At 45.2% G+C, this 61,675-nt stretch overlaps 1 protein-coding gene across 3 annotated transcripts; it reads right to left on the bottom strand.

The window, feature by feature from the left end:
- Positions 1-12,107: 12,107 nt before the first annotated feature.
- On the bottom strand, positions 12,108-55,720 carry LOC105708511 (NIPA-like protein 3). 3 transcript variants are annotated; one of them, XM_012439967.3, is made up of 11 exons: positions 55,373-55,720; positions 43,996-44,064; positions 41,989-42,160; positions 38,777-38,836; positions 34,441-34,586; positions 30,840-30,936; positions 28,276-28,411; positions 25,218-25,306; positions 23,651-23,714; positions 20,766-20,860; positions 12,108-16,059 (listed from the first exon to the last, which is right to left on the bottom strand). In XM_012439967.3, exons 1-11 carry the CDS (start codon positions 55,463-55,465, stop codon positions 15,860-15,862), a joined length of 1,221 nt encoding a protein of 406 aa, XP_012295390.1. In that variant the 5' UTR covers positions 55,466-55,720; the 3' UTR covers positions 12,108-15,859. The 3 variants fall into 3 exon arrangements, with proteins under 3 accessions (XP_012295390.1, XP_012295391.1, XP_064219539.1); XM_012439968.3 differs by having other exon boundaries at positions 55,400-55,720; XM_064363469.1 differs by lacking the exon at positions 12,108-16,059 and adding an exon at positions 19,524-19,584.
- Between the last annotated feature and the right edge of the window lie 5,955 nt (positions 55,721-61,675).

The raw sequence follows: 61,675 nt of genomic DNA, 5'->3' as shown, positions 1-61,675 counted from the left end.
GCAGTGGCTCACTGCAAACTCCACCTCCCTGGTTCAAGCAATTCTCCTGCCTCAGCCTCCCTAGTAGCTGGGATTACAGGCGCTCAACACCACACCTGGCTAATTTTTGTATTTTTAGTAGAGACCAGGTTTTGCCATGTTGTCCAGGCTGGTCTCGAACTCCTGATCTCAGGTGATCTGCCCACCTCAGTGTCCCAGAGTGCGATTATAGGCATGAGCCACCGTGCCCAGCCAAATTAGACATTTACCCAAGCAGGATATTAGACAAGTCAGGCTGTTGGTGTTGGGTGATTTGGCTTGGAGTGAATTGACTCAGAGTCCTGCCATCTGTATCTCTTTTACTTCAAAAGTTTCCCATGCAGTGCTGAGCTTTTTCTTGATTTACAAGTCTTTGTTTTTTTTTTTGTTTTTTTTTTTTTGAGACAGAGTCTTGCTTTGTCACTCAGGCTGGAGTGCAGTGGTGTGCCCTCAGCTCAGTGTAATCTCTGCCTCCCAGGTTCAAGCAATTCTCCTGCCTCAGCCTCCTGAGTAGCTGGGATTACAGGCACACATCACCATGCTTGGCTAATTTTTGTATTTTTAGTAGAGCCGAGGTTTCACCAAGCTGGTCAGGCTGGTCTCGAACTGTTGACCTTGTGAAGGTCTTTGATTTTTAAAAAGGCAGCATTGTACTGCAAATGCCCACAGAACCAGAGTCTATTTTCCTTCTCTCTTTGAATTACTATAACTTATTTTGATGGAAATGGATGCCTACAACTTTTAGGAATGGGCTCTTTCTCTTAGACGAGGCATGTCTTGAGCTGGATTCGGAGCAGCTTTCACACTGAGAACCTACCAGTTTGTTAATTTTAGTCCAAAGAAGTTGGCATTGGCTGAGCGTCCTGGAAAGGCCCCTGCTGGACAGATATCCAGGGCCTGCTTCCTGGGCACTGTGGGCTGTGCAGGTGCCCACACTCTAAAGGGCCTCACACTTGGTTCAATGCCCTGCGTTTATCATCTTGAAATCCTTAATAATCTCATCTCTGAATATTTTTTCATCTGTAAGCAAAGTCAGATGGGACGATGCAGCCCTGGGCAGATTGGCGCATGTGTCTGCTGTTTTTTGCTGCCCATTCACATATAGCATTCACAATGCCCCTGAGCACGAATTCTGCTGGATCCATCACATGCGCGCAAAGCACATCCAAGGTAAGTGTGTGATGGCCGGGCGCAGTGGCTCACACCTACAATCCCAGCACTTTGGGAGGCCAAGGCGGATGGATAGTTTGTGGCCAGGGGTTTGAGACCAGCCTGACCAACATGACAAAACCCTGTCTCTACTAAAAAAATACAAAAATTAGCCAGGCATGGTATTGCCTGTAATCCCAGCTACTTGGGAGGCTGAGGCATGAGAGTCACTTGAACTCAGGAGGCAGAGGTTGCAGTGAGCTGAGATGGTGCCACTGCATTCCAGCCTGGGCAATAGAGCGAGACCCTGTTAAAACAAAACAAGGGCTGGGTGTGGTGGCTCATGCCCGTAATCCCAGCACTTTGGGAGGCCTAGGCGGGCAGATCACCTGAGGTCAGGAGTTCGAGACCAGCCTGACCAACGTGGTAAAACCCTGTCTCTACTAAAAATGCAAAAATTAGCTGGGCATGGTGGTGGGCACCTGTAATCCCAGCTACTCAGGAGGCAGAGGTAGGAGAATTGCTTGAACCTGGGAGGCGGAGGTTGCAGTGAGCCGAGATCAGGCCACTGTACTCCAGCCTGGGTGACAGAGCGAGATTATACCGTCTCAAAACAAAAAAACAAAAAAAACAAGGTAAGTGTGTTATGTGTACGATTTGGTGGGGAAGGGCTGGCATAATGGGGAGGTCATGCTTTCTCTTCCAACCCACACTCTCTTTAAACACACAAAGAAGGCTATGGACAAGGAGCCCCATCATGTCCGCCTTACTAGTGTTACCTCCTTTGTCAGCCAACTGCTTACACTGAAAATGATGACACAGAGAGGCAGGAAAAGGTGGGGCAACCCACACTGCCTTGTCCTTTCAGTCCTTTTTTTTTTTTTCAAGAATTGGGGTCTTGTTGTCACCTAGGCTGGAGTGCAGTGATGTGATCATAGCTCACCGCAGCCTTCAACTCCTGGGCTCGAGCCATCCTCCCAGTTCAGCTCCCTGAGTAGATAGGACTACAAGTGTGTGTCACAACTGGCTAATAATTTTTAGTTTTTGTAGAGTCAAATTCCTGGGCTCAAGCGATTCTCCTGCCTCGGCCTCCTGAGTAGCCGGGACCACTGGCGTTTCCTTTTAGTCCTTCTTTACTCATCAGCAAGCCGAAGGCAGAGAGCAGTGGTAGCACATGTGCAATTAATAAATGAAATAAAAGCAGCTGAATGTGTTTCATGCAGGGTTCTCACTGTTCTGGTAAGAACAAAATACATATGTATGAGCTATGAAACACAAATTCTATACTTTCAGTGATTACAGATATAAGTTAAGTGCTCTTACATTTGCATTTAATGGGTATTGCAAAAAATAAAGAGGAATGGGTAAAAAATTCATGCTAATCATTTAAAGTTTTAATTTGCCTTTACTGAAAATGATATTAAGTAGCACATTTAAAAAGTCAAGAGAGGCCAGGAGTGGTGTCTCATGCCTGTAATCCCAGCACTTTGGGAGGCCAAGGCAGGTGGATCACGAGGTCAGGAGATCGAGACTGTCCTGGCCGACACGGTGAAACCCTGTCTCTACCAAAAATACAAAAACATCAGCTGGGTGTGGTAGCGCTCGTGCCTGTAGTCCCAGCTACTCGTGAGGCTGAGGCAGGAGAATCGCTTAAACCCAGGAAGTGGAGATTGCAGTGAGCTGAGATTGTGCCACTGCACTCTAGCCTGGTGACAGAGTGAGACTTCGTCTCAAAAAAAAAAAAAAAAAAGTCTAGAGACTGTTGTTAAAGAGAGAAAAAAGCTTTTAAAAGTCCCTTGATGGCAGTTTTTATTGGTTTTTGACCTAAGGGCCTCTCCATTTTCATTTTGCACTGGGTCCTGGGCACCAGCTCAGGATAGGCCCAAGCTCCAGGCACGAGATACGCTGCCTGCTCTGTCGCTGCTAGGGCCACCCCCACAGCTTCCATTTTCCTTTCTTGGTTCTCTCGCTTCCTGCTTAGTCCTGCTGCTGTGAAATGCCATCGCTCCTTCAGTGATAACATTCACCACACTTTATGTGGTGTGCTTTAATTTCTGACTGCTCTGCATGGGGGAGGGGCACTTTCTCCTTCATCACTGTATATCCAGTGCTTAGCTCCTAGGAAGTGCTCAGTGACACTTGTTTTTCATTTTTTACTATGAAAACTTCACATAGGCTGGGTGCAGTGGCTCACACCTGTAATTCCAGCACTTTGGGAGGCCAAGGCGGGTGGATCACCTGAGGTCAGGAGTTCTGGACCCACTTGGCCAACATGATGAAGTCCCGTCTCTACTAAAAATACAATAATTAGCTGGGCATGGTGGTGTATGCCTGTAATCCTGGCTACTAGGGAGACTGAGGCAGGAGAATCTCTTGAACCTGGGAGGTGGAGGTTACATGCAGTGAGCTGAGATTGTGCCATTGCACTCCAGCCTGGGCAACAAAAATGAAACTCAGTCTCAAAAAAAAAAAAAAACTTTGCAGAGACATAAAATAGAGAAGGTAATTTAATGAACCATTGCCCTGTCTACATTATCCTGGCATTCTCATATGAACTCAATTATTTTACTTTTTAAATTTTTTGAGACAAGGTCTTGCTCTGTTGCTCAGGCTAGAGTGCAGTGGCGTGATCATAGCTCACTGTAGCCTCAATCTCAGTGGGCTCAGGTGATCCTCTCACCTCAGCTTCCCGAGTAGCTGGGACTCCAGGCGTGCACCACCACATCCATCTAATTTTTTGTATTTTTTGTAGAGACAGGGTCTCCCCATGTTGCCCAGGCTGGTCTCAAACTCCTGGTCTCAAGCAATCTTCCTGCCTCAACCTGTTAAAGTGCTGGAATTGTAGGTATGAGCCACTGTGCCTGGCCTCAGTCATTTTAGTCTCTTGCTTACAAACTGTTGAATTTCCTCAAAAGTCCTGTGATTCTTTGATAGGAACAGGCCTTGATGTGTGTGATGGATTATATTGTTTACTGAGAAATGACAGCTAGGAACATCGAGCCGTCCCTAGGTGGAAAACTGCTCAGGGCAGTCTAGAATGGTAAACAATATATAGATGTCATGCACCAGTTAAACCAGTTCTTAAAACACAGGATACATGACCCTGCCCCCATTGCTCCCTCATAAAGAATACTTTCTAGTTTATCTTTAATTAGTAGTGAACAGGCACTAGCTGCCTGCCTAGTTTATCTTTATTCTATGAAAAAACATAGAACACCTGCTTGGTTAAAATAATCACTTGTGCACAAAGAATAAAGACGTGGGTCAGAGTCTGCTCTGGGCTCTCAGCTCAGAATGCTGTTAGCCGTGATTCCCACTTTTGCACTCTATCTTTGTGTCTGTTTCTTCATTCCTTCAGCGTCACCTGGGTTGGGGTCTCCACGACCGAGCTGGTCTCAGCAATTCTTGGTGGACAATCCCATTTATGAATAAAGAGCTACTTTGCTTACTAGAGATTTCCTTTGCAGTTGTGTGCATTTGTTTACCCAGAGGCCTACCGTCATCCCCTGAGTATGAGGGGAGATTTTCATCTTGGAAGAAGTGAGCAGGGCCTGGCCATGGGTTTCCTCTTCAGGTATGTGAGCATGGAGCCGCAGGCTGCCTTGGGACAAGTCATTTGCTGAAGGACTCGGTTTCAGCTTTCCACGGGTCTGTCTCCCGACAAAACAGAGCTGGAGGTCCATTCGTTCCCTCGCCCCCTGCTCCAATATCCCCGCCATGGGCTGTCCACAGCCAAATCTGACACTGTTTTTTTGAGATGGAGTCTCACTCTGTCGCCCAGGTTGGAGTGCAATGACTCGATCTTGGTTCACTGCAACCTCTGCCTCCTGGGTTCAAATGATTCTCCTGCCTCAGCCTCCCAAGTAGCTGGGATTTCAGGTGTGTGCCACTGTGCCTGGCTAATTTTTTTTGTATTTTTAGTAGAGATGGAGTTTCTCCATGTTGGCCAGGCTGGTCTCAAACTCCTGACCTCAGGTGATCCACTTGCCTTGGCCTCCAAAAGTGTTGGGATTACAGGTATGAGTCACTGCACCTGACTATCTTCCACTGTTTAGAGTAATTCTTAGAGTTCCCTCTGGGGCCGATGTTGTTATGTGTCCACCGGACCTATAAGTAGTCTTCCCATTAATCCGGATTGCTGCCCATAGCACACTTGTTCTTCACACCTACTGGCTAAGCTCAGAGCCACTCTGGGGCAGGAGGAGGTGAATGTATGTGCTTAGGTTGCCATGTTGAACAGGAACCACTAGCAGATACTCTTGCCATGGTTAAATAATTTTTTTCTCTCCCACTTAAGGTCAGGGAGTATCTCTTTTTCAACCTGTGGTCTCCAGGGCTCATCCAGAGCCTCATGGGTCTGGGTCTTTTTTTTATGGGGCTAAGACATAGCATCAGTTAGTGAGACTGCCTCCTCAGTGCTTGAATTGCAGCTACAAGGGCATCTCCTCCAGGCACCTGTGTTTTAATGATTCCGACCTGTTTCCTGTCTTCCCCTAGCCCTAGGGGTGGCTGCTTCTGACAGTGCTCTCGCCACAATACCTTAGCCCTCTTTTACCCTTTCAGGTACCTTGTGGAAAAAATGTATACCTAGTTAACAATTAAGTATGTATTTATTGTAGAGACAGGGTCTCATCATGTTGCCCAGGCTGGTCTTGAACTCCTGAGCTCAAGCAATCCTCTTACCTCAGCCTCCCAACGTGCTAGGATTATAGCTACCAGCCACTGCGCCCAACCCTAGTTAACAATTCTTTATGTTAAATTTTCTGTTCCAATAACTGATGTGGCTTTTGTCTCCTGACTTGACCCTGATAGACATGACTGCCTAGGAAATGATACATACCTGGGCCAGGTGCGATGGCTCACACCTATAATCCCAGCACTTTGGGAGGCCGAGGCAGGGAGATTGCTGGAGTCCAGGAGTTTGAGACTAACCTGGGCAACACAGTAAACCCCATCTCTACAGAAAAAATTAAAAATTAGCCAGGCATGGTGGTGTCTCCTGTAATCCCAGCTACGCAGGAGGCTGAGGTGGGAGGATCACTTGAGCCTGGGAAATCGAGGCTGCAGTGAGCCATGATCATATTACTGCTCTCCAGCATGGGCAACAGAGTGAGACCCTGTCTCAAAATAAATAAATAAAATAAAATAAAGAAATAATACACATTGGGCACAGTGGCTCATGCCTGTAATCCCAGCACTTTGGGAAGCAAAGGTAGACAGATTACTTGAGTCCAGGAGTTCAAGACCAACCTGGCTAACATGGCAAAACCTCATCTCTACAAAAAAATAGAAAAATTAGCTGAGTTTAGTGGTGTGTGCCTGTAGTTCCAGCTACTTGAGAGACTGAGGTGGGAGGATCACCTGAGCCCGGGAAGGCTGAGGCTACAGTGAGCCATGATCATGCCACTACACTCCAGCATGGGCAACAGAGACCCTGTTTCAAAAAAAAAAAGGGAGGCAGAGGCAGGTGGATTACCTGAGGCCAGGAGTTAGAGACCAGCCTGACCAACATGGTGAAACCCTGTCTCTACTAAAATACAAAAATTAGCCAAGTGGGTGGCGGGCGCCTGTAATATCAGCTAATCTGGAGGCTGAGGCAGAAGAATCACTTGAACCCAGGAAGCAGAGGTTGCAGTGAGCTGGGATTGCACCATTGCACTCCAGCCTGGGCAACAAGAGCAAAACTCCACCCCCCACCAAAAGAAAAAGACCGGGTGCAGTGGTTCACACCTATAATCCCTGCACTTTGGGAGGGCAAGGTTAGCAGATCACGAGGTCAAGAGATCAAGACCATCCTGGCCAACATGGTGAAACTGTGTCTCTACTAAAAATACAAAAAATAGCTGGATGTGGTGGCGCACGCCTGTAGTCCCAGCTACTGGGGAGGCTGAGGCAGGAGAATCGCTTGAACCTGGGAGGCAGAGGTTGCAGTGAGCCAAGACTGCGCCACTGCACTCCAGCCTTGAGACAGAGTGAGACTCGGTCTCAAAAAAAAAAAGAAAAAAAGAAAAAGAAATGATATACTAGATATATCAATGAAAGGATAGATGGCTTGGCCCAGGGAGTTTATGAAGATTGACAATAGCTATTGCACTACTCAGAATCCAAGGAAGTTTCTATGTAAAAAAAAAAATAAAAATAGATAAAAATAAAGAAATTAAAATAATTATTGCCTATTGATATGTAGAAGACTGAATTTTTAAAAAATACAGATTTTGAAGTCAGTCATATGTAGATTTGAATCCAGGCTGTGCCACTTACCCACCAGGTGGCCTTAGGCAAATTACTGAACTTCCCTGAACCTCTGTTTCCACATTTGTATCATATAACAGGGGTTGAACAGCTTCCTTGTGGGGCCATTGTGAGAAGGAAATACGTAATGTATGTAAAGTGCCTGTTCAGAGTGAAAGCTCAATAAAGGTAGTGGGCGTAGGATGTAGGAGGTGTTAAAAGGACAAGACCAGAGATCCTAAGATCTGAGTTCAAGTTCTGTGCCTGCAGCTAACCAGCCAGTGACATCCTCTCCAAGGCCCTCCCTCTCCTTACACGTGTACCAAGACCAAGCGTGGCTCTGCAATGCTGGTCCCATCTTAGCAGCCTGCAGCAAAATAGGCAAATCATGACAATGTCTGACGTTTTTCATAAAGCTAAATTATTCAGTTTAAAGGATTACTCTCTATTATGAGATTTTGCTCTTCTTATTATCTTGGTGTTAAAATCTTTTTTAAATGAAATTACAGGATAGTAGGGTATTTTTTTTCCTTTCCACGTTCCAATTCGACAAAATAAGTTTGAACAAGAGCAAGGACCTGAGACTTGTCCAAACAGATTTTAAAACATATTGAAAAGCCTCGATAATTGAAACAGTATTATTGGTGAATGTATAGGCAGACCAATGGAACCGAATGGCAAGTCTCAAAAATATAGATATTTAGTGTATTATAGAAGTGGCATCCCATTCTTTAGGGCAAAGTTGGACTCTTCCATAAATGGTATTGTCAGAGCTTGGTAGCTACCTTGGCAGAATAAAGTTTGATCCATACCTTGCACTGTGAAGCAGAAAAAACTCCAAATGCTTTTCAGATGTAAACATACAACCAGACTATTGTCTAGTAAGTCCAGCATTAAAAAAAAAAAAAAAAAAAAAACCCTAAAATTACTCAAAGATGACATGGGGAATTCTTTTAGAATCTTAGAGTAAGTTAGACCTTTCAAACTATGATTCAAAAACCAGAAGCCATAAAACACAAGACATTCGAGTATGTAATACAAATATTTACATAAGTAAGTAACATATATATAGAAATAATTATATGTAAAACAAAAAACACAGAAGAAAAAGTCTTTTTCATAGTAAATATAAATACTACAAGCAAATTGAAAGGCAAGTAACAAACTGGAGGGAAATAATTGTAGGTGTTTTCACAAAGAAAAGTTTAATTGATACCGAAGAGCACTTTGCAATCAATAAGAAATTGAAAGAGCCATAGAATGATGAGCAAAGCATATGGACAATTTACAGGAAAAACAAATAGTGGCCGGGCGTGGTGCCTCACTTCTGTAATCCCAGCACTTTGGGAGGCAGGGGCAGGTGGATCACCCAAGGTCAGGAGTTCGAGACCAGCCAGACCAACATGGTGAAACCACATCTCTACTAAAAATGCAAAAATTAGCTGGGCATGGTAGTGCACGCCTATAATCCCAGCTACTCAGGAAGCTGAGGCAGGAGAATTGCCTGAACTCAGGAGGTGGAGATTGCAAGGAGCCGAGATCACGGCTTTGTACTCCAACCTGGACAACAAGAGCAAAACTCCGTCTCAGGGAGAGGGGAAAAACAGACCGAGTGCGGTGGCTCACGCCTGTAATCCCAGCAATTTGGGAGGCCAAGGCGGGTGGATCATGAGGTCAGGAGATCGACACCATCCTGGCAACATGATGAGACCCTGTCTTTATTAAAAATACAAAAAATTAGCCTGGTGTGGCGGCACGCACCTGGAGTCCCAGCAGGAGAATCGCTTGAACCCAGGAGGTGGAGGCTGCAGTGAGCCAGGATGGCGTCACTGCACTCCAGCCTGGTGACAGAGCAAGACTCCATCTCAAAACAACAACAACAACAACAACAAATAGTACGTGAACATATGCCAAGATGCCTCGTCTCATTCATACGAAGACACATTTGTGACTTGACAATTTTGAAAGAAGATATTTTCATAATTATAAGACAATATAAGAGATTGCTGTCTAGTTTCCTGTATCATCCCGACACAGAGATGACCTACACAGCTGAGCTTTGTAAGATCAGAGTGTAGGGATAACCACATAGCTGTATTTCTGATGCTGTTGTTTAAAAAACAAACAGGAGAGCTAAAGATAGGGATTTCTGTTTTTTTTGTGTCTTTTAACTTTTTAAAAAGTAATCCTGAGAATTAAGTGCATCAAAGTTTCCAGAGTGCCTCACATTTCAGTATAAGCTGGAGAAGGCAGAAATCAATGCTCTGGCTGCCATGTGAATTTTCTCTCATTATACCTGGGCAGCCTTCACAGAACTATGCTCCTACCTGAGTGCCTTATGGCATCACAATGGGAAAATGTTTGTTTCTTGGCTTGCATTTGTTTTGTTTTTGAGATGGAGTTTGCCTAGGCTGGAGCGCAATGGTGTGATCTCAGCTCACCGCAACCTCCACCTCCCAGGTTCAAGTGATTGTCCTGCCTCAGCCTCCCCAGTAGCTGGGATTACAGGTGTGTGTCACCATGCCCAGCTAATTTTGTATTTTTAGTAAAGACAGGGTTTTTCCATATTAGCCAGGCTGGTCTCAAACTCCTGAACCTCAGGTGATCCGCCAAATTTGGCCTGCCAAAGTGCTGGGACTATAGGAGTGAGCCACCATGCCCAGCTGCAGTTGTTTGATATTTATAATTTTAAATGTTCTGCTTGGTGCATTTTGACATTTAATAAGGTCATGATAGAACACGGTGCTGCTGCACCAAACATCATCTTTTTCTTAAACAAGTCTTGGACTTTGTTTCCTTTTTTATTGTTTGAACGAAAAGAAAGCTGATTTTGTAGTGAAAGTAATAAGCTGATTTTGTAGTGAAACTAATAAGAAACATTAAAGAGAACAGGATGAGCTACAAAAAGAGTTCACCTTTTGCCAATTTCTATTTATTTAAAAATTTTTACTATTTCATGAAACCAAAAAGTAAAATAAAAACTGAAAAAAATTAATGAGGACAAGATTAACGACATAACCTTTTGCCAATCTCAATCTAAATATTTTATTATTTAATGAAACTAAAATTAAAAACTAATAAAAATAACTGAATAAACAACAAAAATTGAGAAGAAGAGTAACTATAAAAAGTAACTCTTTGTCAATCTCTATTTTAAAATTGTACTGTTGTTGCATGAAATAACGTCTGAGAATCGTGGATGATTCTAAAACTCCCCCCAGCTCTGTGAGACTGAATTTTATTCCCTCATCTGGTTAGCAGGTGAGACCATTGCAAACATGGTCCCAGAGACTCAGCTAATGAGCTTCTGTCCTTCAAGTCTGCACCTTCCTTTGAAACTGGGCCACACGTGATGTCCTAACGCATAGCAGACCTTACTCCCACTAAAATCCCACTTGCCCACACCAGGAAAGGCAGCACAGTAGAGGGAAGAGCTCAGGTTTTGGAGTCAGGCAGTCCTGGGGTCAAATACTGGCTCTGCTGTTCACCAGCTATGAGACCTGAGTCTCAGTTCTTTTTCTTTTGGAGATAGGGTCTTTCTCTGTTGCCCAGGCTGGAGTGCAGAGATGCAATCATGGCTCACTGCAGCCTCCATCTCCTGGGCTCAAGCAATCCTCTTGCCTCAGCCTCCTGAGTAGCTGGGACCATAGTCGCACACCAACCATGCCTGCTAATTTTTATTTTTATTTTTTTTAGTAGAGATGGGGTCTTGCTATGTTGTGCAGGCTGGTCTCAAACTCCTGAGCTCAAGCGATCCTCCCACCTTGGCGTCCTAAAGTGTGGGCATTACAGGCATGAGCCACCATGCCCAGCCAGTCTCAGTTTCTTCATCTGTAAAATGAGGATAAGATTAAAATTTACCGCGTGGAACTGTTATAAAGGAGAAATGAGATGTAAATATGAAGTCTTAATATTTCATGTGGCATAAATGCTTAATATACGAGGATATATATATATGACTGTATTTTTGTGACTGTACAAATAAATATACTGGTACCATACTACACCTGCCTTTGTAAATTGGAAACTCAGAATGAAGAGACATATGTGCTTAGAAATGCTTAAAGTGTTCATTATATAATTTAAAAAAGAATAAAGAGAAAAAAAACAGTTTCAATATAATACAATGTCCTGATGGGATGCTCAATACAGTTCCAAGACTTTACATCTAACTCATCCGATCCCTAAAACAATCCATAATAATGCTGTTATTCTTTTTTTTTATTTTTTTATTTTTTTATTTATTTATTTTTTTTTTGTTTTTTTTGTTTTCTTCTTTTCTTAATGCTGTTATTCTTGTTTCATAGATGAGGCACAGAGAGGTTAAGTAACTTGCCCAATGCTACACAGCTAACAAGTGAGAGCCAGGAATCAAATCCAAGCAGTGTAGACAGAGAGTCTGTGCTTTTAACCACAGTGAGGGCCACCAGGGAAGCTCAAGTCAGTCTCAACTGCAGTTATGGGCATCTCTAGATCTGTACTGTTAATATACAAGCTACATATGGAAATGTAATTAGATAAAATTAAACATTCAGTTCCTTGATTGTACTAGCCACGTTTAGCGTTCAACAGCCACATGTGGACAGTGGTTACCATATTGGGCAGCACAGACATAGAACACTTCCGTTATCACAGAAAATTCTACTAGACAGTACTGTTCTAGATAATTCTTGGAAGTATCAGCCAAACATAAGACACGAACTCAGCTGTCACTGCATGGATTTTTAATTAAATACCACTTCATAATGTTATTCGCACCTAGTACTTTTTTTTTTTTTTTGAAAAATAAGACATGCCATATTAGTCAGGAAGTTAACAAAATATAAGCATCTGCACAGAATATATTTCATGGTGACTTCATTTACACAGCTTCTCATAGAAACACACAAATAACCTTTTTTCTGCCTATTGGCCAGTGTTGGAACAGATTTGGAATTCACAAGGAAGGCTGCAGGGCTGGTTCTCCAACACTAGCCTGATGGAGTCCTGCATCCGCACAGCGCCATCAAACTGTTTGGTTTCCACTAGAAAAGCAACGGGGAGTCAGTCCTCCCTTCTCCACCCAGCGTTCAACTCCAAACTGCGAAGTGCATAACCTGAAGCCTGATACGATGGCAACTGAAGTTTAAACCCAAGTTTGGTGACCTTGCTTTAGGTAACTGGGCTGCTCGGAAGGAGATTCAGGTGTGATATTTAACATTGCTTGGAGCATTCAAGAGGGCTTGGGGAAGTCAGAGCCGTGAGTAGTGGAAATCTGATGCCTGGGCACGCCTGGTTCCCAGGTATCCCTTCCCCATCCTAACAGCCAGTGCTGCGTATGGCCATCAGCAGACAGTCCATTTATACCACAGGACAAAGACTGGGAGGAACCACCCCATGATAGATAATGGCTCCACATCAGCTGTTCTTCCTGACTACTCAAGTGACCTGTGCGTGGCTTCCACTCAGGAACCCACCATCTAACTTTCTGCTTGGCCCTTTCATGGTTCAGCTTTGTGGGATGATGCCTCTGCCCTAGACCCAAAGGCAAGGGAGCTTCCCAGGTCGCAGAAGCAGTTCCTGGGTAGCGCTGTCCCCATGATCTGCAGCAGACCTGAAATTACAAAGCACTTTCATTCACTCATCTCAAGAAAGCTGGCTCCAAGGCTAAAAGGCTCATACCAAAAAAAAGAAAAAAAAAAAAGGGAAGGAAGAGGGAAGAATAAGTTTGGGAGCAAATATATGCCCAAATTATTACTGATCACCTAGGTTTGGCACATCTAAATAGCCTCCCTACTCACCTTCTCTTTCTCCCTCCTGCCCCCACTCCCAGCTTTAGAAAAATCACTTGGGAAAGGAGAAATATATAAATAGCAGTGAAAACTGATTTTAATTTCCACTTTGTGTTTTTTGTTCTTGCAGGCTTGAAGAAGGTAACTGATTCCCCCTTCTGATTCTTCCTCCATGCTGAACAAGCCCTCCTTTTCAATCAGTGCTGATCCTGCCCTTCTCTTCCTCATGAACCATCAATGGCTCCCATGTCCTCTAAGATACACTTTAAACTCCTTAGCCAGGTATTCAAGATCCTCCATGATTTGATCTCCACTGCCTTTTTTTTTTTTTTTTTTTGAGACAGGGTCTCATTGTCATCCAGGTTGGAGTGCAGTGGTGTGATCATGGCTCATTGTAGCCTTGACTTCCTGGACTCCAGCAATCCTCCAACCTCAGCCTCCTGAGTAGCTGGGATCACAGGCATGTACCACCACACCCAGTTTTTTTTTGTTGTTGTTGTTGTTGTTTTTAATTTTTAGTAGAGACAAGGTCTTGTTGTTACCGAGGCTGATATAAAACCTCTGGGCTCAAGTGATCCTCCAGCCTCGGCCTGCCAAAGTGCTGGGATTACAGGCGTGAGCCACTGTGCCCAGCTTCTTCTACTTAGCTTTGAAGCCTGTCTCCCACCACCATCCCTGGCTCTCCTTTCTTTGCCCAGCTCCTCTTACCTCTGTGCCTTTGCAAATGCTGGCCCCTCTGCCTCGGGGGTGATCACCCTATTTTCATATGCTTTGTACAAATCTTAGATTTGCCACCCATCTACGAGTGGGGCCAAAATAATCTCCACTTCTGAATACCCCTTTGGGCCCAGGGTCTGACCTTTAGCAGGGTCTCCATCACTGTCATTTTCTGTGGCCCACCACCGCACTTCACAGCCCTCAGAGATTCCTGGGTATTTGTGGCTCCCTCTTCTGGCCTGGAGGGCAGGAACTATGTCTTGTCTTTGTAGCTTTGGCCTTCCAAATGCTTAACACATAGTAAATGCCTTATAAATACTGAATTGAGTTGATACCCACCCTAAGGAAAAGCCCACTGTCTGTTGCCACCTTGGGCAGTTAAGACACAATACAGAAGTGGTTATCACAGGCAACAGATGTCAGTTTTTGAAGTCAAGGTACTAAATCTGTATTAAGCACAATCAATAAAGATAAATGATCTATGAACACTGGTCTATTAACACTGTTATCATGCCTATTAAAGGCTCTCTAGGGAAGTGGTGAGTGTAGCTCTAAGAAATGCCACAGATCCTATGGGGATTATTTAACCTGCCAAAGGAACCCTAGAGAGGAAACTTCCAGTGAGGGTGCATGGAGCACTGGTGGTTTTAGCAGAACATCTTTTTAAATTATTAAGCTTTCCGGGTGTGAAATCTCAGGATTGCAGCATTGCATCAGAATCACTGGTGGTACAAGTTAAGAATGCAGACCCTTGGGCCCCACTCCAGTCCCACTTAGAGTGTCTGCAGTTGGGGTGCACGAATCTGCATTTTACATACACTCCTAGGGGATCCTTATGCCCATTAAAGTTTGCAAACCCTTATCTGCCCCTCTCAAAAGTATACTATCAGTCTAGGGGAAGACAGTCACATACATATGCAGCCAGAAAGAAAGCAACAGCCCTGTTTTTGAGAATGCTTGCTTCTCCCAGACCTATATGCGTGGGGATGAGGACCCAGAGTCTCTATTGATTTCAAGGAAATTAAGCAGTAACTTGAGCTTGACTTGTGACTCTGTAATGGAGAGATGGGAGGACAGGTGAAGAAGCTGTCTCTGAAATGAGCATCCCCATCTTTCCAGGGGCACTGGTATGCAGGAAACAAGTAACACATAAAACGGTCATATTTTTTACCTATTCTTTTTTAAGTGGTGCAATCACCTTTTGTAAGAGTAAGGGGGACTTTTTTCCTTAATGGACTGAAGCAACATTGCCCTCTCCTATTCTTCTATTATTCCCCTTCTAACTTTCTAATTCCATTAGGGGCAGGGGGCAGACAAACAAGTAGTCCTCACAGGACCAAAACCAAATTAGTTTTCAGAGTAGATCCAATTTGAATATATCAAGCACATCTTCCCTAGAAGGGCACAGATGACTGGAAGGCAGGTGTACATTTCCAAAACACAAATGTCAGAACCTTCCACCCAGGGTTGGTCCAGCCTGTCATGTGAAGGTGACAGGAATGCTATCACAGGTACGGCATCAGGAGTGTGACAGGGAGAGATCAGGCATGCACATGAGGTGGAGAAAGAAGAGATTTAGAGGTGTCCAACCTTTCCCTGGATTTGAGAATTAACAGCAGACTCTCTGCCTTGTTTTAGCTCTGAAGCTAAGCAACCTTTGGTCGCTGTCGGAGGAAGCTCAGTTACCATCCTCAAGGATGATAGAAAGGCTTTCCAAATCCCACTGGGCTAATCCAGCAGAGGCTGAATTCTATCCCACCCACCTGGAATACTGCTTCCATCCCCCACCCTCATCATTTGAAATTTCCAAGACCAAGATAATGCATCCTTTGCCAGAGACAAAGGCTTTCTGAGATCATCCTCCGTAGATTCTCAGTTAAAAACAAAATGAGACGTAAAAGGCAAGTTTTAGGATTCAGGGTTGAACCACTGTCAGCCTGGCAGGAACAGTTATAAATCGAGGGAGGCGAGTCTCATTCCTTCTTGGTGTGCTCTAGGACTCGGTAGGGGACCCCAGAGGCACTTCTGGAGCCGTGCTCTTCTTGCATGACTGGCAGCGTGGCAGGAGCGTAGATCTCAGAAATGTTGTCATTGTTTTCCAGAGCCCCATAGGAAAAAGAAGCTTTGAGGTCAGGCTGGACAGTCATCCCTTTATCATGCATGTTCTGCATACCTGAAATGAAATCCATTTTCCCCACATCATTACGTGGTAAGGGGGCCAAGGAGGCTGCATCTCCCTCTACCCCACCACACACTAATTATAGTGCTCAGCAGCTAATCATGTGCATTGTCAATTTCCTGAATGCTTTAAATTTAAAAGAGAACACCCACAAATATACACTGGAACTATTATGGTTGCTAAGCAACAAGCGATGAATCTTCAGGAAATAGGTGCACAGACCAGCTGCTGTCAGGAGGAACCCTCAGTTGGCCTGAAGTGAGGTGGGAATGTTGGTGTGGGCCCCAGGTGGAGTGGAACTAGCACTGTGCTTCGAACGTGGTAGATGCCAACACTTCACTGCTGAATTAAATCAGGATCCAGGAAACTTCATCAAGGAAAGAGGGTAATTTTTGTGTCATGGGCATCTGAAGGTGACAGATGCATTATGATGCCCAGAGGGAGCATCTTGGCCTTTAACATTAACGTCCCTGGTCCACGTACAGGGGAAGGTGAGATTTGCTTATTATTACTTCTGGGTACTTTGACGAGGGATTCCCACTTACATTTGAGGGCAAAGCCTTCAATCTTTAATTCCTTTACCTTTATCCTACAATTCCCCTAGTCAGGTCGGGAGGGATGTGGTTACTTTTTTTCTTTTTTTTTTTTTTGAGACAGGGTCTTGCTCTGTCGCCCAGGCTGGAGCGCAGTGGAGTGATCTTGGCTCACTGCAGCCTCAACCTCTGAGGCTCAAGCGATCCTCCCACATCAGCCTCCTGAGTGGCTGGTACTACAGGTGCATGCAACCATGCCTGGCTAAGTTTTGTGGTTTTTTGGTAGAGATGGAGTTTCACCATGTTGCCCAGGCTGGTTTCAAACTTCTGGGCTGAAGTGATCCGCTTGCCCTGGACTCCCAAAGTGTAGGGATTACAGGTGTGAGCCATTTAGGTTACTTTTGAGGACAACTTTTCCTGCAGGGAATTAAGACTCTTCAAATTCTGCCTTCAGGTTGAGTCATAAGAAATTGAATGCAATGAAACTATGATGATAATAGCAGTTGACATCTAACTGCTTAATGTGCCCTGTGCACTGGGTTAAAGCACTTTATTTTTCTTTTTTTGAGGTAGAGCCTGTGTTTCCCAGACTAGTCTTGAACACCTGGAGCTCAAATGATCCTCCTGCCTCAGTCTCCCAAGCAGCTGGGATTACAGGTGCCTGTCCTCAGGGAAGAGAGTTGGCTTAGCAGGTCTGGTTTCACTTTTGGAAACCAGCCAAAGACCAACAGGAATACACCTCTAGTCTAACAAATGTGGGTTTACTGACACATTGCAATGATGGGCTAAGCACTTTAAATAGTCACAGTAACAACAATGGCAATAATGACAATGGCTTATGTGTATTGAGTATTTAGGTGGTGGCAGATATTGTTCTAAATAGCTATAAAGTTCTATCTCATTTAATCCCCAGGATGACTGATAAGGAAAATGAAGCAGCAGAAATGAAGCATGTAATTTGCCTGAGATCACACAGCTAGTTAGGAAATAGGCGCACAGACCAGCTGCTGTCAGGAGGAACCCTCAGTTTAATGCCATTTAATGTAGGGGCATGTCAGGGTTCAAACTCAAGGGGTTTAAACTCAGAAGTCCATACTCTTAACTGAATGCTGTGTGGCTTCTCTATATACCTGTGCTTAATCCCCAAACAATCCTATGACAGAGATGAACTACAGTCCTCATTTCCTGGATAAGAAGAGATTCAGAGAAGTAAAGTAACTTGCCCAAGGTCACACAGCTAATGAGAGACAGAGATGGGATCTGACAACAGAGCCTGTGCTCTTATTCAGTCTGCAAATGGCCTGGGAAGACAGAGTCTGTGAAAGGCCCTTTGGCTCCCTATTGCATAAGACTTAGCGGATGGTTCTTTGAAGGGCACAGTTTAAGAGGCCGTGGTTTAGATTTTGGGGGAGGGCAGAAGAGGGAAGTGGAAGAGCTGAGGAGGTGCCTGTCCTCAGGGAAGAGAGTTGGCTTAACAGGCCTGGTTTAGTTTTTGGATTTTGTCAATGCCCTCCAGCCAAAGCCCAACAGAAATACATCTCTAGTTTAACAAATGTGGGTTTACTGACACACTGCAACGAGAGAGGTGTACGTGGTGGGGAACCATGAGCCATCTGAGTAAGAGGGTGTTAGAAAGCAGTTACTGTGGGGTTAGCTTGGACTAGGTGATTCTGGGGAGGATTCAAGGAAGTGAGGCTTTGCTTTGGATTGGATGCTGTCAGGAGGCAGGCCTAACTCCATAATTGGGGATCTTAGTTCTTATCTAGAAGACGACTAGATTGAAGCTAAAGCTGTGGCTGGTAAAAAAGCAACAGTCTCTCACATTAGCAAGGTAAGAGGGATGTTTGGTGTTTTTCATAATTTGGACAATGTCTGTTTTTTGTCTGTGTTTAGACAGGATAGCAGAGTAGTACTGTTTGTGTTCTTTCTTTATTTATTTTTAATTTTAGAAAAAAAACCCTTTTCTTCCCATTCCACCTGCTTGTGTCCTGATCCATCACAGCTGCAGAGTGGCCTTGTCTGCTGCTGATGTTCTGTGAAATTGTTTCTGTGCTACAGGAAAGGGCCAAGGGCCGGCTGAGAGGGGCAAGGGCCAGCCTAGAGTGCCAGGCTAGCTGCTGGAGGTCAGGTGCTGTGTTTTCCTTTCTCATTTTTAAGAATTCTTTCAGGTGCTTGAATTACTTAAAGGCTCTCCAAATTGTGATGTAGTAAATTTCTGGAATTTGAATACGTCTTGAACAGCAGTTGTCAGTTGTGAAGATACGACTCTAAGTAAACAAACGGCAAGGTCCTCATACTGACCAGGGAAACCAAGTGGCTGGAAACGCACCTCTGTTTAGGCTGAGACTTGTTTAGCAGTTTATTCTGCATGTTCTACCTGCCACCAGGTCAAAGAAGTGTGTAAAACTTCCAAAGGTTTTTAAAGCAAAAGGGAAGTGAAACCAAATATAATCAGGCATCTACCATGTCCCAGACACCGTGCAAGAGGCCCTTTACACATATGAGCACTAGCCTGAAAGAAGGAACCCCGGTTACAAGTGAGGATGAGAGGCCTTGTGGGGGTCACACAGCAGGAAGGTGGTAGAGTTGGGATTTGAATCCAGGTCATCTGAACTCCAAGCCCACACTCTTCATAGTACAGAACACCTACCATTGGAAGGGTCCTGACAAGCCACTGCAAGGGCAGGGTCTCCCTGTTTCAATATCTGACTTCCCACTGGTCTCTGTGTACCTTCCCACAAGGTACAAAGAGAAAGCTGAGAGCCACACTCACAAACAGACCACAGAATGTTGATATCTAAGATTACCTTAGGTTACCTTCTATTTTCTACCAGAAAATACATCTGTATATATATACACAAATACTGATATTGATATATACACATACGTAGTTTATAAACACACAAACACACATATATATACACATACTTGCACACACAGAGTTGACACCTCACCTATCTGGAATTCAGCTATCCAGCGCCCTCATCTATCCGGAACACAGCCGAGAAACAAGGAAGTTAGCAAAAAAGGAATCTGAGCAGCCAGATTAGACGTTTAAATCGTTCATGCAACCAAAGCTCATGCACTTAACTCCTAGGAGAAACCTTAGGCCCCCAACTCAGAGCTCCTACATTTTGACTTTATTTGTAATTTGAACAAGTTGGGTTGAATGAACACACTCACATGGAGTTGCTATACTTGGGCAGGCTGATAACAGCAAGAAGGACAGACAACAGCTTAATAACAAGAGAGGAGGAAGAACTAATATAAAAAGGAGACACATAAACCCTGGGGCCATTTAATGTAGGGGCACACCAGTCAGCCCTGAGAACACACCTGCATCACAGCGTTACAGCATGAAAACCTCTCGAGTAAGCAGTACTCTAGACTGTCAATGTGTTTGTGTTTTGTTCATTAGATTGTGTTCATGAAGGACAGGAGATTATGTTTTAGAGAGAGTTCCGTCTTGTATAAAATAAAAATGTTAAGTGTGAAAGCTGATGGTCACCAGCAACCTACAGAGTTTAGGTCAGCAAATCTGAGGTTGGTCCAATGTCGTAACTTTTGTAATCAGAATCCCGTTAGGCTAGACAGGCACTCTCCAGTCCTCCACAGGCTCCACCACTCCCTGCTGGGCAGTATTTGGCTGATTCACATGTTTATGTTACTGTCAGGGCTTACAGGCATTTAAATTTGTGTTTCTCTGTATGAATCTTTAGCTTACTAGGAAATTAGGCTTTCCAGAACGATCCACTGGCTGTGGCATCCAGGGAATGAGATTATAGTATTTTAATTTCATTCAACTTATTTTCCTTCCCCTCTCTGATCATTTCATTCCAACTAGATGAATGGATTTTTCCATTTGCAGGCATGAAGCCTGGGGCTGCAGATCCTAATTATATTGAGTATGAATCAGAATTTTCTTTAAAAGATCCCCAAATAGACACGGAACTGGCAAGATGTGCTCAAAACCAACCCGAGGTGCCTCAGCCATTGCCTACCCTTTTGCACAAGATTAAAAAAAAAAAGAAAGAAAAGAAAAAAGACAGTGAGAGAACAGTCACACGATAAAGGCACAGCACAGCAGTTGGTTGTCTCTTTTTAAACAGGAAGTAGCAGTCATTCTATATGGATGGTCAGCTAGACCCACGGGGGCTTTAACCTTACCTGGCATGGCATCCATGGAAATATAGGGCTCAAATGGAATGGCCTTCTTCCTGTTACGTGTGATTAAGAAGACGCCCAAGAATGCAATGAGGCACCTGAGGAATGGAGATGAGACAGGAAGAGAAATAAGGCCAGGAGCAAGGTCGAGAAGGGATACTTTCAGGCTCAGGTGATGTGAAAGAGAAAGAGGTAAAAAGGCTTGCAGGCTGCGGAGGAGGGCTCACCGCCCCAGAAGCAGGGGAGGCTGCCAGCCTGGGATCAGCAGGGGCAGTTGCAAGTTGAATAACAATAGCTGGAGTGGCCTCACATGCCCTATACTCTCCACGAGCTGTAATCAGAATAAATTAGACTCTCCTAGGCAAGCTTCTCATGGTTCTTTACTTCCATTCCATCAGGAGTCTCTGAATCTTGCCTTTAAAAAAAATTTTTTTTAATTAAAGTCATTCATTTCAATCACTACTAAAGTATAGATAGTAAAATCAATAAAAATTGGAAAGTCCTGGTACTCCTGGTCTCACTCAGTCAGGTAGGTGTATAGCCTTCCAGGGTATTTTTGTTTTCTTCCTTTTTCCTATAGCTTATATAAACAAACATACTTTCTAAAAATTATGATATAATTTACAAGCAGCAAAATGCACAAACCCTAGATGTCTAGCTGAATGAATTTTGCTTGTGGAAAATTCAAGACAGAAAGGTCAAGACAGAAAATACTTCCATCCTCCTCAGAAAGGTTTCCTGGGCCCTTTCCATTTCGTGCCAGCCCTTTCCCAGAGATACTACTATCCTGACTTCTTCCCATGGATGAAATTAGTCTGTTCTTTAATTCATGTAAGTTAAATCATACAGTATGTACTCTTTTATGTCTAGTTTCTTTCATTTGATGAAGTGTTAAGATTCATCTTCTTTATTGTATATATTCATTTTTTCTTTTTCTTTTTTTAATTGGGATGGAGTCTTGCTCTGTCACCCAGACTGGAGTGCAGTAGCACGATCTCAGCTCACTGCAACCTCTGCCTCCCTGGTCCAAGCAATTCTCCTGCCTTAGCCTCCTGAGTAGCTGGGATTACAGGCGTGAGCCACCACGCCTGGCTAATTTTTGTATTTTTAGTCGAGATGGGTTTTGCCATGTTGGCCAGGCTAGACTTGAACCCCTGACCTCAAGTGATCCACCCGCCTTGGCCTCCTCAAGTGTAGGGATTACAGGCATGAGCCGCCGCACTCGGCCTATAGTTCATTATTTTTAATCGTTATGTAGAACTCATTGTCTGAATACACTATGTTTTGCCTACTCTCCTGCTGGTAGACATTTGGGTTGTTTCCAGTTTGGAAATAAAGCTACTATATCAATACTCATGTGCAAGTCGTTTTGTCAACAGATGCTGATATGGTTTGGCTGTGTCCCCACCCAAATCTCATCTTGAATCGTAGTTCCCATAATCCCCATGTGTCATGGGAGGGACTTGCTGGCAGGTAACTGAATCATGGGGGCAGTTACCCCATGCTGTTCTCGTGATAGTGAGTGAATTCTCACTAGATCTGATGGTTTTATAAGGGGCTTTTCCCCCTTTGCTTGTTACTTCTCTCCTTCCTGTCACCATGTGTTTGCTTCCCCTTCCACCATAATTGTTAAGTTTCCTGAGGCCTCCCCAGCCATGCTGAATTGTGAGTCAATTAAACCTCTTCCCATTATAAATTACCCAGTCTCGGGTATGTCTTTATTAGCAGCGTGAGAATGGACTAATACAGATGTAGTCTTTCTTTTGGGTGAAAATCTAGAAGTGAAATTGCTGGATCATAGGGTAAGGCCATGGCCACATTTTCTTTCTTTCTTTCTTTCTTTCTTTCTTTCTTTTTTTTTTGAGACAGAGTTACGCTCTCGTTGCCCAGGCTGGAGTGCAATGGCACGATCTCAGCTCACTGCAACCTCTACCTCCTGGGTTCAAGTGATTCTCCTGCCTCAGCCTCCCAAGTAGCTGGGATTACAGGCACCTGCTACCATACCTGGCTGATATTTTCATATTTTTATTAGAGATGGGGTTTCACCACGTTGGCCAGGCTAGTCTCAAACTCCTGACCTCAGGTGATCCACCAGCCTCGGCCTCCTAAAGCGTTGGGATTACAGGTGTGAGCCACCACACCCGGCCAAGACCACATTTTTAAAAGTTTGTGATTTTTTTCTGATGAATGTGTTCTAGACATGGTTCTGTGTCAGCACCTACAAACTGGCCTCAAATTTTCAGAATGGCAGCATGGCATGCTATTATCTGGATATGGCATAATTTTTTAAAATGTATATTCTACTGCTGAGCATTTCTATTGCTTTCAATTGTTTGTTGAGACAACTAATTAAAAAATTAATAAATAGCTTCATACATGTGTCTTTGCATCCCTGTTGGAGCATTTTTCCAAGATAAATGGTTAGAATGGAATACCGCATCAGAAAGTATGCTTGTTTGGATTTTTTTGTTGCTGTTGCCGAATTTTCCTCCCACATTAAAATATGTGAACAGCGTAGGAGCTGGCTGCTCTCCTCATCCTCCTGCCAATGTGGAATACTATCAGTCCTATTAGTTTCTGCAAAATGATGGTATCTCATGTAGCTTCAATAAGCATTTCTTAGATCTGAGGTGAGGTTGAGAGCCTTCTCATGTATCAAAATGTGATATTTGAGAAATGCCAAAGAGATTAGAGTCCAAAAGAGAAGAAAGGGGAAGATAAAGCCCTTAGGGAAATAAAATGCTCACCTCTGGGGATAAAGCTCCACAATCCCACAGCTCCTCTGAGTCTAAAGGATGGGGCAGCTGTAGCAATAAGGAGAGAGAGGGGCAACCTGCTTGGAATTCTACACGCAACGTCTTGGGGCCAGCAAGCAGGATGGAACTCACCCCAGTGCAAACATGCAGATATGTAGCACGTCCTCCCCGATGAAGTCCAGGTAAAATACTGCACCTGCAGCAGCAAATCATAGAAAATACCACTGAGCTGTTTTCAAATCACCCATCTGCCAGTCTGTCTAGATTTGGCTAAGCTCTCTTCCCTTCAGGAAGCCAAAATGAACAAAATATATTATGACTGTGCCTTACAAGAAGAATGGAATCAAAGCCATTTAGGGGATCAGGTTGTCAACTTTTTCCCACCTTAGGCCCCTCTGATCTCCATCTAGTTTTTTAACTTTTATTGGGGGATAATATTAGACTCACAAAAGTGGTGCAGAGTCCCCATACACCCTTCCTCCAGCTTCCCCCAGTCATATCTTCCATAACCACAGTGCAAGATCAAAGCAAAACGACAAAGAACACTTACTAACTAAACCACAGACCCTATTTACCAGTTTGTGCCTACAATCTTTTCCCCCCCACCTTTCTTAAGATGGATAAAGGCTTTGTGCTTATGTTGTTAGAGCTTTCTAACCTCGTGTGGCCAGTAGATGCCAAGTCTGCAGGTCTACTCCTGTGGTATGGGAGTGGGATGGGACTACTGCCCCCACCCTGAGCCAGTCTTTGTCTGGAATCATCTCACCTACACAGGCCTCCGGCTGTATTCCTGAACTCCTGATTCCCTGCCTTGACTTCTGTTCTCACTCAACCATGGCGTTTGCTATTAATTTCAACTTTGACTGGTCTTCACACTTCTTGACCAAGCTTCTTTACCACAACTTAGCTTAGCTTCTGGCTGCTCTGGATCAACACCCCACAGCCTCTGGTGCTGCTCACAGCATGGGCCCTGGAAGCTATGCACCTTGTGTGTTCCTACCTGCTCAGACAGGAACTAGGGCACCACTTGTCTAAAGTGTTGTGCAGAGCATAGGGCTTTGCAGCCAGGCTCTCATCAAAGGAAAGCACTTGGTTCTTATTGGATATTCTATTCCAAAGATTTTAGTCACCTATTATGCCATTTAGACAAACGGTTTTATATGCTTGCAGCCTCTGAGGCCACTACAGAAAGAAAATGAAAAAAAAAATTAGAGGTGAAATAGAAGAAAAATGGCTGTAATGCTAATGACCACTTATTGAGCATCGATGGATGTTGCAATGCTATGCATAGTCACAATCTTTAAAAATTATATAGAAGAGATTTGTGGTCATTTAGCCAGTGGGGGTTGTGGAGCTAGAAGACGATGGCAAAACTTATTAAAGTACACACAGTATGGCACAGGGGACATTTGGATCATACCTATTATAATTCTAGGAGGTAAGTGTTATCAGTCCTATTTTATGAATGTGGAGCTGAGGTTCAGAGTGGTTAAGTGAAGTTTGCAGAGCCACACAGCTGGTGTGTGTCTGTGCTAGGATACAAACCCAGGTCTCTCTGTCTGGAAATCCTGCACATTCTCCATGAACCTATAAATCACTCTACAGGGAGAACAAGTCAGCAGAATCAGCCTCCCTCTGCCCTGGGATAACACCCTGCTGCTAAGGTAGAGATGGAAATCTAGCAATGGGCCACCCTTACCTGCTGTGATAGCAATGGTTGTGGATAGAATGTAGCCCACACTGGCAATCAAAGAGGAGTCGTACATCTGTGAGGCTTGACTCAAAAACCTTCAACAAAAAAGCACTCCAGTCAGTGGGTTGTGGAGATGCTGGAAAGGCTAAGAGCTGACAATAGTAGAGTTTGGTTTGAAATATGAAGTTGATACATTTAGGAACGTTCCTTTAATTTCTAAAAATGCCACCCTCATGTTATAGGGTACCGTGTATCCCTGGTCTGGGGTCCATGCTTGATTCCCACTCTTCCCCTGGACACACAGCTAAGGCCCATCCCCATTTCCCAAGTGAGCCAGGCCATCATGGTCTCACACCTTTGGTCGTATGGTTTCTGTCACCTGAAATGCCCTTCTCCACACCCTGCTGTATCCCCACCCCACTAAAAAGAGCCATTCCTGTATCTCTTATACCCCTGCCCCCCAGAAACTCTTACAGCACTAATCACATTCTGCCCAGTGTTATAATTATTCTTTTAAACAAATTTATTTTTAATTTGAAAATAGTGAATAATGTGATCGCTGCAATAAATACAGGAAAAAGAGAGAAAATTTGAGTCCTTCCTAATCACTCCATCTATGATAAACAATACCCCCATTTTGGAAGATATTCTTTGCCCTTTCTTTTTTCTTTTATTTTTGAGATAGAGTTTTGCTCTGTTGCCCAGGCGGGAGTGCAGTGGCACAATCTCAGCTCACTGCAACCTCTCTCTTCTAGATTCAAGTGATTCTCTTGTCTCAGACTCCCAAGTAGCTGGGACTACAGGCACGCACCATCACGCCCGACTAATTTTTTCTATTTTAGTAGAGACGGGGTTTTACCACGTTGCCCAGGCTGGTCTCAAACTCCTGAGCTCTGGCAATCCACCCGCCTTGGCCTCCCAAAGTGCTAGGATTATAGGCGTGAGCCACCGCGCCTGGCCTCTTTGCCCTTTCTCTGCATAGTTGCTTATACCATACTCAATTGCTTTCATTTTTTTATTTTGCTTTGTGGTCTAGGAGCGCAGTGGCACAATGATAGCTCACCACACCCTCCAACTACTGGGCTCAAATGCTCCTCCTGCCTCAGCCTCCTGAGTAGCTGGGATTATAGGTGTGAGCCACTGCACGCAGCTTGACTGTAATAGTTTGTTCACTGGCTGTCCCCTTGCTGGGGCTGTGAATGCCTTAGGGCAGTGAGTGGTTACCCTCATCATCTCTGTGTGCTGAGCACTCTCAGTGGGCTGCACTGCCTAGTGAATGAGTAGCTCCTTAGGAGGCGGGGCATCTGAGCCATGGTTGTGATGCCTGGAGGTGCTCAGCACAGTCTTGTACCGGCAGGAGCTCTCTGGTGATGACTGGAATTATTATAGTGAGACCAAAAATAATAATAACCAAAATAACAATACCAAGGCCAATAATCACAGAAACAGCTCATGTTTACTGGACATTTGCCTAGAGATGTTCTCCTAAGAGCTTCATGTGATTCTCTTAGGTAGGGACTGTTGTTCTCATTTGCAGGTGAAGAATCTGAATCTTGGAGAAGCTGAGCAGGAGACAGCAGAGCGGTGAGGGCGTGGGCTGGGGAGCCAGATGCCTGGGCTCAGATCTCAGCTCCGCCTCTTCTTAGCCTCTTACCCTCTCTGCCTCAGTTCCTCATATGCAAAATGAGGAACTGAGGCAGAGAAGGTAAGAGGCTAGGAAGAGGGGATAATAGCCTCAACATCAAAGGAGAGTTGTAAGGACCAAGTGAGCCGGTTCCATAAAGCACTGAGAAGAGAGCTAGGCTCACACCAAAGACTGGGCCAGCAGCAGCTGCTCGTATGGTCCCTGGAGGCCATGCAGCTGGTGGACCTTGAGCCTCAGCCTGAGCTTCCCAGGCTGAATCAGCCTCGTGCACTGCTGAGTCCTGCGAACCTATGCAGGTTTGTCACCTACGATATTCCTAGAGCCTCTCCTCCTCCCAGGCCCTCTGTTGGACTCCAGGACTCAAATGCAAACAAGACACAGACCCTGCCCTCAGGCTGCTGCCTTTTACTTAACTTCATGTTTGAAAGAGGAGGGGGCACTTTGCCTTCCACTCGGGAAGATTTGGAGGCGATATATTGAGGGCAAGAAATGACAATTTTTCTTTCTAACCCAGCAGACAAGCAGGTGCCTCCTAGAGATGGCCACCATTCTGAGGCCCCTGAGACAATCACCTGCCCCGGAGAAGATGGGAAGTGAGGCTGCCTCCAACCACAAATTTGTCATATTCGGGCCAAGTGTGGGGGCTCATGCCTGTAATGCCAGTACTTTGGGAGGCAGACACGAGCGGATCACTTGAGGTGAGCAGTTTGAGACCAGTCTGGCCCACAAAGTGAAATCCCGTCTCTACTAAAAATACAAAAATTAGCCGGCATGGTGGTGCACACCTGTAATACCGGCTACTTGGGAGGCTGAGGCAGGAGAATCACTTAAACCCTGGAGGCAGAGGTTGCAATGAGCTGGGATGGCACCACTGCACTCCAGCCTGAGCAACAGAGTGAGACTCTGTCTCAAAAAAAAAAAAAAGAAAAAAAGAAAAAAATTCTCATTCTGAGGCAGCGGGGAAAAACTCATCCACTGCTGGCTTCATTCATATTTCTTTCTTTTTTATTTAATTCTTGTGCCTCAACTTTCTGAATAGCCAGGACTACAGGCACGTGTGCCAGCTAATTCGTGTGTGTGCGTGTGTGTGGTTTTTATATATATATTTTTTTAATAGAGACAGGGTTTCACCATGTTGGCAAGGCTGGTCTCAAACTCCTGGCCTCAAGTGACCCACCCACCTGAGCCTCCCAAAGAGCTGAGATTACAGGCATGGGTCACTGTGCTCGGCCTCTCTTTGTCTTTTGAGCAGCACGTGTCCCTCCACGTGACAACTCAGCAAATTAGAAGCTCCTCTCTCCACGCTGGATGTCAGGCCCTGTGGCATGCTCTGCCCTCCTCACAGCATATGTCATCAGGACCCCAGAAGAGAAGCGGCCTGAATGGCAGGAACCAGCAGAAAAATGATTTGTAACTCACGCAGCCTGGTAGACAGCGGTTGCCACCATGCACACAAACATCACGTAGAAGATGGGGTAGTCAAGTTGCAGGTTCCCTTGAATGGACAAGACAAGCATCCCAGCCACGGCCTTGACTGTCACCACCGTCATGGAGCCTGCAGATGGGGGACAATGGTGAGTGGGGGGCCTCTGGGAAATGCAGAGTTAGGTCCAGAAAGCCAGTCTATAACCCCAAAGGACTTAGCGAGAAAGAGGGGAGGGAACAGGAACAGAGTCAAGCCGGCAGTTTTAACAGTGACAGATGCTGTTTGCACTGGGTCTTGTATGCACCTCTCCCGTGAACTCCCATCCTCTGTGCTGACTACACCAAAGCAGGGAGAAAGGCCAAACCCCTGCAGGTATTCCTGGATGTCACCTCTATACTGCAGTAAGTTCAGTTCTCTGAGGCCTGCAGTGCCCAGCGCTGTGGCCAAAAGGATCCCTGAATGGATGAATGAACTTACCAGTCTCACAGCAACCACCGGAAAAACATGTGGTGTATAAACTGCTCAGGAGTTGTTGGATTTTTTTAGTGCTCAGTCACTTGTATTTTTAAAAACATTTCTCTTGTGTTTCCGAATGCACGCCCCTGTGCATATGTGCAAACGTTTCCAGTATGTGTGTACTTATTTTCAAATTATAGTCATGTGACACTGTACTTCAGTGGTATGTACATTATAAAATTTGTACAGGAATATAATTTAAAAGGTGGAGAAAAAATGATTGAAGTTCTAATATTCTCTCTGTGTACCCAGTGGAGCATCCTGTTCACCTCCTTGTGGAGACCCTCGCTCTACCCTACTGTTCAGAAACGTCTTCTCACTGAGGACTGTCAGACCGCCCTGCCACACAGGAGTTAGAGACAGCCCCCAGGGGTGGTCCAGGTGAAGCCCCGGTCCCAGCTGCTCTGCTCTGCTTTCCTAGTCTTCAGCTTCGGTTTATTTTGCTTTCTCCTGCCAACACCCCACACACACAGTGGCTTTCAGGCCCCTCACCCATTCGGCTACAGTTTCCGAACATCACAGTCACTTAAGCACTTGTCATGAGGGTGTCCTCCTTAGTGAGAAGGGATTAGCCAATGGCCTCAGAACCTTCTGGCCTTCCTACATAAGAGGAGAGGATGTTTCAGGGCCATGATCCTTCCCATCCATTTTGAAAACAAAGTCACCAAGGAATGAGGACTGATTCACGCTATGACATGGGTGAACCTCAAAATCATCACACTCAGTGAAAGAAGCCAGTCACAACAGGCCACAAAGCATATGACTTCATTTATGAAGGTGGTCAAAAAGGCAAATCTACAGGGACAGACGGTAGCTTAGTAGTTGCCTGGGGCTAGGAGAAGGGGAACAGGGAGTGACTGCCAATGGTAACAGGGTTTCCTTTTGGGGTGACAAAATGTTCTAAAATTAGATTAGGATGATGGTTTCACAACTCTATGAAATACTAAAAACCGCTGAATTGTATACTTTAAACAGGTGAACTTTATGGTATATAAATTATATCCCAACAGAGCTGTTAAAAAATTAATTAATGCAACCCTGTCTTCAGTGACAGATATCTATTTGGTTGATGGCCTGTCGCTGTGGTGGGGCACTCAGTAGGAAGGTCGGAAGAGAAATACACATATTAGGCACCTGTGCATGTCTCATTTTACCCCCACTCCCTTCTGTGACTTGGATGTTCTCATACTCCCCGCTTTAGAGAAGTGGACAGTGTGGCTTAAGGAGGGAGGGTCACTAGCCTGAGGCCAGAGATACAAGAGCAGCTCAGCAGCAGGCTCCACCAGCCCTGACACAGCCTGCTCCTCTGCCTCTGTCCGCTCCTCCTTCTCAGGAAGGATGGATTCCCACAGCTCTATTTAGGTATCAAATTATACGCAGTTCTAGCCAGGCACAGCGGCTCATGCCTGTAATCCTGGCACTTTGGGAGGCCGAGGCAAGGGGATCAATTGAGGCCAGGAGGTCAAGGCTGCAGTGAGCTATGATTGCACCACTGCACTCCAGCCTGAGTGATAGAGCAAGACTGTCTCAAAAAAAAAGGAAAACTTAATACGCGGTTCTAGCCTTAAGCTGATTCAGGAGCCATCTCTTCCACAGCACCCATCCCTCTAAAAGGGGGAACAAAATAGAGGACAAAATCTAGTTTTGCCTTTGAATACAGAACGAATTCCTAAGCTCTGATAGGTTTTGCATGGATCGTACTCTACTTCTGCCGTCTTGTAAACAACGCAACTCACCTCATCCTCACTCTGCTTTATTCTTCCTCATTGGAATTGTTATTGCCCAAACTTACATAACCTATGAATTTGGCTAATTGTTTACTGTTATTTTCTCCCTTTAGATTGGAGGCTCCTTGAGGATAGGACTTTGTCTCAAGTCAGCAGGGACCCAGTTCCCCAAAGTCACTGATAGAGACAGAACAACCTGAGCCAGTCTCAAGCAGTTTCTGGATCCAGGGGCCACAGCTCTGCAAACAAAACCCACATCTCCATTTGGTGCTTCTTGGTGGTGGCAAAACTCAATCACCCAGATGCCAACTTACCGAGTAATGCCACCAAGAGAAGAATCACGACAATGTTGTTGGCATTCTTCTCCTTGTAGAAGTAGAGCAGCAAGCAGAACAGAATGATCTCCACCAGCTGTGGAAGGCAGCAAGGAGGGGGGTCAGTGAGGACCACAGAGGTAGGTGAGACTGGGAGACCCTGGCAGGGTGGGCCATCATCAGAGTCCCAGGGTTGAAAGGTAATGACTGAGCTATGATTCAGCATTCCCCACACTATTGCTAGATATTCAGGGGACAAGGGAAACACAGAATGAATCTCTCTAATCCCTGGCTAGTACTGAGAAGTAATTCCCTGTTCTCCTGAGGCTGAAGCTTTGAGGGTGATGTGCTTCCCTCATATCCACTCTTTCTTGGAGGGCCAAGATTCATCAGGCTGAGATGGTTTCCTCCCCTTCCATGGCTCCATGGGTATCCCCGTTAAAACAACAGATCAGTCCAAGAAGGAGACACTTGTTCGCCAAGCTCTTTGGTCAAGAATACGAGGCTGGGCATGGTGGCTCACCCCTGTAATCCTAGCACTTTGGGAGGCCGAGGCAGGCAGAACACCTGAAGTCAGGAGTTTGAGACCAGCCTGGACAACAGGGTGAAACCCTGTCTCTACTAAAAATACAAAAAAAAAAAAAAAAAAAAAAAAAAAAATAGCAGGGCGTGGTAGCACCTGCCTGTAATCCTAGTTACCCAGGAGGCTGAGGCAGGCAGGAGAATCTCGCTGAGATAATGCCACTGCACTCCAGCCTAGGTGACGGAGCGAGGCACCATCTCAATAATAATAATAATAATAATAATAAGTAGTAGTATATACTCCCTCTGCCCCCAGCCAAGCTTCAAATGTGAGGCTTAACTGTAAAACGAAGAAGGCATTTGGAGTCAGGGAGACCTGGGTTTGAACTTGGATCTGCCTCCAAACTAGTTGTGTGGCCTTGGGCAAGTCACTTAACTTCTCTAAACTTTAGTTAATCCTCTGTGAAATAGGGATAAGAATTCTTTTTATGGGCCCATCATCATAGCTTACACTAAATGACGTCTCCTTGTACGCCAGGCAGTGTTCTAAGCACTGTATCTACCTTAAACTCACTAAGTCAGCACAACAACTCTAGGAAGCAGGTACTACCACGATCCCAGGCACGGCACAGAGGAACTGAAACCTGGACGGTCTGGTTCCCAGACCCACGCACTTTCCTGCTAGGCCACACTGTCTGGAGATGGGAGGCCCAGTGCCCGGAGTTTAGAAGGCTCTCTATCAGTAGAAACTTACCATTAGATGACGTGAATTCTGAGTTTGAGAAGCTCCCCCTCCTCGCATCAATAACTTGTCCTTTCTACCCCTTAAAGGCCCAGATATTTGCTAACACTTTCCCAAGAAGTTAAGCCAGCCCCAGCGCCCAGTGCAACTAAAGCAGAAAACTGTGACAACAGCTTAGTCCCATTTGCCTATCCCAAACCTCTTATCAAAGCTGATTTGGTATAAAAACCAACACAGAAACATCAATGGGCATTTTGAAACATTTAAAACATTCCTTCTAATTAGAGACCAGAAAACACAGCTGCTTTCATTTCCCCATTTCTTCTTTGTCTTTGTTCCAGTGAATCCATATTTTATCTAGTTGTCATCATGGTCAATGCACAATTTTGTACTGGGCTGTTTTTAGTTACTATAAACAATCTTCATGTTTTGTGAAGTTGTCATAATTATCTTTAATTGCCGCAGAATACTTTATCAAGTGGGTGTGCCATCAATCATCAACATTCCCAATCACTGTGCCTGCATTTCAGGGGTCCCAATTTTTCAGCCATTCTCTATAATTCTTTTCTTTTCTTTTTCTTTTTTTGAGACAGGGTCTCACTGTGTCACTCATGCTGGAGTGCCGTGGTGTGATCACAGCTCACTGCAGCTTTGGCCTCCAGGGCTCAAGCTATCCTCCTACCTTAGCCTCCCGAGTAGCTGGGACCACAGGCATGCACCACCACACCTGGCTAATTTTTACTTTTATTTTTTTAATAGAGACAGGGTTTTGCCATGTTGCCCACGCTGGTCTCAAGTTCCTACACTCAAGCAATCCTCCTGCCTCGGCCTCCCAAAATACTGGGATTACAGGTGTGAACCACCACACATGGCCCATTCGCCATGATTCTAAAATGAACGCTGGAATAGCACTATCATGTGACATGGCTATCATGTCATGAGATGGCTGTGCATAGGTGGTACCTCCCAACAGTCCGTGAGTTCTGTAGGGATGTCTCATTTATTTTTTTATATCCATAGTGTCTAGCACACAGCAGATGCTCAATAAACATTGATGGAATTTGGTTTGGCCAAATCTCTCCAGCTGGAAGCACTGCCTCCCAGTCATGATGAAGTAAGGCAATGAAATCATTCACTGAGCATCCACCACATTCCAGGTGACTTAAATGCTATCTCCTAGATCTCCCAATAGCAATTCTAAGTCCAGAGATCCTTGCCATTTTACAGAGAGGGAAACAGAGAAGGTAAGCAACTTGGCTAAGGCCACACAGCACTTAGAGGATAGAAGCCCTAAAACTTTGCCCAAGGAGGATGGTCTTTGCTCTGTCACCAACTACATGCTGGGGATGGCTGCCACCTGGGAAATGACACAGACCCTATTTCAGGGGAATTGATCCTCTGCTGTGAATGATCTGAGGAAAAAGGATATTCCAGGGCTCTAGACTCAATCAGAGACCAGGCTGTTTATGACAGAGGAGAACAGTGAACACCTTTGTCAGTAGGCCACGGGGAAGGAAGACAGCACCTGAGACCAGGTGGGCCCAGCCTTCAAATCCAGCTCTGCTTTTATGGACTCTGAGCAGATGAGCTAACCTCTCAGAGCCCTGGTTTTCTCACCCGTAAAATGAGAGGAACACTTACTTTATAGGGTTAAGAGAATCTGAGGTGATATATAAAGATGTGTTCAGCACAGCACAGGGCATGGAACAAGAACGTACCAGTAGCTTTATCAAAAACTTTAGAAGTTTTCCTTAGTCAGTTTATTTGTAGACCTAAAATAGGATAGAGCTGGGGCAGAGGACTGAGCTCTGGCTGAGGGATTAGGAGACAAAGTTCCCTGTGTCTCTTGGGCTTCTAGCAGCTTCTATCAGCAGTGTTATACTGGGAAATAAAATAACATTCTTAAATTGTTTACAGTTTTAACTTTTTCTTCCCCTTACCATAAAGTTTGAAATGGTTAGTGTAGAACTTTCTGGACAATTCAGAAAGATGAAGAGGGAATAAGAACTGAGTCATGACACCATCTCCCAGCGCTAACTACTGATGGATTGTTTTCCCATCCAGGCCTTCATAGATACAGTATATGACCATACCTACACGTACCTCTAAAAAGTAAAATTGGCATCCTACTATATAACGGTTTTGATATTACTCAGGACATAAATGAAACAAGCATTTCACCACAAACTGCATACTCTCCAGAAGCATGGTCTTTCATGCTGGTAAAATGTGCCATAATTCATGGAATCCCCTGTTGCTGGGTATTCACGTTTCTGGTTTCTAGGACTTGATCTCCCTCCTGCCATCTCAGGGGGAACGACGGGAGGCTTCTCTTACCATATACAAAAGGAAAGGCCAGCTCACAAGGTGCCTGGTGACATTCTCGCCTGTCATCTTCTCGTGACTGTTGGGTGCGAATGTCACCAGCAGGTAGGTACCCACAACAGCCAAACCGCAGCCGACAAAGGACAAGATGTATCGCCCTGTGGGGAAGAGAAGTTGTCACGGACTCACTGCAAGAACAGGCCTGAGATACGGTACACATTCTCAGCCATGAAGAAACAGCCTTCTCATGCAACATACCATGACCTGTTATTGTTTGTATTTTTGGTTTTTCTTTACTTTAAAAAATAAATGATCTTCCTTAATGTCGTTAAAAAAAAACCACTTAATGTAAAAGAAAAAAAAAAAAACCAAACCTTTAATGAAGTATAACATGCATACAAAAAGTGCTTGAGGAATTCTCCCAAAGTGAACACACTCATGAAACCAGCTCCCAGATGGAGAAGGAGAACATGAGCCGGATCCTGAAACTTCTCGTTTGTGTCCTTTCCGATCGCTAGCCCCCACCATCAGGGTGACACTATCTTGGCATGTAACAGCACTGATAGTTTTGCCTGCCTTTGTGCTTTATATGAATGGACTCATACACAGTCTGATCTCTTTTGTCGTATTCGCTCATCATGATGTTTGTGAGATTCATCTGCGCTGTTGGGGCACAATGTCAGTTCCTTCATTCTCACTGTGTACGGTGCTCCACTGTGTGAATACAACACAATTTATCCATTCTACTGCTGGGGACCATTGGAGGAGTCTCCAGCCTGGAGTTGTAAAAAATAATGTTGCTGTGAACATTCTCATACATGTCATTTGAGAAAAATGTGTATGCGTTTCTGTTGTGTATAAAATGAGGGGTGGAATTCCTCCATAGGATATGTGGTTGTTCAGTTTGGTAGTGTCAAATGTTTTTCCCAAGTGGCTGTACCAATTTACACTCCCACCAGTAGAGTATGAGAGTTCCAGTTACATTCTTGTCAACACATTTTGTTTCTTTCATTTTAGCCATGATGGTATTGTACTATGATTTTAATGCGCATTTTACAGGTAACGTTTTAAAGCTAAAATAACTTTATGCGCAAACTAAAAAACCGAATAAAATAAAACATAAACGCAAACCTTCAGAGCTCAACATGTACCTTCTAAAAATTACCTCATCCTTTCCCAAATGGCTATCTAATCTACGCCCAAGGGAACTATATAATTACTATCAATATTCTCCGCCACAGACCCATCACAGACTGTTAGTGGTCCAGGCGGCATGGCTCTTGTCTCTCCCCTGGAGTCTAGTCACACTCCTATTGAACTCTGTAGGGCTGGTGAAAAGCCTCCAGGTCCAGCCCAGCCTCAGGCAGCCAAAAAATGGCTGAGAGTTCTAAGCCACACTTACGGTGACCATAGGCCTCTGGATTCTTCCAGGATAGGACTAACTTTGCTTATTTCATCCCACCGTCTAAAGAATATGTGATGACATGTTAAATGTCTTTTATCTTTATTCTTAGTACTAGACCTCGTGAATGCAGGAGGTGCTCAAAAAATAGTTGTTCAACAAATCAAAGAGTCATGGTTAAACTCAACAAAGTAAGTCTGTTATCTAAAGTATTCTTCGGGCAGAGATGGGTCTTACTCATCTCCACACCTGCCGTGTCTAACACAGGTCTAGCGCTCAGTGAACGTTTGCTGAATTTAATGGAACTCCAGGTAAGGCAGCCATGTACAGCTGTGTAGGTTGCTCACTGAACAAGGGCACCTGGCTGAATGGGTGAGACAGGCTAAAATCCAGGCCATGCCCTGCTCATCAAGGCTTGTGCCTATAAAACTACAGATGCTCAGAGGGGCCTTCTTTTTCCAAGTCACATAGGGCACTGCTTGGACTAGCATGGCTCTCATCCTAGGACTACCTAGAGTATTCCCAAAGGGATGCAAACCTCTATAGTAGTCTTGGAACCAGCCCTAACTCCCCTGCCCCATCATTAAGACTACTGAAATTCAGTCTGTCATTTGGTCTTTTTGGCAATAGCTCCAAAGTTTCTGCTTTTTTTTTTTTTTTTTTCAAAGTTCTGCTTTTATTTCAGAGTAAAATTCTTTTATTTTCAGCCTCTTGGTCCCATCTTGATCTTATTATTCAGAACAGTGGTCCCCAAACTTGGCTGTATATCCACAACATCTTGGAAATTTTCTCTCCCTGAAGTTCTGTTTTAAAATTTTTCAGACATTCATTAAAGTTCAAAGAGTTGTATGGTGAGTACCCATAGTCCCAACAGCTAGATTCGAAATTGACCTTTCATTATACTCGTTTTCTCACCTGTCTATCCATGTGTCAATCCATCTTATTTTTCATACATTTCAAAGTGATTTGTGGACTTCAGTATATGATTCACCCTGGGGAGCTCTATAAGAATGCCAATGCCCAGGCCCCAGCCCACAGCTCAGAAGCTCTGAGGACAGAGCTTGGGCCCCCATACTCCTCAACTCCACAGTATGGCGCATAAGGCCTACATCAGCCGGTCCTCCCTGATCTCCCTCTCGCTTTCTTCACACTCCTCTGGCTACACAGCCTTACTGAGACTAGACAAACCAAGCTTGTTCCTGCCTCACAGCTTTACATCTGTGGCTCCTGCTATGTGGAAAACCCTGCCCACAGACCTGGGGATGGCAATCCCCTAGTATGACCTGGATCTAGGCTTAAAAATCACCTCCTTGTATAAATTGGTTCAACTATTGTGGAAGACAGTGTGGCGATTCCTCAAGACCTAGCGGCAGAAATACCATTTGACCCAGCAACTCCATGTATATACTCAAAGGAATATAAATTGTTCTATTATAAAGATACATGTGCACATATGTTCACTGCAGCACTATTCATTATAGCAAAGACATAGAACCAACCTAAATGCCCATCAATGACAGACTGGATAAAGAAAATGTGGTACATATACACCATGGAATACTATGCAGCCAAAAACAGGAACAATATTATATTCTTTGCAGGGACATGGATGGAGCTGGAAGCCATTATCCTCAGCAAACTAATGCAGGAACAGAAAACCAAATACTGTGTGTCCTCACTTGTAAGTGGGAGCTGAATGATGAGAACACATAAATACATGGAGGGGGCGGGGAACAACACACTGGGAGCTGTTGGAGGGTGGGGGGTGGGGAGAGGGAGACCACCAGGAAGAACAGCTAACAGATGCTGGGCTTAATACCTAGGCGATGGGATGATCTGTGCAGCAAACCACACGTTGGCACACACTGACCTATGTAACAAACCTGCACATCCTGCACGTGCACCCCTGAACTTAAAAGTTGGGGGAAAAAAATCACCTCCTCAGAGAGTCTGACCCTGATCAGTCTAGGAAAGTGTTCCCATCTCCCCAGTCCCCAAAAGCATTCTATTTTCTCTGAAAAACTCACTACAACCTAAAATTATTTCATTTAGTTGTTTGTTTATTGTATCTCTCCCCTCCCCCAACACACACACACACACACACACACACACACACACACACACACACACCCCTCTCTGGGAGCGGAAGCCCCATCTGTCCTACTGCTGTATCTCCAGCACCTATAACACAACATGGCACTTAGTAGGTGTTTTGTGGGGAACGCTTCTTCCCCACTCCTTGGGTTTCCATGTGGAGAGACCTCTATTAAAATGACAGTTTTGCCTTTTGCCCTATTGATCCACATTTCTCAACTGGGTGGAGCTAATCAATTAAAAAAATAAAAAATTAAACACTGGGGCTTTGATCTTTTTTCTTCCTTCTCTGGCCTAAACTATGTGAGGCAATAATTCTGGCTAAGCGTCTCCACTCTGTAAACCCTAGTGTTTCTCTGGGGTACCTGCCCAAGGTCTTACTGGAGCTGGAGGGTCCTGTGGGGAGAGTGTAAGGATGTTCCCTTGGCTGCTCACCTAAGCAGCTTTATGCTTTAACCTAGTTCACCTAAAATGCTCTAATCTAGCTTTGATTAGGAATAAAGTATGACTTCTGATTACCTGTGTTTGACTCCCATTGCTTTAGAACTAGGTCAGGGAGAGAGGGTTTCTTTTACTGGGCCTCCTAAAATCCCAACAACAGATGCTCAAAATTGATCCAATAGGATGGATAAAAGTCTATTTTTAAAAGCCTCACCGATGATTCTGATGTGTGGCCAGGCTTGGGAACCCCTGATTAAAAAATCCAGCTCTCAGGAATCTGTTAAGGGCAGAAGATAGAACCACAGAGAAGAGCAAGAGGCAGATAACCTCTGAATTAGAGTGAACTGATTTTACAATTAACAAAAAGCATTAGTATAAAATTAAGGACACAGTTCAAATCACTGAACTTACTCAGAAAGTCTTTCGGTTTCCACTTTTCCTTGATGAATATGATTCCTATGATGGCACTGGCTGAAGAATGAAGCACAAAGAAAAGAGAATTGAGGCTGCTGTCAGCTAAAGGGCATCCCTTCACCCATACCCTCTGGGTGGCTCCTTTGCATTGGAGCTTGGTACTTCCTGTCACTCATGCTGCCAAGAGCTCGGTTCCTGTGTGATTCCATCTAGGAAAGGCAGGCTCAGAGAGGAACCTTCCTTCCTGAGGATTTCCTACAAGGCCAGAAGCATTGAGTACCTGCTCTGCAACAGGTGGCTTACACAAGACATTTCTGGCATGTTCATCTTTGGAGGTGGGTGCTCTCATTATTCCTATTTGACAAATGGGGACACTGAAGCTGAGAGAGGTGAAGGGCCCATTCAAGATCACTAAGGTGGTAAGGGAAGGCATGACTTGAACCCAGGACTGCAGGAGGCCAGGGCTCTTACTCCTTCCACTGCAACACCCACCTCTGACATTTCCCCCAATTCTTCCTCTCCCTGCCTCTTCCATGTTCACAGATGTACTCAAAGACCCTTGGGACTGCCCAAAAGGATAGGGCTGGCACTCACTGTGAACAGACCTGGATCACTCACCATCCTAGTTCTGCCTCTTCTGGCTGTGTATTCTTGGATATGTCACTTCACCTGAGTCTCAGTTCTCTAGTCTATGAAATACGGTGGTAGATCCAGCTGGCACCAGCTCATAGAATGTTAAATATTTTGTTAAATATTCAGGAAACAATCCTTCCTGAAATGAGCCATAGTGGAAGTAATAATGTATATACCATACAAACTGGCAAGCACTACAAATCAGCTCTTTCTTTTCTCCTTTCCCACCTTTCCAACCCTTTTCTCCATCCCTTCATCTCCCTTCTTTTTTGCCTTTGTCTCTCTGAGAGGTGGTTTACCAGCATACCATTGAAAATTACTTTTCTGAATGATAGGGGTAATTAAAGAATATATACAAGTCATTTGGCACACAGTCAATCTCAATAACTAAGTTATTATTACTAAAAGTACCTGGAGCAGTGATGGTTAAGTCATAGATATCTAATAAATGGTAATCATTATTTTTTAATATTATTCTTCACTGGATGACTTCAGAAGCTCTAGGGCCCCTTAACTTTCAGTGGTTGATATCTGAAGTTTTATCATTATAAATTAGCCTTTTAAAAAAAAAAGAATTTCATTCTTTGAAACTTATTAAAATTCAAGGACTAATATCTAAAGCACCAGTCACTCAGACAATTATTTCTCATTGTGAAAAGGTTTGGGAGCCCTTTGGAGATGCCTGCAGTGGGCAGAGCAGAGTGATAAGGCTACAGGTATGATCACATAGAGGGGCTGGGGAGTAACATAACATAAACGTAGAAAATGGTCCGGAAGTAAGACAATAGGGAAAGGCTGAGACTCTGGCAAACTACTTGTCTCAGCTAAAGACATTCAAATTACATTAAAAAAAAAATCGTGTGGGAAAAAACACACACCATGTCTGAGGACCTCATTCATTTTATAAACTGCCAGTTCGCCAACCCTGGTTAGGAAAAACAGGGCCTTATAACAGGATCAGGGAAAGTAAATACATTTCTGCTCCTTTGCCAACTCCTGGTGATTGTTAGTAACTGTTGGAAGCACTGAGAATTCTGAGGCCCCATCTAGGCTCTCTAGGAGCGCCATGATTGACTAACGATGTCTGCCTTGAGCACAGGAAGGGACACATAGTTACCATGCATCTGCCATCCCTTGTATAGAAGAGAACCTTTTAACTCAAGGAGGAATAAGACCCAAAATATAACTTTCTCCTTTAAGAGCAGAGAAGAGCGTCTGGGCAGAGTAGTGCTTGCCAGCAAAATGGAAAGAATTATTTCAAAGCAAGTTCATTGTCCTGGCTGCTACACACACAAAAAAAGCTACTGTTCACTAATCTACTAACGACTTTTCTTTAAGAAGAAATTGTGTTTTTTTTTCTTTTTGAGACGGAGTCTTGCTCTTGTTGCCCAGGCTGGAGTGCAATGGCGCCATCTTGGCTCACTGCAACCTCTGCCTCCTGGGTTCAAGTGATTCTCCTGCGTCAGCCTCCAGAGTAGCTGGGATTACAGACGCCCACCACCATGCCCAGCTAATTTTTTGTATTTTTAGTAGAGATGGGGTTTCACTATGTTGGCCAGACTGGTCTCGAACTCCTAACTTCAGGTGATCCACCAGCCTCAGCCTCCCAAAGTGCTGGGATTACAGGCATGAGCCACGGCGCCCGGTCTTTTTTTTTTTTTTTTTCCTTCTAATTCTATTTTGCTTGTGTTCTCATGAACACTAATGCTCCTTTGTCTTTTAGTTGGTTCAAATGTTCTGAAACACTGGTTCAGTGATTACGGAAATCTTAGAAAACTGGCAGATGAGAAAGTTAATGGCTAGGCGTGGTGGCTTACGATTGTAGTCCCAGCACTTTGGGAGGAGCCCTACAAAAGCTGAATTTGTTTTTTTAATACATGGGGTCCCCCAGGCTGGAGTGCAGTTGTACAATCAAAGCTCACTGCAGCCTCAAACTCTGGACTTAAGGGATCCTTCTGCTTCTGCTTTCCAAGTAGCTAGAACCACAGGTGCACACCACCATGCCCAGCTAATTTTTTTCATTTTTTTTGTAGAGATGGGGGTCTCTCCATATCATCCAGGCTGGTCTCAAACTCCTGGCCTCAAGTGATCCTCCCACCGCAGGTTCCCAAGTAGCTGGGATTACAGGTACCAGCCACCGCACCTGGCAAAAAGCTTAATATATCTTGATAGTGAAAAGATGCATAGATTAGGGTTTATCTTCCTTCTTCTTTTAGAAATAAAAAGCAATTCTGATAAACTTTCTGAATCTTAAACAGATTCTAGAACCAGACAGCCCAGTTCATATCCCAGCTCTGTTACTCACTACCTGTGCCATTTGGGGCCCTGTGCCTCAGTTTCCTTATCTGTTACATGGGGATGACAACAACAGCTCCTTCAACAGGTGGCCGGAGGATTAGCAGAATTAAGATCTGTAAACACTTACAGGGCCTGGTGTGTCTGAAGCCCTTTGTATTAGGCTCTTATTATCCAAGCTAAAGCTCGTCTGTTCAACGAGCACCTTTGATCCTGGTGGTAGCACTCTAGACACGCAGCTGGGAGCACCCCAGGGGAAGGTGGGGCAGCTCTGATCTTACCTATCACAGAGACTGCGCTGAGGGGCACGATGAGGGACAGCGGCGCGAAGGCGTAGGAGGCGAACACACCCAGTTCGCCCAGAAGCATCAGGAACAGGCCCAGCCACCATGTCTTGGTCTTGAAATAGGCCCGGGGGTCCTTGGAGCCTGCCAGGCGGATGTGGCAGTACTTCTAGAAACCCGAGAAATAATGTAATTTGCTCAGACGTTTGGGGAAAAAAAATGCTATAATGTAGGTACCCTAAATCTACCCCAACTTGAAAATAAATTGGGAAGACTTGTCAGGTTCTTGTGGAGTCCTGACTCAGAGAAGAGTGAGACAGTAGGGATCTAAATACTAGACAGTTATTCTAGGACAGTAGTTCTCCCACAGGCTGGGAATCCTTTCAACTTCCCTGGGAAGCTTCGACAAAATACCTGCCTGGGCCTTATCCTGAGTCAGTCTCAGAGAGGCGTGGGTGAGGTCTGGAAACAGGCATTTCTAATGCATGTCACAGGCGATACGCAGTCTCAGGGTGCAAGCCATAGTCTAAGGATCCCACTTGACCTGGCCCTCAGGTCAATCTCCCTCTCTCTGTAGTTTCCAGAATCCCCCATGTTTGGGATGCCTGAGTGTTCGGCACACTCCTTCCTGTCTACCTGCCAGCAGCTCTCGCTGGGCGGTCATGTGGTTATCAGTGGACCTTGCTCTCCCTGGGGTGGATACGTGGCTCAAGCATGGCCAATATTCTTTTTGGGGGAAATGTGAACCTAGATGTAGAAACTGAGGCAGTAACTAAGGCAGGCTAGAAAGTCATGTTGACTTAGAGGGCCAAGTCTGCCATTTGGGGAGGATCATGATGTGGGCTGCCCAGAAGCAGATAAAAAACCAGAGACACTGGTGTGGAGAAAGAAGAGAATGAACCAGACAAGTAGCTAAGAGACCACGTGGTCTCAGTGACACAAAGAAACATACACATCCCAGAGCTGAGATGCATAGGGTACAGGTGAACAAGGCACACGCGTGTGCCCACAGGGATCACGGTCTCCCGCCTGCTCCAGGGAGGAGAGCAGTTCACTGCAGGCAGAAGCTGGGCAGTGCTGGCTGGCAGACTGAAGTGCTGGTGGAGTGAAGCCGGCCAGTGTGCTGTGGGATTCATCCTGTTAGCAGGTATCAAGCCTTATATGGGTTTCCTGGAAGCAGTCCCTGAGACAGGAGTGTGGGAGCAGGTAGTCTGTATGAGATGATTCCAGGGAGCACAAGAAAGGGAGGGGGAAAGCGGGGCAGGGAACGGAGATGAAAGGTGCATTAATGAGTGAATTAGTCCCATAGGCAACGGGGGCTCAGGCCCACAGAGGACCTTCTGAGGAACCCTGTGAATCTCACCTCAGAATCATCTTAGCAGAGAATAAGAGCCTGGGCATTTATTCCCAGACTCCCACCCCCGCTGACAGAAAGCAACCTCCAGGGGCGTTAACTGCCCCCCTGCCCCAACGAGCACCCCAGCTGTGCCGCATGCCAGTAGCACCAGCTCCCTGGTGCCCCCATGAGAAGCTCCTTAGCTATCAACTTGCTCCATACCACAGCTGCTTGTGAACTCAGACCGGCTGAGGGGACTTGGAGGTCAGTGGGGGCGTCCACAGCAGCTGTATAGGGTACCCCTGAGGCTTTTAAGTAATGAACAGTGCTGTAATTAGAGTTAAGTTTGACAAAACTATGGTAATTCCAGCAGCTTTGCAGCAAAGGAAACAGGAAAGGATAAGACCAGAGCCAGAGAAGCTAGCAGGAGGTCATTGCAAAGCAGAAAGAGAGATGGTCAGGACCTGGCTAGGAGGGCTAGGGCGGGATGGAGTGGGGCCACCGAATTAAGAGAAATCATGGAGCGGCCCACAAGGTATTGTCCCAGGCACAGCCCAGGGGTGTAGTAGGAAAGGCCCTGCATAGAGGAGGCAGCTGGACCTGGATAAGATACCCTGACTCATCGGCTGTGTCTCTGCCCCCAGACAGTTCTGGTGGCTGAAACTTACCTGGAGGTTAAGTGCAATGCTGACCACAAGGTGCCCGAAGATCGCCAAGAGGGCGCCGATCAGGTTTTCCTGTAAGGAAAGTTCACAGGAGCAGACATGATTTGGGCACAAGCCAAGGGGCCCCAGGACACTTTTGACACTCAACCATTTGCTGCCCCAAAACAAAAACCAGAAAAACAACATCCGTGACAAAGCCACACTCCAGACCCACAACTGGAACTTTACTGCTCAAGGTGAATCTGGCTGCTTTGTTGTTTACAAAACACTGCCCTGAATCGGATACTTTGGTGGCTTGATCACAATGACCTGGCAAGGTCTAAACCTGCCGTGCTATTCCCTATAAACTATTAACTTACCACCATCTTGTGCAAAAAAGGAACATTCCAAAATCAGAATTTACAGGAGAAATACAGGCCAGAGAATACTTTTTGCTATCTTGCCAATGGAGTCTTCAAGTTCCCGGAGGGGTTTCCATGAAACTCTTTTAACTGGCTCACTTGCTTAGGGGATTCTCAATTATTCAATTTATAAAAACTTAATTTATATCACCTATGAGTAAGGTTCAGATTTCCTGGCATGAAATTTTTTACTTTATAAAATGATTACCAAACATATATTCACTGTACAATAACTAGGAGATATATCTAGATAAAAATAATAATATCTTAGACAAGGTAGCATGAGAAAAACATAAAAAATAAAAACAACAGTAACGCTACCACCATAATAGAAAAGTCACCTTTAATTCTGTAACCCAGAGATAATGCCTATAAACATTTTGGTTCTTATTTCTGCAAACATTTTTCTGTCTATAAATTTACATATCAATGGAAATGTTAATTTACTTTATAAAAATAAGATTACCATCTGTTTTATAATCTGTTTTTTTACTTAACATATTGTGAACACATTTCCCTGTCAGGCATACCTAATTTGTCATTTTTATTAAATGTCAGATAACTCATTATTTTTGGATGTGCCATATTTTATATCATTGCTTTGGTATTACTGAATATTTAGGTTGTTTCCTTTATTATTAATTTTTCATTTAATTTTATTGTAGACTCGGGGTACATGTGCAGGTGTGCTACGTGGATATATTGTGGAATGCTGAGGTTTGGATGTCTAGTGAACCCATCATCTAAATAAATGAACACAGTACCCAATCGGTAAATTTTCAACTCTTACACCCCACCCCAGCCCTTCCCCATTTTGGAGTCCCCAGTGTCTATTATGTTTCCTTTTTTAAAAACAATGCCGTGCTGTGGGCCAGGGACGGTGGCTCACGCCTGTAATCTCAGTACTTCGGGAGGCCGAGGTGGGTGGATCTCAAGGTCAGGAGTTCAAGACCAGCCTGGTCAACATAGTGAAACTCTTGTCTGGTTTCACTAAAAATATAAATATATAAATATTAGCTGGGAGTGGTGGCAGGCACCTGTAGTCCTAGCTACTTGGGAGGCTGAGGCAGGAGAATCGCTTGAACCCAGGAGGTGGAGCTTGTAGTAAGCCGAGATTGAGCCACTGCACTCCAGCCTAGGTGACAGAGTCAGAGTCCATCTCAAAAACAACAACAACAACAAAAGAACAAAAAATAATGCTGTGATTGAATAGCCTAGTGCACACTTTTTTGTACATTTGTCTGGATTAGTCCCTTGGGACAAATCTTTAAGTGGAATTGCTGGGTCAAAGTGTACTAGCATTTAAACACACATATATAGTGAGTCCCCAACACACCCTCCAGCCTTATTTCGCCACTGAACACAAAGGAATGCTCTATGCTGGCCAATGCTGCATCCTCCTTCCCAGCATGTTCTCTTCCCAACCCCACCAGGTTCCCCTCCTTGGTGAAATCCTGCCCATTCTTTAAGGCCTGGGACAGGCCCTAGGGAATCAGCAGTGAATAAGACAAACAGTCCTTGCTGTCATATGTTCAGTCCATCTGGAAAGACAGATAATTAGCTAGTTGCCCTGCAGTGGCCAGAGTTGGCCGAGGCTTCCTCCTCAGAACAGAGTCAGCAGTAATAGTGAAGTCAACCCTCCCTCCTCCCCTCCCTCTCCTAGACTGCGGGGCTTAGAGAACTGAGGGCAGGTCGTTCCTGAGAAGGAGAAGTTGGTCAGGGACGGGCAAGGGCAGGAGTACCTAGAGGGAGGCCCACCAACTGAAGTTACCGTGGACAGCTGTCCTTAACTTCACTCCCAGCAAGGCACAGCGCCGCCACAGAGGGAAAGACATGGAGCCAGGGGACCCCAGTTCTAGTCCCAGCTCTGCCACCACCTCACCACACCTGAGATGTGTCCCCCACCTGGAAAAGGTCAGAGCTGGGAACTGATTACGACTCACTTGATGTGCAGCAAGATGGAATAAAGCCACCTGCGGGCAGAATACATCTTTCATGTAGGATCATGGGATCTCAGAGCTAAAAGGCTCGCAGAGACCTGCCTGTCCCCAGCTGAGTTCCCAGAGATTCTAATATGTTAACGGGGTGCCAAGGCAAGACAAGTACTATGTAGTTAAAGGCAATGCATCCTCTACACCTGCTGGGAGGCCCCCAGAGCATGTTAGAGGCTCTCAGAGGAATTTCTCCTTGCCTAACTCAGGTTCTCAAACTTAATTGGCTCTAGAACTCTTAACCTGGAATCCAGCTGTTGGCATCTGTAGTAAACATCTATGATTCTCACTTGACTAGAATTTTAATCCTTTCCTTTTCTTCTAATAAACGGCACCCTGATTTTGCTAGGGAGGACTCTCCTCCTCTGCCCCTTCCCCACTGAATACAGTCTTATTGAAACTATCATTCACAGTGCTCCATCCTCCCTGGACATCATGGCCCAAGCGTGGCCCAAGTGTGACCCAAGCCAGAGGTCAGAATCTCTTTCCCTGGGATCCAGATCTTGGACTGAGAAACACAAAGGCTGAAGAAAGGCTGACTCCCTTCAGCCCAAGGTGAGGCCTGAACAATTAGTTGCTGCTCCTCAGGACCCTGGAGCCATGCTGGTTCCGGACCTTCCTGAAGCCAGGAACAGCCCGGCCTTCTGCTTAAGAACTTGTTTCTGTTACCTGCAACTAAAAAGCCTAAAGGAATCAACACTTAGTGGAAACCAGTTTGGGATATGTTTATTACTAGTCCAAATTCTCATAAACATGAGTGGGGTTTTTTCTTCTCCTTTCTTAGAGGCATGGCTTTGGTGGACAAAAAGGGTGATCGGCTTTTATTTTGTAAAAAGAAATATGTTTTTCAAGTACATTCACAAGTCTAGTTTTTTGAAATAAAACCTTACCACAGAACTAATTCTTATAAACTAACAAATTATATTTATAAATATAATGAATCTTAATTTCAGTATTTTAATGCTCCTTGCATACAATAAAATTATTTTATAACTTTCCATTTGAAAAGTCAATTACAGAACATCTGCTTCGGGGAAGATGGAGTAGATGTACTTTCCCTATTCTTTATGCTGCGTACAACTAAAACCCTGGTCATCACATATAAGACGATTCTGAAGGCAGAGAGAAGGAGGCAGACAAACTGGAAAAGCTGGGACCCCAAGAATGGCATGTTGGTGAGCTCCCTGGGTGTTCTTTTTGCCTCATACATCCCAAACTTGTAGCTGAAGAAGCCAGCACTCTGGAAATACCAACAGGGGTAGAGCGGGGAAAAAAAGCCCCAAGAAAAGCCTCCTCTCAGTACCGAAGGACAAGTGGATGAGAAGCTTGGCAAGAAAAAACACTTTTAGACATAACCTCTCTACTGCAAACACCACAGAGAACAAGGCACCTATACATACGTCTGAATGTCTGTGCCTGTTACCCCCTAAGTTTATATGTTGAAGTCCTAACCCCTAAGGGGATGGTATTAGGAGTGGTGTTTTTAGGAGGTGACTATGTCATGCGGGTGGAGCCCTCATGAATGGAATTAGTGTCCTTACAAAAGAGGCCCAAGAGAGGCCCCTCGCCCCTTCCATCACGTGAGGACACATGGAGAAGGTTCTGTCTGTGAGACGGCAGGCCCTCACCAGACACCCAATCTGTTGATGCCTTGATCTTGGACTTGCCAGCTTTCAGAACTGTGAGAAATACATTTCTGTTGTTATAAGCTACCTGGTTTATGGTATTTTGTTACATAGTAAAAGAAATGACAAGGGAATTAAAGTGGAACGTTACAAAATATATCTATTTAACACAAAAGAAGGAAGCAATGGAGGAATTGAACTAAAAGAGACAAGAACCGTTGCCTGACCTAATTACCTTTATTTTCTTCTAAGAATTTTATAGTTTTAGCTCTTACATTTAGCTCTCCGATTCATTTTGAGTTAATTTTTATGCATGGTATGAGGTGGGAGTCCAATTTCATTCCCTCTTTTACATGTGGATATCCAGTTATCTCTGCACTATTTGTTGAAAAGACTATTCTTTCTCCATCGAATAGTCTTAGCATCCTTGTTGAAATCAACTTTATAAGGCAGGTACTATTATCATCTAATTTTATATTGAGGAAGTGGAGGCACAGAGGATAAGAGGTAGCTAGCAAGTGGCTGAAGGAGGATGGGAACCCAGGTAGTCTGACACCAGAGCCCAAGTTCATAACTATTATGTCAAACTACGTGATATATAAAGTCGCTATTACTAGGAGCTGGGGAATTGGTTCTTGACCTAGTGACTCCCAGGCTAGTGCAGAATACAGCCTCCCAAAGCGCTGGGATTACAGGCATGAGCCACCATGCCCAGCTGATATTCAACCATTTTTGATGCATAAAGATGGTAGTTTCATATGGTTCCACCTATAACTGGTAGCTGCTATTTTATTTTACCCCAAGAGACCAAGATGAGATGGCCTTGGATGAGTGGTTGACTAAATCCACGAGGACTGATTCTATGAAGGTGTTAGCCTGAGAATGTGTTAATAACCCACCACCAGCGGAAGTGCAGAGCTGAGGAAAGGCAGAGGGAAGCCACTGTGGCCACATAGACAAGTCAGGGAGTGGGGCAGGGAAGGGTGGGACCCAGAAGTAAAACTGTAAACCTTACAAGGGTGAACCCATCTAGGCAGCAAAAACATTGGAGGCTAAAATGTTATGTGGGGGCCAAGGGAGGACTTCCGCATCACCCTCGGAAGGTTGGCTGAAAATCAACTGACGAAAGGCAGATTAATAGGAGAAAAGGCGTACAAATTTATTTGATCATCATTTTACGTGACATGGGAGCCTTCAGAGTGAAGACTCAAAGACACAGGAGAAACTGTCATTTTTAGGCTTAGGTTCAACAAAGTATGGACGGCTGTGTAGAAGTGCGGTTGGACAAAGGAGCCTGATCTAATGCTGTTCGACTGAGTGGGGAACCCAGCGAGGCCTGTCTGTCCAGATTCTTCTCAGTCTGTCTCCTTGCAGCATTCCTTCATTCCTTATATGAGGCAAGACCCTCTCTGGATGGGGGTCTTCTGACCTACAATCAGACAAGGTAGGTCTGCTAATTTCCTTATAGCCAATTTTTATAACAACAAGTGGGGAGAAAATTAGAGTAATATTTTAGGTTTTATAGCTGGCTTTGGGGAAAAGAGGTTCTGCACTCTCTCTCGCTCTCTCTGTCTCTGGGGAAAAGAGGTTCTGCTCTCTCTCTCTCTCTGACAAGGTCTCACTCTGTCACCCAGGCTGGAATGCAGTGACGCAATCTCAGCTCACTGCAACCTCCATCCCTGGAGATCAAGCCATACTCCCACCTCAGCCTCCTGAGTAGCTGAGACTACAGGTGCATGCCATTACACCCAGCTAATTTTTGTATTTTTAGTAGAGACGGTATTTCATCATGTTGCCCTGGCTGGTCTCGAACTCCTAGGCTCAAGTTATCCACCTGCCCTCAGCCTTCCAAAGTTCTGGGATTACAAGCATGAGTCACCTCAGTGACTGCAGGGGTTCTGATTTCTATGACCTGTCTTGGGAAAGAGGGATTGTAGTTTCTATGGCTAGCCTGGTGGAGAAGTGGGGCCAGAGAAAGGAGGGCAGAAGGTCAGAGAGAAACTTTTGCTTCTGAGGCTTTCTTTTTAAGGTACGGTTTTCTGATCCCCGACAGTTACTATGATAACAAAGGCTGGTATTGATAGAGCACATGGTGCGCTAAGCCCTTTCTGCACACCCTCCTCTTAGGGCCACAAACAACACTATGAGATGGGTGTTACTATGCGTCCTGTTTTTAGCATCTAAGCCCGACTTCCAGCCTCTTGATGCTAATTACTCCTCCAGACTGTATCCATTGTGTTCTATGAAGTGTCCTTCAAAGGTGGCAAAGTCAATTAGGAAAAAAATAACCTTATAAATGCTGCATTTCCACTAAGGACACAAATGGCTGAGGCTTCTTTTACAAGCCATTTCCATAAGTATATGAATGTCCACATGTAATAACCAGTTACAGACAGCCGTGATTAGCAATAGCATAATATAACTCCACCTAAGCATTTCAAAGGGCTTCATCAACATTAATTATGCCCCCAAACCTTTGTGAAGTGATGACAAGTCCAATTTTATGAGCGTTCAAAGACAGGCCAAGAAGTTGCCACCAGCCCAGGGTTACATGGTTTGTGCACACACCTATGAGGCGCCCTGCAGTGCCTGGCACAGGGCAATCGGGAGGCAAGGATGACTCCTGACAGCAAGCTCTTCCTCCAGACCTTGGGCTTGGAAACCATAAACGTGGGTGCCCAGTTCTGCTGCAGGGAGGGAAGGGGCAGTGACTGGCCAGCTTCCACCTCTGGACCCCGCTGGCGGCCTTCTCAACCTATTCTGCTCATCTTTTTGCTGAGGAATCACCCTGTATGTCTTCACTGGAATTATTTGAGCGGTGGAACGTTCCCAAGTACACATGCACGGGTTAACCCAGAACACGTGGTTCCCAGCAGAGAGGCAGGGCTGAGAACTACAATATAATATATATGTTTTGGGTGGCCCCAGGCTTGGCCCTGCCAGATCAGGTTGATTCTTTGGAGGCAACACCCAATCAGGTTCCCAACTGTTTCTCGAGTTGACAAGGCAGAGTAGAATCAACAGTGTCGATTGAGGAGGAAGGGAGGGGAGAAGGCAGGCAGATTATCTCAGGGGCTGTTCCCAGTGGAGATCTGTTACCCAAGAAAGCCCAGGACTCAGCCAAAGTCACAGAAAGAGGAACTGTCAGGGTCTCCCCACACCACTCTGGTCCCAGTATTTTATAGGTAATGAAGTAAGGCCTCCCAACTACCAGGAGCCTTATATTTAGGGTAACCATATATCTTCCAAATATGGAGACTCCTCAGATCACCTGAGGTCAGGAGTTCAAGACTAGCCTGGTCAACATGGTGAAACCCTGTCTCTACTAATAATACAAAAATTAGCTGGGCGTGGTGGCACACGCCTGTAATCCCAGCTACTCGGGAGGCTGAGGCATGAGAATCGCTTGAATCCGGGAGGTGGAGGTTGCAGTGAGCCAAGATCATGCCGCTGCACTCCAGCCTGGGCGACAGAGTAAAACTGTATCTCAAAAAAAAAAAAAAAAATAGGGAGACTCTGAGACTGAAAGGGGGCTCATTAACATACACAGGCATGAGACACAAACCAGGACTAGACTATGGTCACTCTACTCACACTGCAGTCTCTGAATGGGGAGCGTTACTGGCGAAAGAAGTGAGGTGAGGGCAAAGCTACTCACTCCATCTACACTACCCACTGACTATGTGGCCATGAGCAAGTTAATTAACCTCTCTCTGCCAGTTTCTTTACAGGTAAAATGGGGTATCGATCTCACGAGGGCTTTTGTGAGGATTAGACAGGATTAGTTCCTGTCCTATAAGTAAATAATGTGAACTGTTCTTGTTATGACGATTACAATAGTTATTGTTAATTGGCTATGAAAGTGTGGCTGAAGGACCTATATTTTATTGCCAGGAAGACTGACAAAGGCTTCATGGAAAAGGTGATATTTGCGCTGGAAGGCTGGGTAGGATTTCCAAAGGCAGAAGCAGAGAGTGGTACAAAGCAGCTTCAGTTTGCTCTCTGTAAATTCAGGTATTCTCATAACTACCCTATAGGATGAATGTAAAACTTACCTACAGAGGGGTTACATGATTTTCCTCAAGTTATAATGCTAGAAAGTAACAGAGCTCATGCAGAGAGCTATAATCACTGTGCATTCAGCCTGGGCCACACAGGAGACTCCGTCTCCTAAAAAAATAAGAAGGTAATAGGGCCAGGGTTTGAAGCCAAGTCTCTGATTCCAAAGGCCATGCTCTTAACAGTCTGTTGTATCTCTATTTTTGTGTCGAATTCTGTCTAGAGGGGTAGACACTTGTGAAAATGTATCTTCCCCACCTCTCTCCTAGACTGTAGCCAGGGAAGATCTGTCTTGATTATCTATATGAGGGTGTCCAAGCTTTTGGCTTCCCTGGGCCACATTGGAAGAAAAAGAATTGTTTTGGGTAACACATAAAATACTCTAACACTAATGACAGCCGTGGATGAGCTAAAAAAAATCTCATAACGTTTTAAGAACGTTTTAAGAAAGTTTATGAATTTGTGTTGGGCTGCATTCAAAGCCATCCTGGGCTGTGGGTTGGACAAGCTTGATCTATATAGCTCCTGCGCCACCCAGCATGAGCTGGAGAGAGTAGGTGCTCAGAGGAAATGTCTACTCACTCAATAGAAGAACTGAGGCCTGACTTTTCCGGGCTGAGGTCAAACTTCTACAGTATCAATGTCCTGCTGGGAGCTGCTTCCTGGGCAGCTCAGCCTGGGGGGTTCCCTGTAGCAGATCAAGGAGCAAGATGCCAATGCTGAAACAATCATGCCGTCTTAGCTCTGAAACTGACTGCTTGGTGAGGCAGAGTCTGCTGAGAATGTCAGAGTCAATCTTCACCTCTAGAATGAGTCTAATTGCAGACAAAGGTTCATAATTTCCATATATATTCCACCTGACTGGTCAGATGGAATTAAAATGACAAAAGCCCTTCAATGATCTGCAGAGTCCCCTCCTTGGGCACGCTGGGGTGTGGTGGCAGCAGTAGGAGTCAGGACACCAGAGAGGCGGGGCAGCATTGCAGTTAGGAGCATGGGTTCTGCAGCCAGTCTGACCTGGGTTTAAATTCTGGTTGCACAACTTACTAGCTGTGCCAGTCAGGACCATTATCGAACCTCTCTGTGTCTCATTTTCCTTGTACTAAAGTGGGGATAAAGATGGTAACAGCTAGCACTTGACAAACGTTGGCCATGATGTGTGGGTCATTGCCTAAGTGCTGCTTCACATGAATAAATTCATTTCGTCCTCACCACCACCAGGGGGCAGTTACTATTATGATCCCCACGTTACAAAGGAGGAAAACTGGATCTACTGTATAGTGCTAGTGTGAAGATTACCCAAGGAAAGGCATGTGACCAACTCAGCACAGTACCTGGGATAGAATACATGCTCAATAAATATTAGTCATTGTTATTTGGTTCATCACAATTATCTAAAATTAACAACAGTTCTAGCTCTGCTTCTCAACTTGCTATAGGATCTTAAGTATGTCACTTCTCACCTCCCAGCCTCACTGTCCCAATCCATAAAATGAGAGGCTTGATGAGATGATCTCTAATGTCTCCTTTAGCTCTAGGGTATTAGCAGTCTCTAATCTTTTTTTTTCTTTTCTTTTCTTTTTTATTTTTTTTTGAGATGGGGTCTTACTCTGTCACCCAGGCTGGAGTCCGGTGGTGTGATCTTGACTCATTGCAACCTCTGTCTCCTGGGCTCAAGTGATCCTCCCCACTCAGCCTCCCAAGTAGCTAGGACCACAGGTGTGCACTACCATGCCTGGTTAATTTTTTGTATTTTTGGTAGAGACAGGGTTTCACCATGTTTGCCCAGGCTGGTCTTGAACTCCTGAAGTCAAGCCATCCACCCATCTTGGCTTCCCAAAGTGCTGAGGTTACAGGTGTGAGCCACCATGCCCGGCCTCCCTGATCTTTAAAAAGTAAATTTCAATAATAAATAAATAAATAAATAAATAAAAATAATAATAATTTTCAATAAATCCAAGTCATCAGATGCTGCATTGATTAGTGTTTAGAAACACTTAAATTTGACATTAAAACCCCCTTTTTAAAAAAGGTTCATTCCCTTCGACCTATTCATTGTACCTATATGACTATATCTAAGGAAAGAATCAGAGATCAGCACAGAGATTTACCCTCCAGAAGGTTCATACAGCCACTCCAGATTAGAAACAACCTGAATATCCAGCAATAGAGGATCTGTGGAGCACATTTTGACACAGTAGCTCAACAGATTATTGGGCAATCATTCAAAAAGTACGCTTTCAGTCACTACTCAGTGACATGGGGAAATATTCCACAAGTAAGGTCAAGTTAAACAAATCAAGATACAAAACTTTATGTGCAATGTGACCCCAAATTACTAGAAAAAAACAAGGATATATACTGAAATACGAATGAAAATTATTTCCAAGTAATGGAGTAGGTGATACATACATATATATATATATTTTTATTTTATTTTATTTTATTTTTTTTCTTAGCAACAGGGTCTTGCTCTGTCACCCAGGCTAGAGTGCAGTGGTGCAATCATAGCTCACAGTACCTTCAAACTACTTTTAGGCGCAAGCCATCCTCCCATCTCAGCCTCCTGAATAGTTAGGACTACAGGTGCATGCCAGCACACCTGGCAAATTTTCAAATTTTTTGTACCAACAGGGTCTCGCTATGTTGCCCAGGCTGGTTTCAAACTTCTGGTCTCAAATGATGCTCCTACCTTGGCTTCCCAACGTGCTGAGATTACAGGCACGAGCCACCACACCCAGCCCAGAGTACACGATTTTTTAAAAATCAAATCTAAGTAGGAATGCATTCCTTTTATTCCCTACCTTTTATGGTGTTTCTCTGCCTTCTTATTTATTTAGGAATGGAGTTTCGTTCTTGTTGCCCAGGCTGGAGTGCAATGGCGTGATCTTGGCTCACTGCAACCTCGGCCTCCCAGGTTCAAGCAATTCTCCTGCCTCAGCTTTCCGAGTAGCTGGGATTACAGAAATGCATCACCACGCCTAGCTAATTTTGCATTTTTCGTAGAGATGAGGTTTCTCCATGTTGGTCAGGCTGCACTCGAATTCCTGACCTCAGGAGATCCACCTGCCTCAGCTTCCCAAAGAACTGGGATTACAGGTGAGAACCACTGTGCCCAGCCTCTGCCTCCTTATTTTTATGTATTTCAATGAGCATCTCTTTTCTTTGGAATACAAATTCTCTTGTCTGTGTGAAGGGCCTGCCTGTTTCTGCCAGTGACAGGCATGTGGACCCCATAAGCGGAGCACTGCGTAACTTTCTTGTTAGAAAAATACAAATTCCCAAACCCAACAAAAGCCCTTGCCTTGTAGGAGAAGGAGGCCTCACTCACGGCGCTGGCGCTGCTTGTGGGAGGCAGCTGCTGCAGCTGTAGGGCTGCGCTGTGGGCTCCGTCCATGGTGGTCTAGTGTCTCATCGTGCCGGGCCTGGCTCAGGAGCTGGAGCTGCTGCTAGGCGGGGCCCAGGCTAGATGCCATCTCTCCTCATGGTGTTCACCTCCCTCCAGCAGCCATCTCTTCCTCACGCCAAAAGAGTACTTCAAGGCTCCTTTGGCTGATTTACAGCCTTCTCCTCAGCTTCACTCAGAGAAGTGCCAATTTCCGTGTTTCCCAGGCAGACAGAGAGGGGTGTGTTTTCCAATTCTTGCGGTGCTCTAGGGTGCTGGAGAGGAACATTAAAAATTCATGGACAAGGGAACACTGAGCCCAGCTTTGTTACCTGAGAAGAGAATACCATTCAGACAAAGCACAACTGGCCGTGACAAGTGAGGCCATTTAACAAATTCTTCAAAATCCAAATCCTAGGGGTTAAAAACAAGTTCTATCCGGCTTTTGTGCTCCCCTTAATAAAAACGTGACTCATCTATCTCCAAAGCTTTCTCCCTGACTCTTAAATGTCCTCTTTCCTCTTCTACTCTGCTTCCTTCCTTCCATTGCATCCTAACTTAAATCCTCCCTTTTCCCATAGCTCTTGAGCATAAGAAGTAGAATACTAACCATGTCTACTTCTCCAGGTCTCAAAAAAAAAAAAAAATTCCACTACCACAAAAAGAGAACCAGGTAAGTTTCAACTTAGGAAGAAAAGAATCCAAAGAAAAGTTACTTCCATGGAAGACGCTAGAACTGGCCTGTTACCAAGGGTTGGCCTGACACAGGTGAGGAGACACTGGTCTCAGAGGTAGAAAACCTGTGTGACCAGGTAACTTTGCCTCTCAGAGATTCAGCTGCCTCATCTGTAGAGCAGCGGTAACAATGTGGCCTCAAATAAACCTAGCAATGATGATAATCCCTGTTAATTTTATTGGACATATATTTTCAGTGCTTCTCGAACTTTTCCTTTTTTTTGGAGACAGAATCTCACTGTGTCACCCAGGCTGGAGTGCAGTGGCACGAACATGGCCTCGACCGGCTGGGCTCAAGTGATCCTCCCTCAGCCTCCCAAGTAGCGGGGACCTCAGACACACACCACCAGGCCTAGCTAATTTTTTTGTAGAGACAGAGTTTTGCCATGTTATCAGGCTGGTCTTGAACTCCTGGGCTCAAGCAATCCACTTGCCTCAGTCTCCCAAAGTGCTGGGATTACAGGTGTGTGCCAGTTATAAAACTTTTCTACCAAACAGAGAAGAGAAAGTACACTTCCAGTGTTCTAGGAGGCATGGCTAAAACCCTACTTGAAAGTGTTAGGGGTTTCTTTGAGAACTTTTTATATATTTTTTAATAATATATTCTACTGCATAGTTTATGTTTATTTTAATAGAAAAAAACGTTTTAAATTGCTTTTGATGTGCTACATGCTACCTGTTTTACCTTTGCCAGGTCATTTAACTTTTCAGCCAGTTTCTGCAGCTGTGAAATACAGATAATAATGTTCCCACCCCACATGGCAGTTATGAGAATTTGATGAAACAATACATGTAAAATGCAGGCATAGCAAATGGTCGATGAATGTGAGCTAATATTAGGATGAATTGTATTCTCTCCTGTTTAATAATTTATTTTGCTCATTTCTTTCTCTCTTATGCATTCATTCAACAAATATTTGCTGAGGGCTCACTGTAAGCTAAACAATTTCTGCCACTCCCTGAGGCTTCAGGGAGCTGCCACCTGTGTATCCTGCAGCTTCCAGTTCCTTCTGCTATCCAGCCCTAGGCCCAGGAATTCTGGTTCATGGTGTAAACAGCACATGCATAGGTCTTAAGGCGAACACCATGTCCAGTACTGGGAAACAACAGATGCAGGTTTAGCACAGGGACAGCTACAGAAACCATTTGGCCTGGTTCACTTTGTCAAAGGGCCCCAGGATTAAATTATTGCTACTACCTGCAGACAAGTTTATATAGCCAGTGTACAGACAGGAGATGTTTGCATTCATCGGGTAACTTCATCAGGTAATTCACACCCCACAACTAGACTTCCCTGCCTGCAAAACCCTGTGAATATGTGTTTGCAATCTTGTGGAAAGCATAATTATTCACTATACTTTCATGTGCACACGAAAAGCATTATTGTGTTACATTTCTGTAAAACTGTTTCAAGCATTTTTAATAATCATTAAGAGCCTTAAGAGTGGCTCAGGGCTCTTTTTACCTCTGAGAGGCCCTGGGAAGCATTCAACCACGAAGCAGTCATGGAGTTGAGGGGGCACAGGAATGCAAACTCCAGTGAGGTGTTGTGGAATACCCTTTTCGGTTGCTCCCAGCTGAGATCTAGCCCCAAGCCTGACAGTGACTTATATACATACCAACCGACTGACTAAATGCAGGCCAGTTAAGAACATGGTGCGCTGTGGCCACTTCACAGTCAAAAATGCCTTACTAAGGCCTAATCAACCACAACTCCAGAGCTCCAACAAACAGATATAATCAGCCCCACCCACAGAAGGTCTGAGAAAGCCAACAGACCCTAGGGACATGTCAGTCAAGGAGATGGTGGGAACCCAGGCCGCCTAACATCCTTTAGACCAGTGAGTTTGACCAAGTGCTTTTCTGGTCTGGCTTTTGTTAGTAGTGGTTGACATTGCTGCGGTTTATTTTTTCTTTTAAAAAGCAGCTTCCCTCTCTGCCTCGGGAACTCCCAGGCCTCTGGGGCATCGCCTGCAAAGACAGAAGTCTCTCCCTCAGCTGGGTGGGAGTCCGGACTAAAAACCTGGAGGAACCCTTTGCAAGCTGTATTCCCTTATAAGACACACATTCTTCGCCTGGTGACTCTCTTTTCCTGGTTTCCAAGCACGTCTCCAGGACCTACACATGCCCAGAGGCAAGCAGTCAGCTCTGCGTTGTCAGCCACCTCACACTTAAAGCAGGCGAAAGGAATGAGAATTCACTAGGTGCTTTGCTTCCATCCACCCTCCACTTATCTCAATGACGGATTCCACCAGTTCCACAGACCACGTTTTACAGATGACAGAGCAGCGGCTCACGGCCGCTCAGGGTAAGGTCTGTATTCGAATTTGCCTCTTTCCGAACAAATCAATAAAACACGCTCTTCCCCACCACCTGACGATCTGGCTTCTGGAGGTGAGCGCCAGTTCCCTGCCAAGCTTCCTGTTCCTGGGCTTTGGCTCACGAGAAGGTTACATTCTTCCGTCCCCACCCCTTGAGCTGGAAACTCTACGAATCGAGGAGACAGCACCTCTGTTCCAGAAGCGGGCTTAGACCAAGATCGCCTCCGCTCATCCCACCTGCTAACTCCACCATCTGCTGCCGCCAGGAAGCCCTAGCCGCTCGGCACGAAGAGGAGAAATTCTGGCAAAGTTACTCCATGTCACTTCCTGGTTTGGTGGAGCCTGGCATCACCTTTATTAAGGTAGCCCATGCCCCCGTTCCTCTTAGTCTCGATGCAAAACTGGAAAGAGCATTCTGAGGCAACGGGACCCAGGCTGACGAGGCAGCAAGAAGGTAGGGTATGTACACTAGGGGACGTTAGGTGACTTCGCTTTTTCCTGAAAAAAGCTAAGGCTAAATTCAATTCCCCTTCCTCCCACTGTTAATCACTACTCACCGACGGCGTCTCCTCTAAGGCCCACATATGAAAACCTTCTGAGAAATGACTCGGACTCTTTGTGCAACCCGGAGGCACAGCCTCCTTGATCCCTTCCCGACTCAGAGCTGCCAAGATGCTGCGGTGTTTTGCTTTCAAAGGTCGCGATTTGATTTGCCAGACTGCCTGCCAGTCAGAAGTTGGCAGTCATTTCGCGCAGGCGAGTGGCTGCGAGGGGAGGGGGTGGGGTGGGCGGGACAGCCCCCGGCAATTGGCTGCGCTGCAAAGCTTGCTTGAAGGGTAGGGGAGCGACCTGGGGCTAGAGCTTGGCGCTCACCTGGAGCGGGGGCCCCCTAGCGGCCACAGGAAGGATGTTGCGGCGACTCCCCAGCTCTGTCTCCCTATCCTAGAGAGCTCAGGTGATTGCTCGCCTTCACCTGTCCGACAGGTGGGCCTGGTTTTAGCAGCCTGCTAGGTGTCCTCCCTTCTTAACCTCATAGCCACCTTCCCGGCTGTGCTCCTGCTGTTCCCCTACCCCACGCCCTCACCAAGTATCCAAATCCAAAACGTCCTTGAAGACCCAGCTCTCTCCAAAGCCCTCGCCAGTACTTGGGGCCAAATATTTCTCTCCTTTCCTGCCCTCTCGGAACACCTGTTAGAGCCTAGCGCTTGGTTAGTGTTTCCATAAGGTACATAATTATCACGGCTGTGATAATCAACTGCTCATGGAGCTTTACAGATGACAAAAAGCTTCTCATTGCTCACACGTTGTTATGTACACGCATTTGCTTTCAGATCCTCACAGCCACCAGTGAGACATGAAGCCCGTTTTACAAATGAAGAAATGTCATTTAGGCCTAGACATCAACAATGAGAAAGAAGCAGTTCTGGTCCCAGATCCTGGGGCAGAGAAAGCTCCTGGGGAACTTGAGAGAGAGGGAAGGAGCCGGTTCATAGTAGGAACTGCCCGAAGGCCAGTAGGGCTGGTAAGAGATTTTTCCCGAGATGTGGTTGGGGCTGCGATCTGAGGAACGGGCGGGGGACAGTTTATAAATCATGTGTTTGGGGCTCGGCACGGTGGCTCACGCCTGTAATCTCAGGACTTCGGGATGCCGGGAGGATCACTTAAGCCCCAGAGTTTGAGACCAGCCTGGGCAACATGGCGGGACCCCATCGCTACAAAAAAAATTTAAAAATTAGCCGGGAGTGGTGGCGAGCGCCTGTGGTCCCAACTACTCAGGAGGCCGAGGCGGGAGGATCTTTTGAACCCGGGAGGCGGAGGTTGCAGCGAGCCGAGATGGCGCCACTGCACTCCAGCCTGGGCGACTAAGCAAGATCCTGTCGAAAAACAAACAAACTCGGATTTCACCCTAAATTTAAAGGGCAGCCATTTAAGGACTTCAAGCAGGGAAGTGACAAGATCGCTGTGACTCACCCTGCCCTGAAGAGTGTGAAGAGGGGTTCCTGGAATAAATATTAAGTGGCTGTCCTTGTCTATTCGCCCATGTCAATCTTCTTTTTTGCTGTTAGAAGCAGGGCATGGATGAATGTTGATTCTCAGGCATATTCCTTGAAACAGGATTTTTGAGTGAGCAAAATTCTAAGGCTTTTGGTTTATCACGAGATTTTTTAGGCGTCGCCTAGATAAATGTCCATTAGTTCCCCATCCCGCCAAACGTCCTGATATAATTAACCTAGGCCCTGAAATTCTGCCGGCTTCTCTGAGGACTTTGAAACGCCTCTAACGATTGGTCAACAACTTTTCGCGCTACAGAAACAGAGGATGCTATTGGCTGAATTTGTCCCGCGGAGGGCGGAAGGTGGGCTAGCAAATGTTAGGCCTATGGTTGCCATAGCGACCGGGAGGTTGGGCTGGTCAGATTCAGCCCACGGGACCCGACCAGGTAGGAGGCAGTTCCGGCTGGGGGGACCAGTCCCTGAGGTCGTGGGGAGGAGGACGCGGCGCACCACATGGGACGCCCTCCGGGTGCGTGCGGAATTCCAGGGCCAAGCTAGGTGGAGCCCCAGGGCGGGAAGAAGCCACCGTGGGACGTGCTCCTGCGTCGGGACGTGCCCTCGGTGTTCCCACCTGAAAAGTGGTGACAACCGGGGTCTGCCTGCTCTACCGAGCTCCTGCAAGAGGCTTGGGCGTCCGACCCATCTGGCTCAGCCACCTGGAGGGCTTCTGTGCCTGGCAGTCGGTGGAAGCCGAAGGCCTGATTTCTACTCCCAGGTCCACCCCAGCTTATGGGGTGTCCCCCAGCAAACGTCTTCCCTGCTCTGGGCCTCGATTTACCCATCTGTAAAATGAAAGGGTGAGATTGGAATCTGGTGGCCACTAGCCCGCCGCTAAATTTCCTTCCAGCTCTCTGACACACTTTCTCAGCCTGTGAAAACTATGGAATGGGTTATTTACCTGAGAGTGCTTTGAAAAAGTGGAAACTGCTTCCAAGATGCTTATAACTGAGTAGATAAAAATCGCCTACAGTGGAAACTACTCAGGACATCCAAAATATTCCATCTAAAGTAACGTGTACACAGTTTAGCACATGTTGATATACCCTGTACAGCAACATGTATAATGTAATTATGTGATCATACTTAGCATATATAACGTTTTTAAAAATTAT

Source organism: Aotus nancymaae, unplaced genomic scaffold (assembly GCF_030222135.1).
Source record: "Aotus nancymaae isolate 86718 unplaced genomic scaffold, 86718_ANA_hifiasm-v0.15.2.pri h1tg000053l, whole genome shotgun sequence".
In the NCBI taxonomy this organism is placed as follows: Eukaryota; Metazoa; Chordata; class Mammalia; order Primates; family Aotidae; genus Aotus; species Aotus nancymaae.
The sequence above is the reverse complement of the archived record's forward strand: the minus strand, read 5'-3'. Positions and strand labels throughout refer to the sequence as shown.

Coding starts and splice junctions, on each gene's coding strand:
- LOC105708511 (XM_012439967.3), bottom strand. CDS start 55,465: ATGGACGGAGCCCACAGCGCAGCCCTACAGCTGCAGCAGCTGCCTCCC. Junction 38,837..41,988: donor CAGCGCAGTCTCTGTGATAG/GTAAGATCAGAG, acceptor TTCATTCTTCAG/CCAGTGCCATCATAGGAATC. Junction 20,861..23,650: donor ATCTGCATGTTTGCACTGGG/GTGAGTTCCATC, acceptor TCCATTCCTCAG/GTGCCTCATTGCATTCTTGG.